The 72,089-nt window shown below is 33.6% G+C and overlaps 5 protein-coding genes and 1 long non-coding RNA gene across 6 annotated transcripts; 5 read left to right on the forward strand and 1 right to left on the reverse strand.

Annotated features, from left to right (window-relative positions):
* Window positions 1–18,957: 18,957 nt before the first annotated feature.
* On the forward strand, window positions 18,958–20,367 carry LOC145050245 (uncharacterized). The gene has a single exon (XM_078998526.1). The coding sequence runs from the start codon at window positions 18,958–18,960 to the stop codon at window positions 20,365–20,367; it is 1,410 nt and encodes a 469-aa protein (XP_078854652.1).
* An 8,387-nt stretch (window positions 20,368–28,754) lies between these two features.
* LOC145050246 (uncharacterized) lies at window positions 28,755–29,850 on the forward strand. The gene is made up of 3 exons (XM_078998528.1): window positions 28,755–28,878; window positions 28,965–29,437; window positions 29,515–29,850. Exons 1-3 carry the CDS (start codon window positions 28,755–28,757, stop codon window positions 29,848–29,850), a joined length of 933 nt encoding a protein of 310 aa, XP_078854654.1.
* Window positions 29,851–36,819: 6,969 nt separating this feature from the next.
* LOC145053701 (peroxidase superfamily protein) lies at window positions 36,820–39,131 on the forward strand. The gene is made up of 4 exons (XM_079001791.1): window positions 36,820–37,050; window positions 37,125–37,304; window positions 37,593–37,755; window positions 38,634–39,131. The coding sequence occupies exons 1-4, from the start codon at window positions 36,841–36,843 to the stop codon at window positions 39,053–39,055; spliced, it is 975 nt and encodes a 324-aa protein (XP_078857917.1). The 5' UTR covers window positions 36,820–36,840; the 3' UTR covers window positions 39,056–39,131.
* A 169-nt stretch (window positions 39,132–39,300) lies between these two features.
* Window positions 39,301–41,231, forward strand: LOC145053702 (uncharacterized). The gene is made up of 8 exons (XM_079001792.1): window positions 39,301–39,458; window positions 39,659–39,786; window positions 39,914–40,001; window positions 40,093–40,175; window positions 40,479–40,517; window positions 40,655–40,725; window positions 40,832–40,946; window positions 41,038–41,231. The coding sequence occupies exons 1-8, from the start codon at window positions 39,413–39,415 to the stop codon at window positions 41,104–41,106; spliced, it is 639 nt and encodes a 212-aa protein (XP_078857918.1). The 5' UTR covers window positions 39,301–39,412; the 3' UTR covers window positions 41,107–41,231.
* A 2,833-nt stretch (window positions 41,232–44,064) lies between these two features.
* EMB3142 (nuclear pore complex protein (DUF3414)) lies at window positions 44,065–55,226 on the reverse strand. Its single transcript, XM_079001790.1, has 43 exons — window positions 54,944–55,226; window positions 54,480–54,575; window positions 54,314–54,388; window positions 54,127–54,231; window positions 53,905–54,015; window positions 53,234–53,393; window positions 53,019–53,104; window positions 52,818–52,940; window positions 52,526–52,738; window positions 52,341–52,430; window positions 52,095–52,256; window positions 51,873–51,989; window positions 51,493–51,801; window positions 51,079–51,365; window positions 50,377–50,496; window positions 50,167–50,287; window positions 49,889–50,086; window positions 49,666–49,784; window positions 49,429–49,579; window positions 49,243–49,355; window positions 49,086–49,167; window positions 48,919–49,005; window positions 48,749–48,826; window positions 48,475–48,660; window positions 48,290–48,382; window positions 48,074–48,187; window positions 47,814–47,984; window positions 47,498–47,553; window positions 47,332–47,404; window positions 47,069–47,259; window positions 46,856–46,982; window positions 46,703–46,780; window positions 46,434–46,598; window positions 46,125–46,295; window positions 45,921–46,061; window positions 45,698–45,841; window positions 45,504–45,611; window positions 45,322–45,417; window positions 45,107–45,244; window positions 44,917–45,017; window positions 44,667–44,786; window positions 44,424–44,544; window positions 44,065–44,341 (listed from the first exon to the last, which is right to left on the reverse strand). The coding sequence occupies exons 1-43, from the start codon at window positions 55,082–55,084 to the stop codon at window positions 44,258–44,260; spliced, it is 5,622 nt and encodes a 1,873-aa protein (XP_078857916.1). The 5' UTR covers window positions 55,085–55,226; the 3' UTR covers window positions 44,065–44,257.
* A 10,729-nt stretch (window positions 55,227–65,955) lies between these two features.
* On the forward strand, window positions 65,956–66,920 carry LOC145051476 (uncharacterized). The gene is made up of 3 exons (XR_013683643.1): window positions 65,956–66,148; window positions 66,562–66,624; window positions 66,767–66,920. It is a non-coding gene; the product is annotated as an uncharacterized LOC145051476 (long non-coding RNA).
* Window positions 66,921–72,089: the final 5,169 nt, after the last annotated feature.

Here is a 72,089-nt window from a genome sequence, read left to right on the forward strand (position 1 = left end):
ATCAAATACATAATGAGAACTATAAGATTATATATCTCGAGATTCCAACAACAATTTCAATGTACATTAGCTGAACAATTTAGAGAAATAGGATGTGAAGTTCCATATATCTCAAACAACAACTTCATAAACTTTTTCTGAAATTAAGCTTCTAATAGTGGGTAGCCTAACCTTCAATGACCAGTTCCTTTCTTTATAAATAATTTAAGGATCCTAATAAAAATTATCAATTCTAGGGTTTCAATATTACCTTTCAATATTGAAATTATGACAGAAAGATGTTTAAGGTTGACAATAAAGGAGTCTGACCACCACCAGCTCCACCTAGACCACCGGCGGCTCTGTTGGCCGACTGTAACACTCCCGTCGACCACCCTCACCACTGCTCTCGCTTCTTTTTCTTAGTTTCAGTCCTCCATGAATCCCCCGTGAAGAGGAGGGAAAAGGGGTTTCGTCCATTTACTTTGCAACCATCTTCGCCAATAAGGAGACCGACTATGGCTCCCCTTCCTCTTTGTCTTCCTCTTTATCTCTTAAATTAATAATTTATTCAAAATAACTTATTAATAATTTTGAGTTTTTACTATAAAAGTTTGATTAATATAATAACCGTGGTTCCCGCGGGTTATAAACTAGTATATAATTAGAGTTCCTCATTAATGTTATACATCACCAATTATGCCATTTGTCAACCTATTAATTATCCATTTCAAATTTCAAATTTTAAATTTCTACTATAATTACATTAAATTAATTAATAATTGATTATCCATTTTAAATTTTAAATTTTAAATTTTAAATTTTAAATTTTAAATATTACACTCTAATTATATTAAATTAATAATTGATTCTTCATTTTTAATTCCAAATTTTAAATTTTCTCACTGTAATTATGTTAAATTCATCACATTAGATTGAAAAATAAAATAAAAATAATACAAATTATAAGGTGATATAACTTCAAATAATTATTTAAATCAACAATTATAATTTTATATAATTAAAAAATATCTTTTAAGTAATAATTTTTTTAAAATAATTGATTAATAATTTTAATTTTTTAATATGAATTTTTAATTAATTTTGTCACCGTGTTTCTCACGGGTTATATACTAGTATATATATATATATATATATATATATATATATATATATATATATATATATATATATATATGTCAAATGACACTTTAGAGTATAAACCTATCTACTCTCAAATGGTGCCACATGGCATATTGCTTTTCCCAAAAAAAAATATATATATTAAAAACATAAATATTTATTAAATTTCAAAATTAAAAGGTTGTAGTTAATATGTTTCCATATTAAAATATTATCTAACTAGTTGTGAAACCCGTATATTATACGGGTTGATTAAAACAAAATGTTAAGTACGAACAATTAAATAGAAATTTTATTTGAATTTGAAATTGAAATAAGTTAAAATTATGAGAAAAAAACATGCAAAAAATAAAGAAATAAAAATTATGTATTTATTGTGTAGTACACGGGTTAATTATAACAAAATGTTAAACATAAAGGTTTAAACCGTAAATTTATTTGAAATTTAAAATTTAAAATTTGAAATTAATGGTAGGTTTAATTTATGGAAATCAAATTAATGATATATTGAAAATGAAAATTAAAGTAATGACAAGTGGAAAATAAATATATCTCAAATTATGACAAAATGACATGTAGCTAATTTTATAAGAGAATGACATGTGGTAAAGTCATATTCATTTATTAGGGTAGATTGATTGAATTGATGATTGATGTAAGTTCGCTAATCTGACCATTTGAATTGCATTTGAAATCATATCTTGCTGAAAATGTGGTATTTTAAAGTTTTGATTGATTTTACGTTTTTAAAATTTGACCGGATTTTTTTGTAGATTGATAACCTCTAAATTAGGATAATATCTATTCAATTTCAAATTTAAAATTATTTAATTAATATGTCCCAGATGAAAAAGCCGCTAATTTTTCTTTTGATTTTATAGGATCCCAATTTTCTTGGGATAAAATTTGATCTATTTAACAAATCCGGTGATAAAAACCATTGGTATCTTGATATTGCTCACACGGTTTTGGAATTCTCACGATTGCTGGCGATGTTTTCTTCTCTAACTTTGTTCCAGGTTCCTTTTTTCTCTAATCTTTGTTCTAAGTTCTTTATGTTTCCCAATATTTATTGTCTTTTACTTTTTGTATAAATTTGCCACTTACTTTGTAATGCTTCCGTATTCTGTGAAAGAAATACAAGGTCCATTAGTCTCTTAATGGAAACAAATAGAAGAATATAAAAACAATCCCTTTAAATGCATAAAATTAAAAGGTTCAACACTGACTTTAAGAGATATATGTATTAATCAATCAAGAAATAAATAACTCGATCAAGTAGAATTCCTTCCAGCTGCTGCTTCTAGAAGCAACACGTCGAAACTATAAATATCACTTTTTTTCATTTAACATGTCAGTATTCGCGTAATTTGGAGCGACATAATGTAAATTACTACACAACAAATTTATTTAGTATTTTTAGTATACTCATTCCCGAATATTTTCTATTATTGCAATACTAATGAAAGGGGTGCAACTATCACCATCCCATATTAATTCATACTATGAAAATAAGTTGAAGTAGATAAAGCAATTTACCTCAAACGCAGCTTTAACAGTGTAAAGAACACACAAGAAACAGATACAACATGCAAGATCCGTGTATTACTTTGCCTCAACCAACACTGGTGTGAACAAATGATGCCTTACAAAAAAAAACGTATGAAGTGTTCTTTATTGGTCAATTGTTTTTACATAGATTACACTAATATTATGGACTCATAAACATAAAAGATTACAAAAAAGTAATCTTTATTACCGTTATTATCGATTTTAGTACATATCACTAGAAATTGTAAAAGTCGTTATTATCCTTTTTGGTACACATAATTACTATATATTGGGTCCAAAAAAAAAATATTAACTTTCTTGTTATGTAACGAGGTTTCACCCCATAGTTGAATGAGTTGATGTTGGAGCTTATATTTTATGGCGGGAGAATATGTATGTCTTACTAGTGCTAGATTGGAGGGTGAAGAAATATTTGCATTTCTTATAGCAACTCACTTTGTTCTTTTAGAGGTATTCAATATATGATTTTCCAAATTTATTTAGACCAATATCACAAAATGTGAAAATATGAAAATAGAAATTATGTTATTGGTTTATAAAAGGTCACGGATTTAATTATTTTTAATATAAGGTCAAAGTATAAAATTCATAGCATTGTACTTTTACTTTTCATGTAAGAGCATTGTACTTTGGAAAAAATGAAAGTACAATGCTATAATGAATGCTATTGAAAGTATATTATTATAATTATACAATAAGTCTTGGGGTTAGAGGTCACAATTAATCAAATGTCAAATATACACATAACTACACATAGTGACAACCACATTTACACAACATGCATTGCATGTGTGTGTGGCTATGTAAGTCTATTTTCATCCTTATTTGTAAATGTTTACTTTCTATATTATGTTTACGTGAACATTTTATAGCACTGTAATAATTGTTACATCAATATCTATTCTAAAATAAAACAACATCAAATTCAAACAACATCAACTTGATTGGGAAGTGTTGCATCATTTTCAATCACAAGTGTCTAGCTCACACTTGTTCTTAACGGCGTCTATTGCCTGCAAAAGGTTATTTGAAAACAATTTAATAAAAACAATTAAGTAATGCATAATCATAAAAACAATTTTTATATTAGACACCCATCTTTAAAAAGATTAAAAAAATACAATTTAATAAAAACAATTAATTAAATGCATAATCATAAAAAGAATAAAAAAAACATTGTTTAGGCCCCTACGAAAAACAAAAAAAAAATTATCTTACTCGGCATTAACACAGTTGTCGTTGTCTTCCTCGTCACAAAGTTGATAGCATATTTTTTGCTTCAGATTCGTGACTCATAGCCTCTTGATTGGTCGTGTCAATGTTGTTGGTTTTGTTAAATCAGTTGTATCAACCTCATTTGTAGCTTCATCATCCAATTCTTGATCTTAGAACTTAAAACATCAACAACTTCATCTCATTCCTAGGTGACCAATGCCCTCTCTCTTTTCTTCTGTTTCTCCATTTTGCATTGATGCAAACATGAATTGAACACATTACTCTTGTTCTTTAAATTCTTCATTGGTAAAAAAAAGTCATTGTAGCTCTTGAAATTATCAAATAATACGTTTAATTAACAGAAGACTTAACTTGAAATCAAAATGAAAGACAAAACAATATAATTCATAGATCAACATACTTTTTTATTACTTAAATGTTAAAGTCGATTGGGAAATATGTTCGGAGTTTGGCGGCATATAATAATATTTTCGGTTTGTTACTTAGGGATAAAATTTATCAATTATTAAATTTTGAGTTTTAAATTTTGAAATTCGTTTGGATAGATAAATAGGATAAGTTTTATATATAATGATATTCCCAATAAGATTTGTTTGTTATCAAGGGATAAAATATATATTGTTTACATTTTGAAATGTAAATATTGTAATTAGTTTGGATAGAAAAATATAATAAGATTAATATTTGAATTATGTTCTACCCAAAAATGTTATTTGTTTAAAGTTTAAATTTTAAATATTGTAATTAGTTTTGATAAAAAATAGGATAAGATTAATAGTTGAATATATGTTGTTTAGACCTAAATTATCCATTATCGTAATAGTTATCAATATATATATATATATATATATATATATATATATATATATATATATATATATATATATATATATATATATATTTGTTACAAAACTCGAAGTTACTATATATCTATAATCTTTAAGTCCGATGATTTTAAAATATTTGCACAAAACTCAAATAAAGTAGGATGATATTTCCTACATCTATCGAAATGTAAAAATATCACAAAAAGAAAACAAAAATATTATTGTATAATAAGTTTTATATATATTTATAATATATCTATTATTTAAAGTTTATGATTTTCATATTTTATAATTCCTTTGGAAAGATAAATAGTATAAGTTTATATATATTTATGATATCCATTATCTTAACTTTGAAATTCTATTTTTGTAATTAGTTTAGATAGATATAAAGTATTCCTTATGAAAGGAAAAATATTAGTTTAGATAGATATCAACTTTTTAATTTTTGATTTTCGAATTTTGTAAAGATAAACATTGGAGTTGTATAAAGAAAAAACTTATTTGAAGTGAATAAAATGAAAAAAAAAAAAAAAAAAAAAAAAAAAAAAAAGAAACAAAAGTTTGATACTATAATAAGCAACCAAATGGTATATTCCATGAATTTCGTCATTAATAAAATGATGCTATGTAACTAAACAGAATTATGTTTATAATTCATACATTTAACCAAAGTACATTAACTTGTGTGGAAGGTTGAAAAGTACAATGCTTTATGGTTTACATGTGTTAAAAATTAAAGTAAGTTGATAAAAACAAAAGTTTGGTGCTATTACTTGAATTTAAACCTTCATAAAGTATGATGATAGAATAAATAAACCAAAATATGTTTCTAATTTATATTAGATTATATTGACATAAAGTCTTCATCTAATTTTTTGTGCTCACCAAAGAAAAAGCCATAGGTGTTGACGATCATTTGTTGGCCATAATTAATCCATAAATTTATTTCTTTATTCATAGCTTTCTCATTTTCATGCATAATGTCTTCTTGTTCCAGGGGTAAGGGTAATTTTGGAATTTCCGTTTGCATGTCCTCTTTGTTATTTATACCTTTATCATTTGCAAGCAAAATGACTTCATGTTCTAGGGGTAATTTTGGAATTTTTGTTTGATTGTCATCTTCTTCATTCGTACCTTTCTTTGAAGTTTTAGATTTTTTGGTGTGTTTGTTAACTGTTTTCACTTGAACCATTGCACTATCATTTAGACTATCATGGACCTCACCAAATTGCACTCTTCACATAACAAATTCGGGTACTTCATTTATATTAATCTTCATACAATATGTGTGTTCAGCACCATCCATGCATCTACTACATATAACAAATAAATGCTCATAGCCTACATCTCCACATATATCACACATAATGACATCATGTAGTTGGTCATCAACAATAATCTCAACATCCATTGTTGTGTAGATCTAACCTGAAAACGAACGTAAATCTAGAAAAAAAATATATGGTGTTTTAGAAAGACAAATGAAAATAGGATGAATAACCAGATGAATATCTACTTGAGTATTTGGATGTGCAGGGCAGCAGGTGTATGTATATGTATTTGTTTAAAATAATATAAGAAAATAAAAATATGACAAGCCTACCCTTAAGCCTATTTGGGACCTAATATATTTTATTTTCTATAAGAATATAAGTTGGATTGCTAGCTGTTTCGGGATCTATAAACACAAAACATACACACACTATTAAAGAGAGAGAGTAAGAGCGAGTTTGTGTATGATGCAGAATGTCATCGTGAGGGTTTTTTATAATATTGTATTATATTTAGATAAAGTTTTTTGACTTACCTGAATATATTTTTTTCTATATGGATGGCACTGAACACACACATTGTATGAAGATCACTTAAAACCCCTCACGATGACGGTATGCATCTAACTTAAACTCAATGTAACTCTCTTTAATGGTGTGTGTGTGTGTGTGTTTTGTGTCTACAGATCCCGAAGCAACTAGCAATCCAACTTATATTCTTGTAGAAAACAAAATATATCAGGTCCCAATTAGGTTTTAAAGGAAGGTTTGTACTCTTTATTTTCTAATATCATTTGAAACAAATAAATATACACACATACAGCCCTATACACCCAAATATTATGTAGACATTCATCTGATTATTCATCCTATTTTCATTTGTCCTTTTGTAACACCATAATTTTTTTTCTAGGTTTATGGTTTTTATAGGTTAGATCAACATGGTAATGGATGTTGAGGTTATTGTTGATGACCAGCTATATGATGGCATTGTGTGTGATATATATGAAGATGTAGGCTATTAGCATTTACTTGGATGGATGGTTTTGAACACACATTGTATGAAGATTACTATAGATGAAATACCCATACATGATTGGTTATGTGAAGAGTGAAAATTTGGTGAGTTCTATGATAGTCCAAATAATAACGTGATGTTTCAAGTGAAAACAGTCAACAAACACACCAAAAACTCTAAAATTTCGAAGAAGGTATAAATGAAGAAGATGGCATGCAAACATTAATCCAAAATTACCCTTACCCCTGTATCAAGAAGACATTATGTGTGCAAATGAGAAAGTTATGAATGAAGAAACAAATTTGTGGATTAGTTATGACCAACGAATTATTATCGACACCAATGGTTTTTCTCTTGGGCGAACACAAAAAATTAGATATAGACCTTTACATAAATATAATCTAATATAAACTAGAAACATATTTTGGTTTATTTATTCTATCATCCTACTTTATGAAGGTTTAATTTTAAGTAATAACACCATACTTTTGTTTTCAACAATGTCCTTTAATTTTTAGTACATGTAAACCATATAGCATTGTACTTTTCAACCTTCCACATATGGTAATATAATGGCCAAATTCATGGAATATATTTACCATTTGGTTACATATTGAATCGTTTGGTTGCTTATTATAGCATCATACTTTTGTTTCTTTGTTTTTTTTTCTTTTTGTTCACTTCAAATAAAGTTTTATCTTGATAAGACTTAAACTATTTATCTTTCCAAACTAATTATAAAATTGGAAAATTATAAAGTTTAAATAATGGATATTATAAATACATATAAAACTTATTATAGCATCATACTTTTGTTTTTTTTTTGTGATAAATTTATATTTTGATAAATGCAGAAAATAGCATCCTACTTTATTGAGTTTTATGCAAATATTTTGAAATTAGTGAACCTAAATATTATAGATATACGATAGTTTCGATTTTTCTAATAAAAATGTTTCTTTTTATCTATATTTGATAACTATTACGATAATGGATAATTTAGGTTGACTTTTTCTTAAACTCAAATAATATATATTCAATTATTAATCTTATCTGTTTTTTTTATATAAACTAACTACAATATTTAAAATTTAAACTTTAAATAATAGATATTTTATCCTTTACTAACAAATAACCTTTTCGGGGAGAACATAATTCAAATATTAATCATATTATATTTTCCTATCCAAGTAGTTACAATTTTTAAATTTCAAAATATAAATAATATATATTATCCCTTGAGAACAAACAATTCTTATCGGGAATATCATTATATATAAAACTTATCCTATTTATCTATCCAAACTAATTTCAAAATTTAATAATAGATAAACTTTATCCCTAAGTGACAAACCGAAAATATTAGTATATATACATTATTGCCGCCAAACTCCCAACATATTTCTCAATCAACTTTAACATTTAAGTAAAAAAAGTATGTTGATCTATGAATTATACTGATTTGTCTTTCATTTTGATTTTATGTTAAGTTTTCTGTGAAGTAAATGTATTATTTGATAATTTCAAGAGCTATAATGAAATTTTTTTACCAATGAAGAAATTAAAGAACAAGAGGAATGTGTTCAATTCATGTTTGCATCAATGCAAACTAGTGAAATAGAAGAAAGGAGAGAGGGCATTGGTCACCTGGGAATGGGACGAAGCTACAAAAACAGTTGATACAACCGATTTAACAAAACCAACAACATTGACACGACCAATCAAGAGGCCATGAGTCACGAATCTGAAGCAAAAACGATGGTCTCAGCTTCGTGATGAGGAAGACAACAAAAACTGTGTTAATGTTAGGTTAGATAATTTTTTTTTTGTTTTTCATAAGGACCCTAAACAATGTTTTTTGTTCATGTTATGATTATGTATTTACTTAATTATTTTTATTAAATCTTTTTAAATTTTAGGTGTCTAATACTCTTACTTATTAGTCTTTTCAAATAACCTTTTTTAGGCAAGAGATACTGTTAGGAGCAGAGGTGAGCCAACCACTTCGGATTGAAAATGATGCAAATGTTCGAATTTGATGTTTTATTTTAGAAAAGTTATTGTTTTTCAAATGCTATTATTCATATAGATTTAATTAGAAAACAACCATATTTCCATGATGTAACAATTATTACATTGCTATATATATAACTTGATTTTCTTTTGTACATAAATAAACATTAAATAACATCTGATCTATTGGCTTCATCGCACCATCCGTACATTTTTGGGCTTCATCAAAATCAAACAGGTATGTGTCGTAAACCATTTTAGTTTATGTGACATCCCAAAAATCATTAGAAAATTTTCATTTTTAAAACCATCACAAGATCCATAATTCACATAAAACATAATTCCAGAATACCACCACACAAACGTATAACATGCATATTGGGTCCGCATTCATCGTACTGGATTACCCTTGAGCCCATAACATAAGTCTGGATTGCCCTATGGATTGCTCCTGAGCCCACATCATAAGTTTGGTTTGCCTTCCCAAGTTTGTTGGCTTCCGCACATAGCAGTATTTCCTCAACCCAACCGCACTATGTCGACATATGCAACAGATAACCATATAACTAACAAACAGATAGTCATGCAGATCTGCCAACAACATCGTATATACCATGATACATCTTACAACCTAGTGGGTCGACATTGGTTCTTTCGACCTATAGGTACAATGAGGAAAACTCACCTTACAATCTGAACGATAGTTGAACTGATCGTTACTCCAAACACGGGATCTACAGGTCGCATGTTCAACACATAGGGACCAAGCCTCAATCTACTACTCAAAAAACCCTAAATGACCTAAAGTCAAACTTAGTCAAATTCAACAGTCAAAGGTTAACCTTTAACTGGTCGACCCGTCGTGGCCGCTAAACGACAAAGTAGACGAGTTCCTACCCAGTCGCCACGTTGTAGCAACCTAAGGTCACGACGTAGGGACTATTCTGGACAACTTAATCTATTAATCCATTTTCCTACAACTCTAAGAGCTCTAAAGCTCAGAGTTGGTCATTCCCATGGTCTTGATGGATAAAGTTTTCAACTTTATTCATAAAGACACCTCAATAAGTCAAGATCCCAAACCTTAATTCCTTAAAGGTGATTAAATGAATAAATTAACCCATTAAGCACCCAATCTTTAGAGTAGCTCACCCAAAATTTCTAGAGTGGTTTCCTACACCTAATAAGCCATAAAATTGTAGCTTTATGGACATGCATGTCCCTTCCATTTTAGGTCAAAAACATGGCAATAAGGAACTCAAGCTTGAGCATGGGACCAAAAACTCCATAGATCCTCGAATCTGGAACATATTACACACTAAAATGACCACATAGATCCATAAAGTTGCCAACTTTATGAGATCCAACCTTCCAATTGTTGTTTTATGAGCAAAACAACAATCCTATGGTGCACATGCAAACCCTAAAGCTTTGGATCTAGGTTTTCTAATTGTACATGCAATAATCATCCAAAGCTTGTAAACCCTATAACTAGCATACAAAATCGAAACTACATCTAATAAACAAGTTAGAATGTTACATTTGATTGTAGCTTGTTAACCTTAAGCTTTTGAGAACCTAGAACCTCAATTGCGATGTCTCTAATAGATCACAAACACCAAAGAAATTGGAGAATGTTAGAGATAGAGGGGAAAGGCTATTTTCGGCTCTAGGAATCCTTATAGGGTTGTGGTAGCCGAAAATATGAAGCCAAGGGGGTCTTTATATAGGTGAGGAATTAGGGTTTCAGTTAAAGACCTAATCTGGTTGCTTAGGCTCTAAGCAGCCCATAAGAATCTTCTAGAACCCTATCCTTGGACGAAATCCTTATGGGCACCCATAAGATTTTGTCCACCCCTTTTCAAACGGTTCCTCAGCCTATTTTGCAATTATCTTATAATTACAACTTTAGTCCCCTTAACTCAATTAACCTCTTTTGACCACAAAACAAATTCTAAATTAATTCTTGACCAATGTTAATTAAATAATATGATTTTTCTTTTAATATATTATTTATATAATATATTAATAAATCACTTTTATCCTCTTTCTCCATTATTCTTCCAGTCAAGTTGCTTTGGTGAAGGCAACCCAAAAGGACAATGCTACAATCGATTCAAGTACGTACCAAATATGGTTATGGGCTTAGACACCTAATCCAACACCAATTTCTCACAGCATGAAGATTGAGGGACAAAAGGGCTAGATCTAGAGACAAGTATCATAAAGATTGGATCTTGAGGACTTACAAGAGTCTAGAAAACATACACAAGAGGGATAGGAAGAGTTGTTTGTTGAAACAAATCCCAAATGTGCCTTCTTCTTCTTCAAAACACCACCAAACACACAAAAACTCAAAGGTTAACAATAGAGGCTAAGGTTTTTCTCTTGTAGACTGAGGGAGATTGATTGAGGCTGAGGGTGGGAAACCCTAGCCATCATATTCCCTTAAATAGCGGCTCAAACCCCAGATTAGGTTTTACCATTAAAAAGTGGCCACACCGTGGCGAATAGATGACATGTTGTGACGCTAGCTTAGTTCCCACAAAACTTTGTCCTAGCCCACGCTATGGGACTCCATCACCACGTCATGGCCACTAGAAATCCAACATCCAAAATATTAAATTACTTAAAAGAAACATCTGAAACTTGTTATAGTTTAATTTGTATGTTATTGGTATTTAATAATATGGTAAAAGTGAGATGTTCTTTTTCACCATCTGTAAAACCATTTTTACTAGAAAACAGACTTATTAAAGTTTGATTTAAGAAAAAGTTATTAACAATGATACTAAAACCAGTAAGAAAATTACACGATTAAACACTAACAAACTAAGATTTTTCTATCGTTGTTGTTCTTCATAAACAATCCACACAAAAAGATAAAGTGTTAAAAATGTGTGTATTGTGTTAAAAAATACAAAAACGGAACCAATGTTGTGTTTTTCCTTTTTAACCCATAAAATAATCAGTCAAAATAGTTTGCAAATGTTACAATCTATAATCAACAAAAGCCCCATTTTCTCTCATCCTGTCATATAACCTAAAACCACAGATAAATAACAATATATAATCTAAATATCTAATCTAAAACAACTATATGAAATTATGTTGCTATTTTTTGCATTCTTAAATTATATTATATGTTAAAATAAACTTATTTACAATCAATGTATGAGTACTTATATATAGGCAATTAGGAAAAATGCAAAAATAGCAACATACTTAGGGGTAAATGCAAAAAGTATCAATGTGATTTAGACAAAATAAAAAAATAAATTCATGCTTCGGTTTTATTACACCCCAAAACCGGAACAGCGGAAGGCGGATGACTTTCATTGTATAGTATCATAACAATTGAATAGTAGCGATCAAAGCATTACAACCATTGTATTGTTTACTGGTTTCCTGAGAATATAAGTGATTTTGAAAAGTGTCAACAATTAAGTTGGTGAGTTCACAAGCATTTTGTATGAGAAGGATTTGTAACTGTTTCATGAAAAATGATAGTATATACTTTCAGAAAATCCAATATTTTCTTTAAAAATGAGTTGTAAGTCTTAAATCCCAAGACTATAAATGTAAGTAATGTTGTACTAAGAAATGGTGTTATGAAGTTTTATCTTTATATAAAACGACTTGAATGTATGTTAACCCCGTAAACCAAATGTTTTGTTAATACTCCATGTGAGTTATTATAACCATACTAATGCGACTAGTGGCTTGAGACGTGCTTCGGGCGTCGGAATTGTTACGATATTTGTCACGCAGACATGCCGGTCTAACTATAGCTAACAGTTTAGGTGTGGGGTTTTCAATCTCATATAGATCTATATACAAGTGTCACGCTCTCCCTACAAGAGACTTTGGTTATAATTCAGGACTTTAATGTGTACTCTAATAGGTACGGTGAAGCCAAATGTCTCACAAAATTGTATCAACCGGTTTACGTGAACTGAAAACCCCTTTTTCTTGTAAATGAAATAATTATACCTTTAAATAATTATATATTTCTTCGGAAATGATAGTGTAGTGTTTGTAACTCCCAAACTATATCAATTATAGTTTATCTTGTTTGTTTATTAAGACTATTTATATAATCATTTATATAAAGACATAGTAATGATCTTGTCTAGTGTCAAAATGTAAGGTCAAACACCATATTTTTGGGTTGTAACCCACAAAATGGTGAGATAACTAGAATGTACTCCTTTTTGTTAGAAAAGCTATATTTTTGGTAAAAAGCTTCAAAAACCATGTAGTTTTGCAACCATAATTCTTGTTATGATTTTATAACATAGATTATGTTTTGTTTTTGTTAGTTTTGCAGTTCAGAACTAATTTATCAGAAATATTTGTATAAAAGCTAGTGATAACCATATCTCATGCAAATAATGTTTTATATTTAACATAGAGATAAAACATGCAAGTATTTGTGGGATAAACCAAATTTTTACTTGTATCCCCCCCCCCCCCCCTAAAAACATGAAAAAGTCAAAAATGTAGGGGCATAAACTCACCTTAAGTGTGATTGTGGGTTGTTTGAAGAGGTGATGTGAAGATTTCCAAGCCTAAACACTTGAATGGGGTTGATGAACTTCCTTAGAAATGATATTATCCTAAGAGTTTTAACACATAATAATGTGTGTAAATAAGATGAAACTAACATTAAAGTGTATAAAAACACTAGATTAACAAGAAAATCTTACCAAAAATCCAAGAATAAGCTTGGAGAATTAATCCTTGAAAGCTTGGACTTGATTCTTTGAGAGAAAATCAGAGTTAACAGAAATGAGAAATGGAAATGGTGGGGTTTGTGGAGGTGATTTTCGCCATAGTTAAAGAAGGAAAAGTGATGGGATATTTTCTTAGTTACCTGTTGGTTAAAGGCATGGATATTTGTTGGGTAATAAATCTTATGGGAAACTAATGAAACATCAAGTCAAGAAGTCAACCTTCATTTTCTCTTTATTCCCACCGAAAACTCCATAGAAAACACCAAAATCATATATGATTTCAGCCTATGCACCAACCGAAATCAAATGTGATTCCGGTCTATGTTCCAACCGAGATCACTTGTGATTTCAGTCCTAGTGCAAACCGAAATCACTAGGTTGGTGGGGTATTAGGCCAAAAACTCTAAAGCAAAGTGTAATTTATGATTGGTTCTAACTTGTTGACTTTCAAAGGCTCATTACAAGTATGATTTTTAAAGCATATATATTTACTTATACAAATGATGCCCTCTTAGCTTTCAAAGTTTTATTGCAGCAAAGTGATGTTGTGGATTCACTTATACACAGAATACATTTTAGACCTTCCTTGACTCAAAATTTGCCAGTTGTCACATATTATTATTGAAGTCTTGATATATCATATAAACACCAAAAATTGTTTAAAAAATGTCAATATGTCAACATATATACTACAATCATGTTCAATAAAAGGGGTGTGTGTGTGTGTATATATATATATACCTTATATCAGAACCATGTAAGGAGCCATCATCAGTAAATAAACACCTATGTGTGAGTAAAAAACACTTTCTGGAGGCCTCTCTTATATTTTCCTGAAAAAAATACAAAAATTGCTTAGTTTAAGGCTTTTATCTTACAATTAATGTAGTTTGCTATAATTGGTACTTTGAAAAAGTACATTGCTAATATGAACGTGATTTAGGACTTTATTTCTCTTTTTCTATCATCATAACAAGGATAAACTAAAACATATTAATCGATGTTAACTAAAATGACACAAACATAGCTAATGGTGCATACCTTTCTCTTGAGGAAGATGCAATTGTGAATAAACAAACACTTGATGCTGATCTCTCCTTCAAATGTCTGAAAATTATACAAAAAATGCTTAGTTTAGGGATTTCCTGTTAGGTATATGGTTGAGAGAGAGGGAAGAGAGATCAGAAGAAAGTGTCGGAACCAGTAAATTAGGAAGAAAATGCATCTCGGCAAGAGAAGCAGTTGCCAATAAGAATCGGCACATCCTCAATGCAACCCCACTGGGTTTACCAAACAATGATTGCATTGATTTCAATCTGCGCTGATGTCCAGATCTAGTGTCAACATAACTCCGTGGTGCAATTGTCGTTTAGATCCAGAAGAAAGATAGGGGTTCTAGATGAGAAGGATTCAGTGGTCGTTTGAGGTGGTGGTGGTCGTTGATGGTGTCTATTTATAAACGTTGTAAGCATGAAGGCTGTGTTTCAGTGTTAAACAGAGCAATTGAGGTCGGCATTGTTGGATTAGGTGTCTAAGCCAATAACTGAATTAGTATAATCTTGAAATATTAACAAATTCATTTTTGGGTTGCCCTCAAACCTAGTAATTAAATATGAGGACTTTTAGAGAGAGAGAAAGATTAATTTATTGATTTATTATATGATTAATAAATAGCAATAAATGAATTTATTAATATGTTATGAAAATCATATATTAATTAGAAATTATAATATTTAATTAATAATTAATCTGAAATTAATTAGATAATTTTAGGATTAATTGTATTAATTATAAGTGCAAAGGGTTAAAGTGCAATTGTTCAATAATTGAACAAGAAAGAGTCAAGAGCCTTCCTTGGAAGGAGGTGGACGAAATTAGGGTATTTCAGGGCATCTGGAATATTCCTTGCAGATAAATAGGAAGTTGGATAATTATTAATTTGAATAAATACTATTTTATTCATTTAGGTTATCTAGGGTTTCCAAGTTACACTATAAAATGACCCCTACAGCTTCAATTTTTGGCAACTCCTACTACTCTATAGATAGCCGAAAATCTCATATCTCCTCTCCTCTCTCAAAAAGCTTCTTGTTGCTAGTGTTAGGTGTGAACCATCAGAGACGCGACACTTGTGGTGCTAGATTCCAGATCAAAGAAGAAAGAATAGGTGTGAACCATCAGAGCCTTCCTTGGAAGGAGGTGGACGAAATTAGGGTATTTCAGGGCATCTGGAATATTCCTTGCAGATAAATAGGAAGTTGGATAATTATTAATTTGAATAAATACTATTTTATTCATTTAGGTTATCTAGGGTTTCCAAGTTACACTATAAAATGACCCCTACAGCTTCAATTTTTGGCAACTCCTACTACTCTATAGATAGCCGAAAATCTCATATCTCCTCTCCTCTCTCAAAAAGCTTCTTGTTGCTAGTGTTAGGTGTGAACCATCAGAGACGCGACACTTGTGGTGCTAGATTCCAGATCAAAGAAGAAAGAATGATTCTTGATTGTCTACTACAACAATAAAAACGTATGTTTCTCCTTCTGCAACTTTTCGAAATTACCTAGGGTTAGAGGGTTCGTGTTGTTCAATAGAATGTTACATTAATAGTGTTATAACTTAGATTTTATGTTGCATATACCCTTAAGTGTTAAGAATTTATCCACGTTAATAAATGAAAACCCCATCAAGCATATATCTTCAGTTTGCAGAAGGTTATCGATGATGAGAAAATATCAATGGAGGATGCATTTGTGAGATAAACAGTGGCAGATGAGACGTCACATCGGCTTCTTTAAAGTTAGAAAAATGAAATTCATAATTAGATCTTCCTAAAAATAAAAATATATTTATCAGGATGTCTGAATTTATTCGGCTCCCATGAACCAAGCTGAAAAATGTTTAAAATATAGAAAAAAAATTACTTAAAAAGTGAGAAAATATCAAAAATGAACAAAAACACCATTAAAGTTTGAAGTGTACAATGTCATCAAACTATATCATTCGTACACATATAACCATTGAAGTTATCCATTTGTTCAAAAAATACCCTTCTGTCACCGGGTTTGTAGGGTTCATGTTGGTTTGGCGTATTGGTTGCTGAGTTGGCTTATTAATAGACACGTTGTTGGCTGCCAGTAAAACAACACTGCTTTAATTTTCCTTTTAACAATACTGTTTCATCTATCCTCCTCTCATGATTTGCATCTCTCTCTCTCACACACTCACTCACCACATATTATTTCTCTCTCTAAGACCTCCCTTTCTAATGGTTGCATGCATGTCGCCAGAAACCTCCAAAATAACCACCACCATTCAACAAACTCATCAGCCTTTCCTCAACTACAAACAAAATCACCGTGCATTTCTCCCATGGATCGGTTTTCCGTTTTGCTCTTTTCTATTTTCTTCTTGAACCACTGACTCACATAAGCAGGTGCTCCTTTAATTCATCTCTCAAGTTCCTCACACTTCTTATTTCTAATGGATGTCGTCCGAATCCACTTTCTCTTGGATATGTGTTGCTTGCGACCGAAATAACTCATCTGTCATCTAACTCCATATTGACCTTATCGGAGACATATTATCTTAGCTCTGAGTTCTATATATCACTCCACTCTAATGGCCATACAATAAATATCTCTTCTGATTTCTCCAATCTCGCCTTCCTTCGCAGCGGTTAGTGGCAGGATAACAAGTTTGTCATGTTTCTAGTATCTGCACTCTCTTGAGAACATTAATCTCTGTGGTAATCCTTTACTCCCTTGTAATAACTCATTCTTCCCGTCCCCAAAGCCATCTCTATCTTCGCTTGAACCACCGGCATTATTACAGAAAAGAAATCAAAGAAGAAACCGTCAACCAGGGCAATTGTCATTATTGTAGTCGGATCATCGCAGGTGAGAGAAACGAGTTAATTCTCTTCAATGGTGGGATTTACGGAGAGAGAAGACATATACTACCCGTTAAAACCCCGTCTATGTTACATAGGTCTAAAAAAGTTTTCAACTTACGTAAAATATTCAAAATCAAGATTTTTTGGGTTTTTGGTCTCTAATACACTTGAAAAAAAAATATATTCTACCATTTTTATGTCTTTTTTCTATTTTCTTTATTTATTTTGGTATTTAAATAATTAAAAATTAAAATTAAAATTACAATCTCATCCAACATATACACACCTGCCGCTCTAAACATAAACACATGCAACTCCAAATACACACACACGGAACTCGAACACGTATCAACATCAAACCCATCACAAAAATCAAAATAAAAATGAAACATAAACATTGATTACCATAAAAAAAAATAGCACCAGTCTTTCAAAATTAATATCGATGCTCCATCAAAACTTCATCTCAAATCAGAAACAGAATTATTCACTAGTACAGAATAGCTTTTGTAGTGCGAATATTTGTTCTTTTTTGAGGCGGTTATTTTAGGAAACCGCCTCATCAAATCGATGTAGCACTAAAAAACACGAAAACCGCATTAAAAGAGCAACAAAAAATTCCTCCAACAGATTTATTAATGCGGTTCACCAAAAAAAGCATTAAAAACGATTTTTTGATGCTATTTGCTATAAACGCACTATTAAATTATGATTTTTTGGTGCGTTTTTTTCTAACCGCTTCATTAAACAACGATTTTTTGGTGCCATATTCAAAAACCGCTTCATTAAATTACGATTTTTTAGTGCCATATTCGAAAAACCGCATCAATTATGATTTTTTTGGTGCGTTTTTTTCTAACCGCTTCATTAAACAACGATTTTTTGGTGCCATATTCAAAAACCGCTTCATTAAATTACGATTTTTTAGTGCTATATTCGAAAAATCGCATCAATTAAAAGCTAATTATTCTCAGTGCGAGGGTTTCTCTTCTTTGTAAATGTGAACATTCTTCTTTGACGAAATCCCTATGCAAGTTACAAAAACTCAAAATAGCCTCGTTAAATTGTCTAGTTATCTTCATTAAAGGTAAATTAAATTTTATTGTTCTTTTGATTTTATATTACCTGTTTATTTATTAAATGATTATTTAATTGTTATTTTAAATTGATTTGTATAGATTATTAAAATGTTAAAATTTACATAACCTGTTTGTTGAAAATCGATATATTACATTGTTTGTTTGTTTATTTTAATCTTCAGATGACTCGTGATTATTGGATGTACAAAGCTTCACGTTTTTCTGAACTTTATATAGAGGGTGTTCGAACTTTTATTAGGGTTGCCGAAGCAAATCGCATGAATAATGGAAATGAATCGATTTCTTGTCCTTGTAACCTTTGTAAAAACTTTAAAACGTTTAATTTTATTGGAGAAATAGAGTATCATTTGTTGCAAAATGGTTTTGTGCCTAATTACACTTGTTGGTCAAGACATGGAGAAACACTTGTTGATTGTGGCACATCGTCGAGCAATATAAATATTCATAATAGTACATACAACAATGATTCATATGTTGATGAAGATGATCATCATTCAAATGAACCAAATGACAATTTCAATGAAATGTTTGATGACATGGAGACTAACATGGATGATGCTGAACAAGAAAAGTTACAACGTGTATTTGAAGAAGCGGAAACACCGTTATATAGCGGTTCCAAATTTATGAAACTCGATGTGGTATGTAGGTTGATTAACTTAAAGTCGAAAAACGGATGGACTGATAAAAATTTCACAAGTCTATTAGAGGTTTTGCATGACATTCTTCCGGAAGATAATGTATTACCCATTTCTACATATCAAGCAAAAAAGCTAATGTGTCCGATGGGATTGGAAGTTGAAAGAATACATGCATGTCCAAATAATTGTATGTTGTACAGAAAGGAGTTCGAGAATAAACATAATTGTGTTTTTTGCGGTGCATCGAGGTATAAACGGAAAAAAGATTCGAATGAAGTAGATGATGATGTGACGAAAAATGGACCACCGGCTAAAATATTATGGTATCTCCCTATTATACCAAGACTAAAAAGGTTATTTTCAAACGAAAAAGAAGCAAAGTTACTTTGTTGGCATTCGGAAGAACGTGTAACTGACGGAAAACTAAGACATGTTGCAGATTCACCTCAGTGGAGAAATATTGATAAGAAGTATCCTGAATTTGGAAAAGAGATGAGAAACATACGGTTTGGGCTGAGTTCAGACGGGATCAATCCTTTTGGGAACATTAGCAGTCGTCATAGTACATGGCCGGTTCTTTTATGCATTTACAATCTTCCACCATGGTTATGCATGAAACGAAAATACATTATGATGTCGTTGTTGATTCAGGGGCCGAGACAACCTGGTAACGATATTGATGTGTATTTGTCTCCTTTGATTGATGACTTAAAAACTCTTTGGAGTTCGGGTGTAGATGTATATGATGCTTATAAGAAACAACACTTTCAATTGCGGGCCATGATTTTTTGTACTATAAGTGATTTTCCAGCATACGGTAACTTGTCAGGATACAAAACAAATGGTAAGAAAGCTTGTCCAGTTTGTGAAGATCAAACAAGCTCAATATGGTTAACAAATTCCAAAAAAACTGGGTCGTATACAAAATGAGCGGTCTATGTTATATTTAATGGCTTTCGCATTAATTAACCCAGAAACAAATACGTACGATCTTCCCCAAGGGGCAATTAAAGATTTTCAATTTTTGGTAAACAATTATTTTTTTTCAATTTATATATGAAGATTTTGATTTTTCAGTAGATATATCTTTACAAGTATTTTTTTTTCTTCATAGGAACAAGAAGAGAAAAGAATGATAGCTGATGGGAGTTATTTCCAAAATAAGGAAGACCCGTTAGTTAGACTTTTGGGACGCGAGCACGGGGGGCGATCACGGACAATATCTAATATCATTGGCCATACCCAGGTTTATGGTGGATTGTTCAAAAATGTGGAAAATAGTAGAACCACGAGACCGAGACAACAGGTTGACATGATCCCATCATTGCATGAATCTAGTGGTGCATCTGGTGGACGGTTGACAGAATATCCACCTATTAAGGTAATATATTTATAGTTTTCATATTATATATATATATATATATATATATATATATATATATATATATATGTATATTATAAGTTATGTTTTTTATATTATATTTACAAAAAAAGTTGTATGATTCACAGGTTAGGACAGAATGTGAATTGCTAGTGAATGTGGCTGATACTCAATTGATAGTAGCTAATGGTATTGCATGGCCAACATCTGAAACGGTCATACATTCACAACCAATAAGTACAGGTTGTGTGAAAGTACAGGTTGATGAAATCGTCAAAATATATGAGAACTTGCCTGTGCATGCCGTCACACGGACGGAAGAAGTTGAATATGTTAAACATCTTCTACATACCATCGTTCAGTGGCCGAGATATGCAATAAAGGTATATTTATATTTAAATATAAATATATATTTTAATATATGTTTATTTAAATATTACAAAATATTGTAGCTTGTGAACAAGACACCTAGCAAATCAAATAGTGACACGGGAATGGGGTCGAATCGCGCCTCACCACACATACATGTTGATGACATCATGACGACTTCAGCTTATCGTCCACAAGTATTCAACCAATTCACTCTTATTTTTTGTTAATTTAGTATTATTTTCATAATATTATAACAATTTTTAATTTTTTTGTTATTTTAGTTTGAGGAAAACCACATTGCTTATCAACATGAAATTAATGAACATTTTCAAGGTGGTTTAGTTGATATGGTTAGTCTTAAAAAACTTGTTTTATGCTCATTTTTAGACATATTATGATTTTTTAGATGTTTTATGTTTGTATATAATCATATCTAATTACTAATGTTTTGTGTTTGTCTGTAGATGTTATCTATGAATCCACCACAAGTTCATTTAAATGCACCCGAACCCAGAGCCAGACCCGAACCCGAATCCGAATTTGAATCCGAACTCGAATCTGAATCCGAATCCAAATCCGAAACCAAACCCGAACCTGAATTCGTTACACATGATGAACCTGACTTGTTTACATCCTTGAGCAAATTACAAGAACAAAGACCTCAAATTCAATCTGTTGGTTTTCAAGTAGTAGAGTTTTTTGGGAATGCAAATGTTGTTAATATTTTTTCACCCAAAGGGATGTATCGCCGTAGGGTTCAAATTACCATCCAGTATATCGAGGTATTACAACTATTTTTAAGAGATTTGCTTGATCAAAGCATTATTCATTGGTTTGCAATGTAAGTTATTATTATATTTTTTAATATGGTATTATAACTTTTTAGATATAATTAATTTTTACTAACATTCTGTAATATATATAGGCTTCTGTTTAGGTCGCCCAATTCTGAATGTGCTTTTTTTGATCCGCTTTGCATTGCACGCTTAGATACTAAAACAGACATGTCGCCTGTCACTAAACATATCGAAGAAGTATTTTCGTATCATAAAAGCAAACGATATTTTCTTGCTCCATATTTACAGGGGTAATTTTTTTTCTTTCCATAATACGTTCACATACATATACACACTACACTTATATAAATACACAGTACACATATATGCTTACTTGTTAAATAATTCTTATTTTTGCAGTATGCATTGGTTGCTTTTTATCCTATGTCCTGAAAGCAAATGTGGTTATATTCTTGATTCTTCATGTGAAAAGAACCAAGAAAAGAAAAAAGACGCTTACCACTTTCCTTCTTTCATTGATAATGTTTTCCCGGGACGAGTTAATAAGTGGGAAACAGTAAAGGTATTTTTCTATTAATTTTTATCAATGTATTTCAAGTGGTTTGAAATAGTTATTGTGAATTAAATACAGTGCTACAAACAAAAAGGTGGATGGGAATGTGGATTTATAGTAATAAAACATATGAAGGAGTTTGTTGAAACCATTCAACATGATTTTGAAAATAAAGTAAGTATTTTGTATAGATTTAAAATATCAATATTTTGTGTGTGTGTGTGTGTGTGTATATATATATATATATATATATATATATATATATATATATATATATATATATGTATATGTTGTTTGTTTGTTTGTTGCAGTTATGGAAAAAGAAGAGTTTTGTTACGCCCGTTAAACTTGAAGATGTGGTCTCAGAAATAATACCTCGTTTAATTAAGATGGTGAACGATAGTCGGAAAAGAACTTTCTAAGAATTATAATGTTTTGTGTTTTATTATAACTAAAATGTAAATTAGAAATTGTTGGTTTTTTGTATAATGAAGTTTTGTTAAATACTATGTTTTTGTTTATTAATGATTTTTAAATGATATATTATTTTTTATAGTGCGGTTTTGTTTTTGTGATATATATATATATATATATATATATATATATATATATATATATATATATATATATATATATATATATATATATATATATATATATAATTTAATAAGACGGTTTCTTATTTTTTGGCTCCATTATTTAATAGAGCGGTTTCCGATTTCTGGTGCGATTATTTAATAAGGCGGTTGTTTATTTTTTTGGTGCTACTATTTAATAGAGTGGTTCCTTATTTGTTGGTGCGATTAGTTAATAGGGCGGTTTTTGATTTTTTAGTGCTAATATTTAATAGAGCGGTTGCTGATTTTTTAATGCGGTTTGTTATTTTAATTTTGATATCTTATAAGGCGGTTTCTAGTGTTTTTTAATGCGGTTTGTAAACCGCATCATCAAATATACTATTTTTTAGTGCCATATTTTTTGGTGCGGTCAGAAAACCGCATCAACAAACTATATTAACCACATCATCAAATCTCTTCTGTACTAGTGATTCAACATACTAATTCAATCAAAAGATTGTTTAACATATTTAACCCACAACAATCCAACACAAATATCATCCGAACACAGAATCAACTGAAATCTGGAAAAATACCCAAGAACACTTCAATGGAGAAAATCTTAAAAATTGGAACAAATCATAAAAATCCCATAATCAAAAACTACTTCCCTGAAAACACATTAGAGTTTCAAGATTTCTGAAAAGTATTATGTCATAAGTTTCATTCTGATTACTTGGAAGAAGAAAACCATGAACCTGTAGGCTAAGAACTCTTTGAAGATATTTGATTTCAAACTTCAACCCTAAGAAAATTATATTAAAGCGAGTTACAAGAGTTGTGATGCTGGTTTCTATCGTATTGTCATCTAGGGTTTGGAAAATCGGGTTTGTTCTTTGTGGGGAAATGGAATTGATCTTGAAATTGGGAAGGTAAGATGAGTAGGAGAAAGATGAGTTGTTTCAGATTAATTGGGAATTGAGGATGAACAAGGAGCGAGTCGACGTTCTTCTTTCATCATGTGCATGAGTGTGTGACGGGTAGAGGGTTCGACCGACAGTCGGTATAAAGAGGGGGTGGTAGTGGTGGTGGTGAAATTAGGATCTTGAGACTTCGGCAGTTCCCAAGCTCACATGGGATTTTTCGGATGAGTTTGTTTTCCAATGATTTTGATGGAGTTTAAAATCAAATCTTGGAGATTTTTCAAGGTTGCCAATGGAAGACGGGATCGGGATGAGTTCTTAGGTTGAGGAAAAAAAAGAGATAGAGAGAGAGAGAGGTGGAGGTAAGTGGGTGGGGGATAATTAGCATCACACATTGAAATCGTGTTCGACATCCAAACCAATTTCACAAATCGTTGCATGTTCGACTTCCAAACCCAAAACGTAACCTCATATACGAACTCAATTTAATTGTAGTTTTCATATGTCGAAATTACCAATCCACACATCGAACGACTTCTATGACTCCATATCAAAACTGATTTCCACATCAGTAAACCCAATCAACATAACTCGACTCCGAACAGTGGCGAGTTTATGTGTATTGAGGGTGGGCCACTTGACCCACCTTTATATATATCTATATATATATATATATATATATATATATATATATATATATATATATATATATATATATATATATATATATACAAGTTGTATATAACTTTTTATTATGACCCACCACAAAAAATATGTGTGAACTATCTTAATATTTTTAGCAAAACTATATATATATATATATAGGGTTAGGTTATTTTGTTTCTAGTAACTATTGTGTGCCAGAATGCACAGATCTGGACCATTGGATGGAATATAATCAAAGATCATGATCTGAGGGTCTATGATAGTAGAATAGGATAACATGTACCATATAATCACACAAATTTGAGCATAAGGGCATTTTAGTCAATTAACCTATATTAAAAAAAGGAAATTTTCGGATTTTTAGGGATAATTAAATCCTTTATTTTTAAAAATCTGAATATTTTAAATTAATTTAAAATTATAAATTCGATTTTATTCTGTCAGAATGGTAGAATTTTAACCATAAACTAGTAAATATATTTTTCTATTTTATTCTGTCAGAATGACAGAATGTCAACCATAAACTAGTAAATACATTCTGAAAGAATACACGAAATCAATTCTTGAACTAATAATATACCAAATAATTACATTGTATGATTGTGAATCATTGAATAATAACAAACATTCTGAAAGAATAACAAGTATAATTCTTAAAAAATAACAACATTCTTAAACAATGAGTGTGATCATTCTTTAATTCATTCTTCAAGCCTTTCCCATCAGGTCTTCAAGCCATTTCTATCAGAAATTCATTGCCAAGTAATTTGTAGTGATACACTTGTGTTTGCATGCTGATATGAAAAAAAAATAAAGAATAAAATTCGAGTTCATTCGTAGAGAACAATCATTATAAAAGAGTAAAATTAAAGTTTTCCTGCCTTTTTTGGTTGTCTAGGTCTGATTAATTTGCAGGATTACATGTGAAGAATATATCCCTTCTTCATTCTGAAAGAATAGTAGCTTTCTTGAAACTAAATCCCTTTTTATTCTAAAAGAATATTGCCCGCATTCTGAAAGAATTTTATGGTTAACATTCATTTGGTAAAGCAAACAAGTTATATTACTGTAGGTGAAAATCAAAAATTATAAAGTTTGAAACCATTTAAAGCTAAAGTTTGCATATCTTTAAGTATAACTCAATTAATTAAAATATTTATAAAAAAAAAGTAGTGGGCATGGAAGGGATTTGTTGCCATATCAGCCAAGTTGATGATGATATTCACATGCAAACAAACAATAAATCATCACAAACCAAGAAATGTGAATGGAATGGAATGGAAACATGGAATGGAATCAGTCATTACCTTGAGAAGGTGCAGTAACATAATAAGCAAGACCACCAAATTCCTTCGATTTTCCCAACCTATTAACCAAGAAATTCCCTCTGTACTTTCTGCGCAACAACTAAAAATAAACAACAACAATATAAGTAATTATTCAATTCAACAAGTAAAGAAATAAAGAATAGATAAAAGTTTAATACTTGAGAGATGAAACTCAAGATGGTTCACATGATATTCAAATTTGAGCATATGAGTATTCTAATATAACAGTTTAATGTATATTCTAATAGAATATTCAAATAAACTATTCTACCGGAATGATTTAATGTATATTCTAACAAAATGATCAAGTAACACATTTATACATCAATTATATTGATTAGTGAAGCTTTTTCTTGTTTTTTGGTTTATACAAAAAGTTTACCAATTAAAAGTAAATCCATAATTTAAGATTTTGCTTAATTTGAAAAGATAAATAAAGGGAAGAAAAAAAAAATACTTCACTTCAAAATACAAGTAACAGGATCATGGATAATTTCACTGTGATAGCCATCGCAAAATCAAAAATTCATGAAATTTTGATGTTGCAATTCACGTAACCAATGGAGGTTTCCGATGAGATTTGATTGTAAAATCAGAAATTAGGTTTAAAAATTAGAAACTTTGTTCAAGAACATACCAGGGCTAGGAAGTTGGTGTACGGCGGCAACTATAGACCGATTTCGATGATGGAAGACGCAGCCAACCGATTTCGGTGATGGAAAACGCAGCCGACGATGGAGAGGGAGGAAGAAGAAGATACGGCAGTGGCAAGATGACTGATACAGATGTATGTCGATGATTATAAAGAAGAGATATTAGGGCAACATATAATTATTTTGTTTCCTTAATTGCAAGTGCAAAAAACCAAAAATACCCTTCTTGATTTAATTAATTATTTAATTACTTGCTAATTTGTGATTGGTGCATTTAGGAACACAATAGTTGCTAGAAACATTTGAACCTAGCTCTCTCTCTCTCTCTCTCTCTCTCTCTCTCTCTCTCTCTCTCTCTCTCTCTCTCTCTCTCTCTCTCTCTCTCTCTCTCTCTCTCTCTCTCTCTCTCTCTCTATATATATATATATATATATATATATATATATATATATATATCAAATTTTTAGAGCCCTTGTTTTATGTTCTAATAGCCCAATATTTTTAGGGTATAATCCAGTATGCATATATAGCCCAATAGATTTTAAATTTAAAATAATAATAATAATAATAATAATAATAATAATAATAATAATGTGAATCAAGAACAGTATCACAGCGGCGACACATGTTCAGCAATACCAATTGCCCACTTGCCCACCGCAGGTATCTTAATTAGTAATTTTTGTTAATTTTATGAACCTAAGTATTTGATTGTTAATTGTTGGCAAATAGCAACTATTTTATTAATATCGAATTTGTGAATTTTTGTTCTATTGTTTTGATTGTTTTATTCATGATTTTAAATAGGTTTTTTTTATTGTTTCTAATTTCAATGTGAATTGATTATTTGATTGTTGTTCATTTATTTGAGTATTTATTTGTTGTTTATGAATTGTTGTTTGTTTTAGAAATTAAAATCAAGAATGTTTTTATTCAAGTTTTTAAGAAAGAGTGAAAAAAAACAATAAAAGAAGATAATGAGCAACATAAGAATATGAGAGTTGATTTAAGTTCACTACCCGTTGACCCGGCAGAACGTTCGGCTATGGAATATTATCATGTGAATAAGGAGATGAAATTAAAAGAGCATACTTGCAAAAAGGGCCTTTCCAACCTCAAAACTATAAGTTTCTACAACGTGCTTTTGGAGGTAAACAACGAAGATTTAATATATCTTGGTTTGATGACAATAAATATTGGTTAGAGTATAGTATAAAAGAGAATGCCGCATTTTGTTTGTGTTGTTATCTATTTAAATCCGACATATCAAACCAAGGTGGATCGGATCATTTTGTGAAATCTGGTTTCAAAGCTTGGAATAGGAAATCAGGACCAGATGATCATAAAGTTGGAACTCCACACAATATTGTTGTCCAAAAGTGTCAAAATTTGATGAACCAAAGGTAATCCATAACTACTACTTTTGAGAAACAAACCACTTTGCAAGAAAAAAAAATATTGTATTCGTTTGAATGCTTCAATTGATTGTGTTAGATTCTTGTTGCGTCAAGGATTGGCATTTCGTGGTCATGACAAGACAGATGATTCATATAATAAAGGTAACTTTCTTGAACTTTTACAATGGTTAGTTGATCGATGTGATATGGTAGATCATTTTGTGTTAAAGAATGCTCCAAAAATACACAATTGAAATGCAATGATATCCAGAAAGATATCATGCAGGGATGTTCAGATGCAATTATAAATGTTATTATGGAAGATCTTGGAAAAGATTTTTTTGCAATTTTAGTAGACGAGTCACGTGATGTTTCTTGTAAAAAAAACAATTGGCATTAGTATTGAGGTTTGTAAATAAAAAGGGGGAAGTTGTAGAAAGATTTGTTGTCCTTAGACATGTCAGTGACACTTTAGCTTTGAAACTAAAGGAAACCATTTATGATATGCTCTCAAAGTGGAATTTGAGTAATACTAGCATTAGAGGGCAAGGCTATGATGGTGCTAGTAACATGAATGGTGCATTTAATGGATTGAAGACTTTGATTATGAATGAAACACAATCTGCATACTTTATTCATTTTTTTGTTCACCAATTACAGTTAGCCCTAGTGTTTATTGCATAAAATCACATGAAGGTTAATGATTTCTTTGATGCGGTTTCTTGGCTATTAAACATTATTGGATCTTCCTACAAGCGACAAGATAATTTAAGAATAAAACAAGCAAATAAAGTTATGGAAGCCTTTGTTGAAGGTTTGCTTTATAATTATACTAGATTTATTATTAAAACATTTTGTAGTTATATTATGCTAATTAAACTTATATATGTTAAATTTTAGGTGAGCTTAAGAGTGGTACCGGTTTGAACCAAGAAGTGGGTATCAAACGACCATCTAATACTCGACGGGGTTCTCATTTTTCATCTCTATTGGATATCAAGAACATATATTCTTCCATTTTTGAAGTACTTGAAGACCTTGGTAAAGCTAATAGTGATTGTGAGCGTAAAGCTGAAGCAATTCGCATCTTAAGGTTATTAAAGTCCTTTGATTTTGTGTTTTGTCTACACTTGATGATTGATATCTTGGGAGTCACAAATCATTTGAATACAATATTACAAAGAAAAGACAAATATATCATAAATGCCATTAATCAAGTAAGCAGCTCTAAAAAAGCAATTCAAGAAATTAGAGATGTAGGATGGGAACCACTTTTAGGGAATGTTACTTTGTTTTGCAAGAAACATGATGTGAGAATCGTGGATATGGAAGATGAATATTATGATGGATTCAGTCGTCCAAGAGGTTCACAGGTAGGTAACGTTTGATATTACCAACTTGATTTATTTATTGTGTTTTTTAATTAGCTTATTAAAGATTCATTTTTTAGGTTAACAACTTGCACCATTATCATGTTGATGTATTTAAGGCGGTGTGTGATATGCAACTTCAAGAGCTTAACCATCGCTTTAATGAAGTCAATAAGAAATTACTTCTTTGCATAGCTTGTTTGTCCCCGCGTGAGTCTTTTAAAGCCTTTGATTTCGATAAACTAATGGAAATGGCTACACTTTATATGGAAGAATTTCAAACAGAATATGATCTTCAAGTTCTTGAAGTTGAACTTAAAAATTACATTAAGGATGTGCGAGAAGATGAACGGTTTAATCAATTGAAGAGCACTGGAGAACATGCCAAAAATATGGTTGAAGAAAAAAACATATAATAGATCCTAAGGTTTACCTTCTCTTGAAACTTGCATTGATCTTACCCGTTGCAACAGCGAGTGTGGAACGTGCATTTGCAGCAATGAAGTTGGTAAAGACTAATGTACGCAACAAAATTATATCAAGCTATAAGACCTCGTCGGGTACAATTGTAAAAAAAATGTTTTAGATAGTATTAGTAATGATACAATTGTGAAATTATATCAAGCTATAAGACCTCGTCGGGTACAATTGTAAGAACTTAATTTTTCTTTTTTTGCTTTTACGACTCCATCCAATTCGAACCCGCAATAATATTTTTTTAGTATTCTTCTTCATTTACCGGTTTCTTTTAAATAGTGAACCATGTGGTTTTACGTTCTAGACTCACCACTGACTCCAAAACCTCAATAGCTCAAATCGTTCGAATTCAAATACAGACTTCAATAGCTCAAGTCGCTTTCGAATTCCATTCCTCTTTATTTGAACTAACGACAACACAATACAAGTCGAAATCGATTTCACTTTTTGATTTCGACACTCAGCCCAACATTTGATTTCGACACTCAGCCCAACATTTGATTTCGACACTCAACCCGTCGGAATCGACTCAAGTCATTTTCATCACGTCAAATACGAATTTGACTCGCAGTAACAGCATTCGACCCCAAACCAAGCTAGTCAAACTTACATTCAACAATAGACAACTCGTAATCCACCATTCGCATATTCGATCACTCATATCAATACTCATTATCAACCCTTAATTCAAAATCAATAAGCAATTTGAAATCCATTTTTACAAGAGCACCAATTTTTGAATGAGCATTTTAACAATCGAAATCAATATTGACTTTCACTTCAATAATCAATTTGACATATTTCTGCCATTATCGAAATCTTATGTTGATCGATTTCATCGAAATCACCAAGATGAATCGAATCTATTCTTCATTCAAACAAAATCAAAAAGTCAAATAGATACAAAGAAAGAAAACGATAATTGACAATTACTTCCTTTTATATATCAATCGTTCATCAATTTCGATTCAGGAGAAGGAATCAGTTAACAAATCAGATAGTTACAAATTGATCAAAAGTCATGAACATCTCCTTTCATCAAAGTCGGAGATCTGAGAATGTAAGATGTCGAAACTAAAAGATGAACAGTGAACTGATATTCAAGTTGGTCTCGAAGAAATAGATCATGAACAGTAATAATTGTTTTGGATCAATGAAGAATAAAAAATTTGATTCCAAAATGGTCTCTAATAGTAACGGTTCTAAAACTTTCGGATTGGACTGGATCAAATGAATAGAGAGTAAAAATAATAATTTAGATTTTAGGCTTGATCTACTACAAAGAATAATTGAATCAACAATGGGGTTGAAACAATTTTGATCCAACGAGTCAAAACGATTAACAATCAAAAACGAAAAGCACGATTTAAAAAAAAATGACTGAATTCGGATTTAGAGAAAAACTTTGATCGTTCATCTTCGATCTCAACATGGATTTTTCGAAATCCATTTGAGAATGTAAGAAACCTTCTTGATGATTCTTTTTTCATTTGTAACACATGAATCAATCATTGAAGATTTTGGTTCTTTTGTTGGAATAAGAAAATCTCCAATCATCACATTGTACCACCCACGATGCATGTTGTACAATTCGTTCTTCGTGTTCTTCAATGATCTAGCATCATCTTCATAAGAATCATCAACACTTTTGTGTTTTGAATTCAAATTCATTGCAATACTTGATGATTGTTGCTTTGGAACCCAAATTTGTTTCATAGATTTTGGCTTCAAGACAACATTTGAATACTTTTGTGAAGAAACCCAATTGTTCTTGTTGTTGATCTTCTTCTTTTTCTTTCTCATCTTTTTAGATCTTGAAGTTTTGAATTCAAGAACAAATTCATTCTTGAAAACTTCAACTTTGCAAGTTTGAATCGAATCTTTTAGAGTTTGATACATTTGAAGTGCTTGGATTGAAGGCTTTCGATATGGCATCATTCCTTCAAATGAATCACAAGAATTCAAGCATTCATCAGTTTAAACTCCAATTGAACGAAAAACTTTCACATCTTCATCAAAATCACATTGAATTCCCATTTCTTGAAATTCACAAACTTAAGAACATTAAGATCATTTGGGTCTTCAATAAGAGAAACATATTTCTTATCGAATAATTCCTTTTCTTTTCCTTCCTTTTGATTACCACTCCAAGATAACATATTCAAGGAAATTTGAATCAAACAATCAATCATATTAAGAGGTTGAAATATCAACTTTCGTTGATCATCTTTCAATCCTCCATAAGAAATCAAACTTTCCCATGAAATTAACCCGCCTTTCAACAATAACCCATAAAATTGTTTCTCATTAACTTGGTATTTGACATGTTTAATCATCACAACCCAAGAATCATAAGCTAAATACACCATGATCACAAGAACTTGGATTTTCTAGAGAGAGAAAGTGATTATGAGTGAAATATCTAGAGAGAAAGTGAAACAAACAAGTATTCTAGAGAGGGAAAATCAAATTTTAAATCAAATCAAGGAATAAATTTGATTTCTAGAACACAAACTTTCTTAAACACGAAGAACACCCAACAATGAATATTCACTCAAATTATGTTGTCATCATGGATCAATTCTTGAGAGCTTCAAGAACACCTGCTCCGATACTAATTGTAGTGACTAAGATTATGATCACATGTGCGGAATAGTAAAGATCTAGTGAATCATGCAAAAATCAAGAACACAAGGAGTAAATAAAATCATTTTAAGCTTCATTAGAATAGTAAGAGTAAAAGTGGGTTTCGAATATTCTCTCACTAAACTAACACTCACAAATAGGGATGTCAACGGGGGCAAACGGGACGAGAGTGCATCCCCCGCCTCCGCCCCTTAAATTTCTTTGCTCCCCCATCCCCGCTCCCACACCCCTGAAATGTTCAGCATTCCTACCCCCCGCCCCCGCCCCCGATTGATTTTGGGCTACCTTTTTTTGGATAAAAGAAGTTGTTATTTACGCTAAAAGAAGCTATTTTTTAGATAACAAATAATTATTTATAGTAGAATGTTACATGTTAAAAATAAAAAAGTTATGGCATCTTAAAAACATTATACTAACAATTTAAAAACACGTTTTTTTGATGAATTTTAGAAACTCAAAATCATCTTAAAAACATTATACATGGGACGGGGCCCCCACGTGACTTTTTGACATCCCTACTCACAACTGGGTCCTACAAGTTCTTACATAAATGGGAGTCGCTCACTTCCTATTTATAAGAAAGACTCAACACATTTACACATACAAAAGGGTAAGCCACATCCAAGGAGAATTTTGCACCCTAATAATTGGATATTTTGGAATGAACTAAAAATGAAATTTTTATCTGGAATTTTGGGATGTTACACGTTTCCTCATTGAAATAGACTATCATTTAAAGTGAACTCGGATGAAAATCATAAGTCCTTGAATTCAAAGTAGTTTAATTTCTTAGAAATTAAGTATAATACCACCTAAACTTGCTTAATAAACATTGGTGTATCGTACAATAGGTCTAATTATTGTAAGGTTCATGGTGATTGACCGTCAATTGTTGACCTGTTTTTACCAATTGTTACAACAGTTGGTTGTCAAACTTGGTCAAAAAGTCAACTATCCATGTCATCACGCCGCTACCACCACAAAGTCGCGGCGCTAACAACTAGGCAATAAAATAGTCGTAACATGCTTAAAAATCACGACGTCAACAACTATGAAACGTGGCACGACTTTGGCAATTCAACTAACTTCTATCTATGGTCTTATTCCTTTAAGATCTAAGCTTTATACCTCCAAATCACGTTAAAATGTAACTTTATCCATTTGCATGCCCTTAACACTATCATTCCAGTCCTAGGTCAAAAATGGGACCAAATGCTCCCAAACTCATGCATGGACCAAATGGCAAGATAAACTACTCATCTTCTTTCCACAATGGGTCCAGAAGGCATAAAAACACAACCTTTAAGGTTGGATCTCTTCAGAAAACAACCCAACATCATTCCAACTACCAATATATGCATAAAACCTTAGATCTAAACCCAGTAACTTATAAATATCAAAGCTTGAAAACTTACATAAGTTTAGGAGGTGCTGAGAAGGTTGAAACTAACTTGCTTCATGCCTCCTTGCTTCACCAAATGCAAACTCCTCTTTTCAAGGTGCATAAACAAGAAGGATAAGCTCAAGGATCAAAGGGAGATGCTAGGGTTTTGATGAAGATGCTTTGAGGGTGGAGCAAGCCTTAGACATAACATTCTTTAAATAGGACTCAAAATTCGAGATATAGGGCTTTGGGCCCTAGCGGCTTCGTAGAGTTAACCTTAAATCTCATAGTGCGAAGGATGGCACGCCTCCTCATAGCGCGATTTAAACGTTGTCTCGGTGTGACTTATCAAAACACTAAAACCTCAAACTTAACAGTTCAAAATAATCAAATTAGTTCATACTTGAAAAGTAGGTGTTACATTGGTACCTACTATGAGGTTGTATCAGACGTAGAGTTTGATACAACCTGGGACCTACTATGAAGTTGTATTATAGGGGATCTTTATGAACTTGTTACCTATTATGAGGTTGTATCATACTTTGAATATGATTAATGGCTTAAAGCCATGAATGCTAAGAGGCAGTGCATGAAGAACAATCAAGTTTGGAACTTACTATACATTATACCATGCAACATGTCTTTTGGGTGTTAGTGGATTTTCAAGAAGAAGACTAACATGGAAAGATGTGTGTACCTTTCAAGTTTGACTTATCGTGAAAGGTTATTTGCAGATTCATGGTATATGCTCTGACGAGACCTGTTCGTATGTCACAATCGATCATGATATTTTTTTACCATAGTCTCATATAATAACTATGAGATATGGCGAATGAACTGAATGGCTAACTCAACAAACATTTATATGGTGCAACCACAAAGGTTTTATTAACTTAAAGCACCTTGATCAAGTGTGCAAGCTTCAGAGGTCAATATATGTTGGTGATTTTAGTGTCACCTGGACATTTTTTGTAATTGGAACTTACATGTGAGCTAAGGGGATTCATAATTTATACTCTAATATATGTTTGGGTATGTGCGGAGTGCACACATGTATAAGATCGAATTAGAAGTCGGTTTGACGACAAGTCGAAGGTCCGAGGGCAACGCCCTTGGGTCCGGGGTTTCCAAAGGGGCAGTGCCCCTTTGGCGGGGTCTAGAGGCGGTGCCCCTTTGATGGGGTCCAAGGGGCAGCGCCCCAAAAACTCTTCAGATTTTACAAGTGGGTACATAGTGGAAAAATCGAATTATTGAGGGTGATTATGGTAAAATTGACTAAGATCGTCAGTTTTGGAAACCATTGATTTCTTCATTACTTCCGAATTCCCTTGACTTGTTTCCAAAGCAACCCATGACGGTCAAACCTAAAACAAAACTCTACTTATCTTTTCTATATAAACGACTCTCCTCTTTAGGAGAAGACACGGCCTTTTTAGCTCTCGTTTTTCTTCATACGAACTTAGAATCTTCTAGCAATTTGGATTACATTTTATGTGCTTAGATTCGTAAGTGTCCCATTGGGATCATCCTAGGTTGAGTTTCTTGTAACCCAGGCATAGTAGAAATATCAGTTCGGAAAGTGTCTACACGATCCAAGGGGTATCCGGATCTCCACCATAAACCCTACCCAATTTCTAACAATATATGGACTAAAACAAGCATTCGGGGGTTGGAATCGATAATCATAATTTCACATATGTCATAGACGGGATTTGAATTCACATGTGTCATAGACGGGGGACATCACCTGAACAATCGGGCTAGAAGCCCTTTGGTTTGGTGGTAAACAGTGGCGGAGCTACATGGGGAGATGGGGATACTACAGCATCCCAAAAAATATTTTATATATAAAAAAATATTTGTAAACAAGTTCTATATTATTGTAGCCCTCAACTAAATGGATTGTACAATGTTTTTTATGCTTGGGATAGGATAACACATGAATATATCTTTTTCGGTCGCAGAATAAGTTGCGGAATAGCGTAAATGATCAAGTTTCAAACGGTTGTTTAGTCAATTTTATTGAGAATGATGTGCTTCTACAAGTTGTTGAAGACGATATCATTGATAGCATTCAAGACATGACGACTAGGTAGATTCAATTGTAACTTTTGCTTAAACTATATTTTTCGATTTCGACTTTAAATATTAAGAAATTCTTTACATTTACTATTTTGAATCCTAAAAAAATTTGTACCCTCTTATCAATATTTTGGCTGCGCCCACCGGTGGTAAATATGTTTTCTAATTACTATCTTTTGGTTAAAAACTCTTAATTGTCTATTTATTTAAAACGTTTACCTGGTGGCTGGTGCTTGTATTTTTAGGTCTAATTCTAACCACAGGTAAGCCTCAAATGCATAACTATACTTGACTACTTGAGGAATTTCTCTAAAAACAATAGCGCGTGTACGGTCTTGTCTAAGCCCCTTTTAACGCACGTTCTTTATTCAAACCACTACTACAAAATGTATCTAAATTATGTCTATGCTAATAAAAGCATAATACTTTAATAAACTAAACAGATAGTTGGAAATTACCCATTCTTGGCGTGGAACATAATCCCTGCATACCATCTATACTAATCAATAATATAAATGATCATGCAAGCTGATCGATGAATTCACTAAAACTCTCAAAAAGCTAATGTGAACTCATTGACAATTAAAAAAAAAAGATACAACATTCACCACAAGAAGATAAAACCGCGTAAATGCAAAGAAGAAAAGACAATAATATCTGGTTACTAAATTCATCTTCTCCTTTTTCATGATTTAATGGTGCGATGAGTCGAGCTCCACTAATATTAAACAAAAGAATCTATGGTTTTACTAGCATTAAAATGGTGTCAGCTACTACTATATATAACCCATAGGATACAACGATCATATATGCAGAAATGGAGATTAAGATTACTTTGCTAATCATCGTTAATTTGAGTTTAATCTTAATCCCAGTTGCTAAATCTCAATTGCAATCAGGGTTTTACTCTTCTACATGTCCCAAAGCTGAAGCTACTGTGAGGTCTACGGTTGAAACACACTTCAAGAATGATCCTACTGTTGCTGCTGCCCTTCTCAGGCTTCATTTTCATGATTGCTTTGTTGAGGTAATAAATTACTTAAAATGGTATTTTCGGAATCCATAAATTTTTTAACTTTATTAATGGGTTTTCCTTGTTAGGGTTGTGATGGGTCAATCTTGATTAAGGGTGGTTCTGCTGAGATTAATGCAGTGCCTAATCTTGGATTAAGAGGTTTTGAAGTCATTGACGATGCTAAGTCACAATTAGAATCTTTGTGCCCTGGTGTCGTTTCTTGTGCAGATATCTTGGCCTTGGCTGCTCGCGATTCGGTTGATTTGGTAATCACTTAGCTAGGCTACATTTGTACACGTGACATGATGGACAAAACTGAACTGGACTAGACTGAACTGAACTGAACTGAATAAATTTCTAGCACCTATTGTTGAGAAAAAAAATACAAATTCTGACTCGTTGACATCGGTTTCGGTGTCAACCTATTGCACACCAAACACAATACAACATCTTAATATTGTCTTGTCGTGTCCTATGTAACAAATAGGGCCTTAATATTTTTCTTCAAGTTAACTCTTACTCACATCTAACATGCTTTATGTCACGTGTTGAAGAGTAGTGGTCCAAATTGGGCAGTGCCGACAGGGAGACGTGATGGTAGAGTCTCGTTGGCGTCTAAAGCATCAAACTTACCATCACCGTTGGATTCCGTTGATGCCCAGAGGCAAAAATTTGCAGCTAAAGGCCTTGATGATCGTGATTTAGTGACACTAGCCGGTATGTCAAGAATCATTATTTTGCTACTCTAAAAGTTGTGTTTATGATAGTCAAGACAATAGCCACAGAGTAGCGCATTTGATTCAAAGGTAGGGGCGGTTTTTTTATGGTGCTCGTAGTAGCACCGGCAACCTGTTTTTTCTGTACGCAGTGAAAAATTTTCGAAGTTTTTTTTTCTATTATCGTGCCACTACTTAAATTTACCGTGCCACTCCTGCTATGAAATTTTGTGTCTGCCCCTGTTCAAAGGTGTTATCTTTGCAGAAACATGTGAAGGTTTGAGCCACCGACAACATTGTACTTTATAGGTGCTTCAATTACAATATGGATTGATCTACTTCTAGCCACTAGTCTCTTATACTACCCTCATTCTCAATCCAACTCAACCTAACTATCTATTAAAAAAGTTATTCTCTATCTTCCCCGTACATAACCTAACTAACTATAAACTTGTATCCACATCAGCAACCCAACCTAATCCATTATTTTATTTTTTTTAATATTCAAAAAAATATATCAACATTAGTCTCATTTTGTAGAGAATTCTTTTTTTATGTATTTTAATATATTTTATTTAATTTTAAAATTAAAACCACATCTATATGTTCTAAAATAAAAATAAAAAAAATAAATAAAAAAGGAGAGAAAGGGTAAACTATGGTGAGCTAGGTTGTATGGGCAATCTGTTCCCAGCCTTCTTTTTTATTTATTTTTTAATTTTTGGGGTGAGCTATCACCAATGGGGATAGTCTTATATCAGTCACCTATTAGTTGTTGTGTACCTGACTTACATAGTAGGACACTGTGGGGCCAACTTTTGGGTTGTTGAAAGAATAATTATTTTGCGAATACAGTAAAGATAGTATTTTGTTATGTAGGTGCCCATACGATTGGCCAAACGGATTGCAGATTCTTTAGATACCGTTTATACAACTTCACGACAACCGGGAACTCGGATCCGACTTTGAGCCAATCGACTCTAACCGATTTTCAGAAGCAGTGTCCAAGGAGCAGTGATGGCACGGAGCGAGTGGCATTGGACAAGGACAGCCAGTTGAAGTTTGATGTGAACTATTTCAAGAATGTGCGCGATGGGAATGGTGTTTTGGAGTCCGATCAAAGGTTATGGGGCGATCCCACGACACGTGACATAGTACAAAAGTACGCGGGAACCTTACGAGGGTTGTTGGGACTTAGATTTGATTTTGAGTTCAAGAAATCCATGGTTAAGATGAGTAGCATTGAAGTAAAAACGGGTACACAAGGAGAGATAAGAAAGATTTGTTCCAAGTTTAATTAAGCAAGGGCAATATGGTAATTTTATATGTATTGAATAGAGTTATTGTGTATGTGAAAGTCGAAATGTTTGTGGATAACCCTTTTTAAACGGTATTGGATTGTAAAAGTTATCAGTTTAGTTATTGTGAGTTGGAACATAAAACCGAATAGGAAATTTATTGTTTGCCAAAAATACCCTCAGAAAGTCATTTTATTGGCTATCGTGGAAGCACAAAGTTGAAAGGCTATTAATGTCAATTGACGTGTCGAAACAATACCCATGAAAGCTCAACTCATCATCCACATATTTCCTCGTTAAACAATCCTCTGTTTTTGCACTTTTGATCGACAGAAAAACTCATAAATTCAAGAAAAAAAAATGGAGAGCGCCCTCTTGTTGGCGCCCAAATTAGTTTCCAATCCAAGTAAGTATCTTTAAGCTTCAAAATCTTTCTGGGTTCTTTAAAATGGTTACGTTATAAGCTTCAAGAATCAGATTGTGAACTTAAGAAATCGAGAAACATAGAAATCGGGTCCTACTAAACCCTAATCTGATGACCCTCATTGTGTAAATAAACCAAAGTTCTGTGAGTAATGTCGGTTAAGTGATTGATTCTTCATTCAGGCAGAGAATTTCGCAGCAATGTGAGGCAATTTCAGAGCTCATTTTGTGGCAAATCGATAGCTAATGTGGAATTTACGAGAACTGATGCATATACCAACCATAAAAGCATCGCTAAGATCACTTCGTTGGTAATTCTACTTCTCCTTCCAGTTTTGTGATTCGAGATTATGTAATCGTCAGGGTTTTTGTTGTTGAGGAGCTAAATATGTAAAAAAACTATACTAATTTGATTGGTCTTCTGTGTTTTTTTTATAGTTTTCACTTGGGAAGAAGAAGGTGAAGACAATCAAGAGAGAGACAGTTATCCCAGATCCTGATTATAGAATTCCGATTGTTCTTCTTGGTTTGTACTGGTTCCATAATCTTTTCATATGCCAAATTTGTTCATGTGATTAAAACCCTAAACCCCAAATCAATACGATTACAATCAACAGGTTTTGCTGGTGGTTTAGTGTATGGAGATAATCTATTAGCAGCTGCTCCTGTTGGTTTACTTGGCTTACTTCTACTCTTTCAGGTGATCATATCAAGAATTGCAAATTAAAAAAATACTTTTACCATTTTGCGTTGTAATTATTTAATTATTTTCAGTAGTTATTAAACTATTATACTTTTTTACAGTTAAAAAAAAAACATTTTTCTTTGGTTAAATTGAAAAACGTTGAAAATACATTGTATTTTTTTTTTCTTACTTTGCCCTAATATCAAACCGAGTAATTAGGAAAGCTGATTTTATGGTTTAATCACTATAAAATACAGTTAATGGCTAAATCAAAATATATATGTATATAATGCTTTAACTATTTCTTTTTTTTAACAGACGACTAGAGTTAGGTTTGTCCTCGATGATGAAGCTCTGGTTTGTACCTTAACCCTCTTTTTTATATTATTAACACATAAAATGATATTTTTTATTTCCATTTGTAAAAAACTAAAAGTAAATCTTTAATTTCTTTTATTACTAATTTATGTCTTGTATTTTACTTACAATTGAAGGAAGTGAAAGTGGGAAAAGAGCTCGATGAATCGGGTGAAAATGTCTTTGTTGGTGGCAAAAACCGTTGGAAGTGAGTGTTTTGCTACCCCTTTTTTTTAATTTAAAGTAGAAATAAAGAAATGATTAAAAAAATAATAATAATAATAATAATAATAATAAACTAACATCGATAACAGATACTCATCATTTGTAAACTGGGAGCTTTGGTGGCCAAATTTCCCGATTTTGGTTTACTTCAAAGAAACACAAACAAAGCCTGAAGGACAAATCCACTTTTTCCCAGTGATTTTTGTGAGTATTTAAATTATATGAACGTATTTGTGATTTGATAATAAACATTTATTTTTAATATGGTTTTTTTTTGTGTGTGTGTGATAATTAGAATGGGAAACAGTTATACGATGTTATGGTGGAACGAGCGGGCCCTTCAAAGACTAGTGGCCCAAATTAGTAACATACTTAGCTTTATTTGTTTACTATATCATCATGTTTTCATTTTTTTTCTATTATAGTATTATACTATCAATTTTTTCCTTTGAAAAAGTCTATGCAATTATAGTATTGTATTTTCAGTTATTTCATATTAGGACATTGTACTTTCAAAATAATATCCAAGTATAAAAGCAAATATTGCTTTTTATTTGGATGACAATATGACATTCTGTCTTTCCTCTAAATAGCAACACGTGACCAAAATGCCCCTATAAATAGCATCACATTTAAATAGTAGTACATGTTATAAAGGAAACAAAAGATGCTAAATAAAACGAAAAATGGTTAAATTATGATGCCCATTTTGGGTTTGTTTATTGTAACAGACGTTTGTTGTAATAGACAATGGTATGTAAATTTTGCATAAGTCGATTTTGGATTTGTTTGATGTAAAATTGACATTATGGCATACTACTTTCACCAACTATTTAGAGCATTGTAAAGGGTATCAGAAATGTGCCAAATGATGAACACATTCTCATAAGTTGTATAAAGTGAAAACAAATGGTTTAATGGTTTACTGGATCATATTCTCATAAATGCAATGCATTAATCAGTTCTAAAAGTAAATTGTATTAATGAATCTATATAGTTGACAGTGCCAACATTTGACAATTTCTGTGAGTAAATGTGACAAAATTTCCCAAAATACCCCTATTGACAATTTGTATTATGTATATGTACATCTATGACCAAATGTTATAACTTGACAAAAATACCCTTGTTGAGGTATTACACATATGGGACAAATTAAGGTGTTTTTCTTCATAGGAAACAAGAAAGCAAATGACAACATTGTTTTAAAGTTGTAATATAAGATAACTTATTGAAATTAAAGCAAATGACATCAGTGTTTGACAATGATCAAAACGGATTCATTTCTACAATTGAGCTTTGCCAACGCCAAATCTTGGTGATAAGCTAACTAATGAGGAAGTTGATTAAAAAAAGAGGCACAAACCAGATGTTATTTAATTGGTGAATCAAGTTGATGTTATACTTTTCTTAAATTATGACGAATTAAGGCAATGTACTTAACTATTTTGTCCCTTCACATTTATGACCTTAACAATTTTGTCCCTTGAGATATTATACCCTTAACAGCATTGTTATTCTACCATTCTTGCATTAGATTTGATGACCATTGGCATGACAATAATGCCCCTTCATCACTAAATACTTAATTAAAGGTTGGCAATAATACCCCTATGTATATTGTAATGGAATGACATTAATACTTACTTATGAATGGAATGAGTCATTCCACTTGAGTTGCACAACAGGGGAAATATCTTACCTATCTTACAAATAATTTATGTCATTTCATCCCATAAGTACAATAGTTATATTTGTTATAAAGTACATTTCGAAAATACATTTCCCCTTGCAAAAGCATATACATATGCATCAATACAAAACATTTTAGAGTGCATAATTTCCTACTCATTTTATCCAATTCTTTTCTAAAACTCTTAGATTCCTTATCAATCTTCACCTTATACACACTAAAATCATTTTCAAGTATTGTAATTTTCAGTTCAATAGAGTCTTCATGTGTTTCATCTTTCTTATTCTTGTTCTTGGTTATAAGTTCTTCATCTTCATCAATCCATTCCCGGAAACCACATTTTTCTTCTTTTAATCCTTCATATCTAATGCTTTTGTTGATCTAAATGTCATATCTCTTGCAAATGTAAAAAAGGTCTCACCTTTTTCAATCGAGAAATCGATCAAACAACAAAAACATAAGTACTAATTGTAACTGATTGAAATTATGTAGGAAATAGAAACGAATGGTGGTGTACCTGAAGTAATTTGAAGGTTTCAAAGTCAAAATCAGCATGGTACGAGTTATCAAGCTCGTAATCACGACAATCTAATTGGAAATCAAGCATAAGAATTCTAGCCATTTTGCGTTGAATGAACCCTATGATGTTGAAACTTCAAAATTAAAGCAATGAAAATGAACCAAATCGTGAGGAACAGAAAAAAAAATGAAGTAATTATTAACCTGAAGAAAGGTTTTGAGAAGAGACCAAGGGAACTTCTTCAGGTAACTATCGATGATCGTTCGTAATTCACCGGAAGCCCCTTTATTAAACCTCATGAAATCTGCAATCGAATTGTTTACTAGAACTCGGTTGGGGGATCCGACATCTTCTTCGATAGATAAGGATTGTGTTATAGGGTGGAATTTGATAAGATTAGTTGAAGTTCTAGGAATTATGCGGGTAAATTTATTAAAATAAGGCAAATCAAATGGTGATGAAGGAGAAGATACTATCGAGAGAGAAGCTGCAGAGACCATTGCTACTACTCCTACTCCTTTGCCAATTCACCACCTAAATATGCCAACTAAGCAAAAACATGCCAACTCAGCAAAAAGATGTATGCTCACCTAAAACAGCCGGTTACTTAAATATGAGACAAAACATAAAGTTTATTGGTGTTTTTCATACAAAGACTTTACTTGGTATTTTTTGAACAAATCAAACTTTGATGATAATTTTTTTTCAACGATTTTAATACATACTTAACTTTATAGGAAACAAAAAACATTTAAAATTAAGGACACATGTGTTTTAATAGATTAGTCCCTTCATAAAAAAATCTGTACGCTCATTGTCATTATGTTGAAGCTCACATGGAGCTAGAGTCTCAATTTTGCAACACTTCACCTTGTATTTCATTGATGGGGTTAAACTATTGATTTAAGATTTGATGATGTTTTGATGGAATTGTGTTACAAAACACTGATTGATGAAGGAATGGGAAGATGTTTGTTATGATGGCTAACTTTGAAAATAGATTGAAAAATACTAGGTAATTGTTGTTTGAATCAAAAGTCGGATGCATCAATCATATCAAATAGTGGTTAGAGTGTTGAATATCATTCTTTAGCTTTGAACCTTAGAAATTGAAAAATGCATTGGTGCTATATATTACTTTTCAAGAACCTAAACTTATATCCACCTAACTTGACAAAATTGACACCATTTTTCACCACACAATCAATCACATACAGCTTCTTAATACATATCCTAATATGCCATAACAAATACAATAGTTCAAGCACCATCCCAAGGGCATAAAAGGAAAATCATCCCTTCTCAGAATCCTAATCTTTGAATCGTCAATTCCTTGAGAGAGGTAACTAATCTCTGGAACACCTTCAGGTTATGACCCACCTTATCCTTCACAAACAACCACCATTTATTTATTTATTAGCATTATTGTAAAATTAATATCCCAAGTAACAGTAATAATAACAAATACCTCTCTTAGCACTTCAAGTCTTTCTAAAATTGGAACCAGTTTTGAACAAAATGTATTTAGGTCTTCTCCAACGTCTCCATACGTAAGTGCCTTAACAGCTTCATTGGAATCAGATAGAGAGCTACAAAGAGAAAAAAAAAAAAAAAAAAAGAGTCAAATCTTGTCGCATCAGCTAAATATTTATTATAATGACATAATTCAAAAATAAACACAACGTATTTTCACTAATTTATGAATAAATACCTGTTCTGAAAATGGATGAAGAAAATGTTGAGCAAGTTTTCTGCAAGTAGAAGCACAAGAGTTATAAGGCGATCCCTGTTTCCTGCTACCCTGCACATTTCCACCATTGCAACATATCTCCTGCAATACCATGTAAAATAAAATGTTAAATGCAAGAAATAGCAACCTACTTTCATTTATTTGTTTATATAATGCATTAATAAGGAAAAAGAAAATGAAAAGTACAATGCTATAAAATATTTCAAAGTACCTTTTCTGAATATTGTCTGAGGATGCAACTTGACCTTCAAGAGCACACATGTTAATGATTTCATCCACTTCTTGTCGTGCTAATTCGTTTATATCTTGAATCTGAATCACAAAACAAATCAAATCCAGCTGTTTGCTGACGTGGAAATAAAATATAAATCAAATATTAAAAATTTAAAATAGTTAGTTACCTTGTTAAGCAATATAGATTTTTCCTCTGCAGCATTTTCAAGGGCTGTGGTCACCGTGTTGAGAAGAAAACCAAGTAGGCTTAATGTCGGTTGCTGCTGTCCAGCTGGCGCATTATAATTGGTCGAATTGTTGGAAACCTGGTTACACCATTGTAGTTTAAGAGATGCACATGATTAAAAAAAAATGGTGAAATAAAATATATTATATACAAAACCTGAAGTCTCAAAGATTTCTTTTTGACAAGAAAATAGAGATAAGAGCTCAGGCTAAAGCACAGACGTAACACACTCAATTCTGATTTCTTCTGTTTCTGGAAGAAAAGAAAAATGATTGCTTGTGAATGTTTTGTATTTAATTGATAATTTAATAATGGTTGATTATAAATTATTAACTTACTGATTGAGCTGAAGAGAGAAACGATGAGTCACGTGAAAAAAGAGTGTGCATCAATCCAAAAAGGCCTTGAACAAATCCATACTCTCCACCTTCCTCATATGGCCAAACCTAAAGGGTAAAAAAGACCAAAAAAAAAAGTTGAGGATCCATAAAGAGTTAATAATAGTAAAGGAAAAATGGCAAAAATTGAAAACCTTGCTGAGTATGCCAACAACAAGATTCATTTGTTCCATTGCCAATTCATCAGCATCAGAAACATCTTGCCGAAGAACTTGATCAAAAAGTAACTGATGACCTTTCACAAAATCCACTACTTCACGAACAATTTTATTCTTCACCTATAAAACCATTTTATTTCATCAAATACCAAATATCAACAATGTTATTATAAAAAAAAAAAAAGAAGAAGAAGCTTACCTCAAAAAAGTCAGATGTTTCAACCAATGAGGTCAAAGAGAAAACCAATCTCAGTAATGGAGAAACAACCATTCTTTGTCTATGAACATCAGCAAAGGAATCTTTCCCAAAACTAGTGTCAAAACGTCTTATGCTGTTCCCCTGTGGGATTTTTTTTTTTTAGTTTGGATTTAACTTATATAATAAGAAAATTACAAAACTGACCTTGATCTGCATGTTGTGTACCAAGCATGATGCAATATGCTCAAATGCACCCATGGTGAAAAGAATCTGAGCTCCAGCTTTACCATATTTGTAGCTGATTCTTAATAGTAAGGCAAGGTGTGCCTCAAGAGCACACAGTCGTTGTAATGGATCTATGGAATGTGTGCTATCCTTTATAATGATAAAATTAAAAAATTAAAAGATTATATTAATTTAATGAAAGGAATATATATATATATATATATATATATATATATATATATATATATATATATATATATATATAACTGAGGGAGATAGAATAGAAACCTGATATGAAACACTGCTGATACTCATGAGAGAAGACCTCAAAAAGCCTCTGCTTTGAAGTTGACTTAAGAAAAACTTTTCATGATCAATGCATATTAATGCATCCAGAACAAAGAAAGCCATTATTTTTCCTGACTCACTGCCTTGAGTTGCATCTTTTATGGCCTTTAAAAATAATAATAATAATAATTACTGTTATTATAATACTAATACTAATAAAGTAGAGTAAATATAATAATAACAATAGTATACAACATCATGGGATATACCAAATCTAGAATTGATTGAGCTTCTTTTCTTAGGATAGATAAGTTTGCACGTGCCAGCTCAGCCTGATCCTGGTCAATCTGAACCCAAAAGTAAAAGTTATTATTTAAAAGGATTTAGAATCTGAAGAAATCATTGATTTAGAAAGTTGTCACCTTCTCAAGATCCAAATCACCACTTTCTTGTTCTTCAACTAACAAAGATTGAAGAACAGTAGTAGGAACATCTGGATCCAGTATGTGCTGACAATATTGGAAGTAGCTTAAAAGCAAAGTGTATTGCCTAAAATTTAATCATATTAACATCAGGCATTATATACCAAAAAAAGAAAAAGATAATTGTGAAATTCCAATTATAAGCATAGTTACCTTCTCCTCAATGCTTCTGATGTGTCATGTTTGAGAATTGCCATCATAATCTTATAGAGGATAGAGTGACATGCACCATTTGACATTCGCCTTGTCATAATAACATCAAGACATGTCACAGTATCCGAGTTCAACACACTTGGGTTAATAAACCTCTCATCCCGTAGTTTAGCCATGCATGTAATTGAAACCTTCATATTATAATTAAAAAAAAATCATTTAACAACTCAACAGAAAATTAAAAAATTAAAACTTTTAATTACCTGAGTTAACATTCCTGCCATCTTTAACGAACAATCTGGAGAGCTAGAAGCATTTAAAGATGCATCAAGCAACCTGTTGCCAAAGACAAAAATATATTATAAAAATATTTCAGGGGTAGAGAGAGAGAGAGAGAGAGAGAGAGAGAGAGAAAGAGAAAAAACGCACTGAAATAATATTTCTGATCGATTTTCCATAGAGGATAACTTTCTTGAAGCTGAAATCTGATAAAGATGACACACATACATACAGAATTGATTTAGATTAGGGTTCAATGCAAGAAAAAGCAACTAAACTAACTTTCATTGCTTTGTTTATTATAGCATCATTGTATTTAAAAAATCTACCCAATTATAGCAATGTTAATTCAATACAAGTCAATTTTCAATATCATAATTGGGTATTTTTTTTTTAAAGAAGAAATTTGGAAGTATAATGATGTAATAGAAAGAAATGAAAGTAGATTGCTATTTCTTGCATTTACCTCAACAATTTGTGCCCATCCAGTTAACATATGGAGTTGAGCAGCTTGTTCTTCAAGGTTCTTGTTGTGTTTCCATGCCCATCTCAGAAGCTGCTGAACAGTATTTCTTACTTCTTCAAGTTCAGCTTCACTCCCAAAAGTACTCAGCTGTGGATTCTCAAAATTGCACTTCTGAAGAAGAAAATAAGCCACAAAATCAATTAGTGCATAAGAAGGGTAATATGGTCCAAGAAAATTTAATGATGCAAAATTATATATACCTGCCAAAGGGTGTCACGAAATGCATTTAGGTCAATCAATCGATCCCCTCGTTCTGAGTAGTAATACACACCTCCCTTTTCATAGGTAGATGGATTCCCAAGTATATCATCAGCCTACAAAAAAAGAATTTTAATTTCTTCAAATATTCATGATTTTATTATAATAAAAATATATATATATGTTTTGGGAATAGAAAGTAAAAGTTGGGAATGTACCACTGGTCCAAATTTTGTGTGAGAAAGAAACTCAGAATGCTTCATTGTTGTATCTGGAGACCTAAACTGGATTATTTCAAGCAACTCTAACACCTGCATAATAAATAATTATTATTACAAAGTAGAAACATTATTATTATTATAATTAAAATATATAACATCAAGAAAAAAAAAAAAAAACATACCTTGCTCCTACCAATGGCTCTGTTTGCAGGATCTTCAAGAGTAATATGAAGAATATTATGATCGATATCATATTCACTTTCTCCAAATAGATGAGCAACAATGTTTTGACACACTTCTCGATGATTGGAAGTAGTCAGGTTTCCAACATGTAATTCCAAGGCTAAAAGCTTCAAAAGCCAAGCTCTCTAATTCAAAGAAAAAAAAAAGTAGATTCAAGTCAAGACATTAAGTCAAAATAAATGTTTAATTTAATGATAAAATGTCAAACGTTACCTGATGAAGAGAGCTAATTCGAAGTGGCTGAGTGTTGTTTCTTTTTGGTAGTGGTGCAATACCAATGATATCCAGATGCTGTTGTGATGATACCAGGGGTAAATTAGACATTTGCACAATCAATGGAAAAAATATAGCTTCACTTAATCACTTGTAGAAGAATTTTGTACCTTGACAAAAAATTGATACTTTTTGGTACTAAGCAGATCAATGGTGGGCCCACATGTAAGAGGATCCGAACATAATTCATAAAGCAGCTGTAGGAGAACATAAAACTTGTCCTTAAAAATCACAAAAAAAAAAACTAAGAAATCTGAGATTTGTTGAGAATACAAACCTGGAATCCGAATTCATGAAGCATTGCATTGACATCAGGCTTTGGTAGCATTTCCAGAATATCAAGAATAACCTTCAAACAACTGATATATAACAAAAAAAAAATCCAAATTAAAAGAAACTCAACCTAAAACCAGTGCAATTAACCAAAAGGGTACCTGTAGTTAAACTTTGGTTGTAACACTGTCCTCTCTACAGGTGAATCAAGATCAAATCTCAGAAGGAAATGTGTTATGTTAGGAGCTGGGCGACTAATGTTATCAATTAAAAGCTGCAATGTGAAGAAAGAAACATATATTACATATAAATTTCAACAAATTAAAAAAGAAAAAAAAAATACTTACTTGCAATATAAGGACACCAGGATCATCAGATGTGTTTTCTATGATCTGACATCCTTCAGATCTTAGCTCCAAACAAGCAGCATAATCTTCAACAAGAAGACCAGAAGAGTTTGATTTCAGTAGTAAGGGTACAAGCCCAACCATGCGAGAACTGCATGCAAAAAAACATGTCAAATAAATCAACAAAAAAAGAAAAAGAAAATCTAAATTAAAACATGTAAATAGTGAAAAGGGTACCTTAAGATGCTCATTATTTTTATGGAGCGTTGTTGAATTTGTGGGTGGAAATCATATCTGATGTATTCCAATAAAGCTACAATCTGATTATGATCTTGAGAAAGTATAACATCAAAAGGCTACATACACATCAACAACCAACAATTACATATAACTATAAGTAAAACAATAAGAAAAATGATAATAAGTGATTTTTTTTTTAAAAACAAAATTGTATAATGACCTGGTAAAGGGGTCTCCAAAAATCAGAAACTGATGAATCTTTTTCCAAAACAAGGATTATGATTTCAAGAGATAGAAGAATTGATTTTTCTAGAAGCAAACCATAAGTCTGATTGGTTCGATCAGCAATTATGGAATCCACTCCAGGTAAAAGAATGCCCATAATATTTCGAAATACAGTTTTTCCACTCATAAAGTCCTGAAATCATTAAACAAGTGTTAAAAGTGTATTATAATTTAATTTAAAGGGTAACAAAAGGATTATATATATTAGTTTACCTTGAGTAATTCTATGACAGGAAGTTGCATCTGGAGTGGAGTTGATTGTGGTGTTACAAGATGAGATTGAGTGGCCACAATGTCAATATCTTCATCTTTTATGTCATACATACTCAATATCCTGCATTTATATAATATAAAGAAAATGTGAACATCAGCAAAAAATTTATTTGTAGAAAAACTTGAATTCAACTAAAAACATCAACTTACATCTGAAAATGTTGGAGACATGCAACAACTAATTGCCATTTCTCAGAAGGATCTGCATATGCCCTTTGTGGAAATGGCCCAAACACATGATCATATATAAACCGAAAGATGCCTATAAACCTGCCAAACATTATTTAAGTTCAGTGGAAATGAGAAATAAATAAATAAATGTCATAGAATTTAGAGCAAAATAAAAAACTTGGTCTCTGAGTTTGGCTGATTTTTGTAATTTTGGTCCATATTTGAGTTTTTTGTGAGGTTTATTGTTCTTATTTTGAAAAATCCGAACGACTGTGATCCCTGTTTTAAGTAAAATGACTAAACCGCCCTTTATCTAATAATGATTTTTTGGTCCCTGAATTTTAGACAACTTTGGTCCCGAAAAGTTTTCACTTGCAATTTTGGTTCTTATTTGAGGTTTTTGCAACCTTTATGGATGTTTTGTCCCTGTTCCAAGTAAAATGACTATGCTACCCTCTATCTAGTAATTACTTGAATTCAGATTAAAATAACAGATATTTAGAGAAAGAATATGAAAACGGTAATATAATTAATTTACTTGGAACATGGACCAAAACGTTACAAAAACCACAAATAAAGAGAAAAAAAAATGCAAAAGAGAACTTGTTAGAACCAAAATTGAAAATATGGGCTAAACTCAGGGGCCATTTTTGTAATTTACTCTAGTGTTTAAATCATTACCTACGTCCCCTATCAGTTGCATCCCTTTCTTCAGCAATAAGAGCATTTAACAGATTAAGGAATGAGATTGTCGATGGATAATGCTCGCTTCTTGCTTCCACTTCATTCAACTCAAATCTCATATCATAAACCTGAGAAGTCATTATCTGTGTACTACTGCTACTACCATGTGCAATTTGAGGTGCAACAACTACAGGTAAATCATATTGCTCAAGAAACCCCCAAACAGTATCTTTCAAATTTGGTGAAATATGAATAAAAGTTGATATCGAATCACGCAAAGCACCCTATAATTCAAAAAAAAAAAAAAAAAAAAAAAAAAAAAAAAAAAAAAAAAAACATGTTAAAAATGGTGAAAGATCAAATTATACATTAATCTCACAAGAAATATAAGCAATATACTTCATTTTTTACCTTGAGATAAGGAGGGACATTTTCGTAACTTAGAAGTTTAAATAATGGCTCAATATCAGGAAACCATGTCTTTCTTTCAATAGGGTTTCCATTTTCCATAACCTTGCGAAGAACACATAGATAAGCAACAAGTGCTTTTGCATCTCCTTCTTGAAACTCTGGTAATATCAGCCCTGAATTTTGAAGTGATTGTTTGAATTTCTCTTCATAGATTGATAAACAATCAAATAAAGTGGCCCATGAAATGGAGCGGAATGTTCTTCCTTGTAGTAATTCATAAACTTTTGAAGCACCTTCTTCACTTGAAGCCTGAAAGTTGACAAGTCAAATATATCTGACAATACAATGTTAAAAAGATGCTAAATTACAAATATACCCACCAGTGTACTAAGCATTTTCAAGAATGCCACAAGTGTCTGGAAATTAGTGTGATCCTCTCCAGCAAACGTTACAAATGTCCATAAAACATCATTCCCAGATAAGAGTTCAGGTTCTTTCTGTGTTAAACATTAAAAAGTGGTATCAATAATTCAATACAGATGATGTATGAATCTATTCATGTTGAATTTTAAATGAAAAAACAAACGAGAAAGTGTATTGACCTCATAGATTTCACTAACAAACTCCAGGAGAGAAACAAAAGTTTGAGGGGCAGATTCGGAAACTTGCTGAGGTGGCATGTTGCCATCAAGAACATAATCATATGAACCAGACATTTTGTATGGACTGAGAGCAGTCATAGCCTTCTCCTTTGTTTCTTTCACCTAGCAATTGTGTTTTATCATTTCAAAGGGCAGAATTGTAAATACATGGTTGATACAAAACAAAAGCAAAAAGACATGACTAACCTTGTCTCTAGCAAGTGGGTGAGAGAGAAAGGATGTTATCAGCTTGTGCAAGTATGCGTTATACATGTAGATCATATCCTCATCATCATTCTGTAAACATATAATCACAATTCATATCAACTTACATTCATAAAGAACTAAATAAATAGAATATATGAAACTTAACATTTAACACAAAAACAAACCTGATAAGCTGGTGTTCGAAGCACTGAGTTGAGCAAAAACTGGAAAGCATTGTTTGAGAAAACAAGCTCCAAACAAGAACTAATGTTTCTCACATCATTATTTGTCTCCCTTGCATCAGTAACATCTAGTATAATCATCAAGTGCACAGCCCATGCAAGTCTAACACAGTGCATACACCCTTCAATCATCTGATTATTACCAATAGCCATAACCTATTGAAGAAACACAACGTGTTTAAAAAGATCGAATTTATTGAGGAAAGAACAAATAGGTTTTGTCATTTGTGCTTACAGTTTCATGGAAATCGTGCTTAAATGAAGCATCATGTGACAAGATAGACATTCTCTCTGGTGATGCACTGAGAGCATCTGATATCAAAGAAATTATAAGAGAAAAAAGAAGGCTATACGCAATCTACAAAAGAAAAAGATAAAAGGTCAGTGAATTGATAAGTAAAAAATAAAGTTAATGGAATTTAAACACAAAGTATACCTGGTTCTTTACAATGTCAGTACTTCCACCGATATCCCCTGCACTATCTTTCAAAGTTGAAAAGATATCTTTTACATCTTTTGGGCCTGAAAAGAAAGCACTTAAATAGTTATAAAACATGTTCTTTTCTTTTAGGTGAAACAATTAAAGCATGAGAAAAAACATAAGAAGGAATCAAAAGAGTAGAAACTAGAAAATATTGTCAAATAGCTTACTTGCACGTACAACCAACAGGGATAAAACAAGACAGTGTCCAAGAATAAGTCTTTCCCTACAAACAACAGCTCTCCTTTCCACAAGAGCACCTCGTGAGTCAAGAATATAACGCTCTGAATTGGGCCCACCAACGCCAGCTGGCTCTTCTCGATTAAGTTCCTAAAAGTGCAAACACAAACATTGTTGATTCATAGATAATTGTCATTTGCAATGATGAATGTTGATCAATCTGAATCAAACTCTAATATGTTGAAAGTCCATACATTAATAAAATGCTCCTTTTCAATTATCATACTTCTTATTTTCTAGGTTGTCTGTACTTTTAGTTTAATAAAACTCTTTCAACAAAATACAGAACCAAGAAAGAATACATAGATTGTGGAGTGAGTGGAAAAGTACAGGTAGGTGCTAAAGAAAGTCAATATAAAGAATCTAACACATCTTAAGCGCCATCCATATTTTAACCTCAAAAAACTGCATAATTTGTATTGTATGTATGCTTAGTTGGCCTGCTTTTCTTCTTAGTATCATTTACTCTTTTTATAGGAAACTCATAGTGTTTCAACAATGAAATTGAGGAAAAGGGTCCTTAAAGAAATGTGCAAAACACCTATAGGCAAAGTGCAACATATGATGATAATAATAATAACAAAAGGGTAGAAAGGAATACCTTTATAAGAGTAATCAGCCGTTGTCGAAGCCCACCATTAATTAGATCTTCAACATATTTCAAAATGTCAGCTTGAAGATCCGCCTCAAGTCCTTGATCAAGCACAATTGCCTACATTGCAAAAGTAATCACATAAATAATGATGCATACTATAGCAAGAACAATGTCCAACTCCAAGGTGAGAAGGGTAATTTTGGTATGAAATGGAAAATGAAAAGGTACCCGTAAGAGTGTATAAAGTGCTGTTATTAAATCTCTTCTCTCTGTATACCAAAGTCCCCCTGCGAGTCTTAGAATGTCCAATGGTGTTCGCCCTTGTAATCCCCACTACATGAAAGTGATGCATTTATACCATTCAGATATGAGATTCCAACTCAAGCAACACAATAGATGGTAAGAGAAAGTCTACCTCTTGGTTGGCAGAAACAAGCAGTTGTACACAGTCTATTTCATTGAGATGGAGATCATCACTCAGCTTAAGAGCCTAAATTAAAAGTGGTGAGATGAAAAAAAGTCAATTTTCTTTTCTACAAAAAAGTTAAAAGAGAGCAATAGTTGGAAGTATGTGAACTAACAATATGAACATCTTGATCGTCAAGTGGGATTGATCCTGAATCAGGAAGCCTGACTTCTTTGGATTGAACTTGTGCTCTGTCAGAAGGCTTTGGAGGCTACACATAAATTTTTATAACAAAGATTATATAACAGTGAGCAAGCAAAAAAATACCATACAAATTACAAGTCTAACTTGATATGAATCAATAAACATACAGTCTTCATGATATTTAGCTCGCTAAACTATGGTTAACTAAATTAGTCTACCATTTAAGTTATTTCTGTCCATGGTACTTGCTATAAACTCATTGTAATTAGCGATTTTTGTCTCACAAATGCTTAAAATCCATATCAAGTTTACTAAAGTTGTAAGCTTAACGCATATCTCCGTTGCCCAAACGAGCGTCAATCGAACAGGCTACAATCAAAATACAAATGCGACAACAAATATATTTATGCAATAAGTTGAAACAGAAATTGGTACCGAAATTGACAAGAGAGACTGGAGAGAGGACAGAGAAGAACGAAGAGCGTGGATGAGCTCAATCCTCTGCGAAGCCGAAGGGGCAGTGGTGCCCAAGAGCGTGGACTCGATGGTAGAGAGGAGTTGCTTAGCTGACACCATTGCCGACTCCGGCGCAGTCGTAGAGAAAAGCTTCAAGTGGGTAGAAAGGCGGGAATTGCCCTAGTTTGATTGAGATCTTTAGAGGGTATTGGGTTTTGGGTTTTGAGTTTTGACACCAGTGCGGCAGTGCCCGGTGGTGTGGCGTGGTATAGTAGCGTGTTGTTTAAACGAATGTATATCATTTAGGGACTAAATTACAAGTTTGGTCCTTGCGTTTAAGTTGTTTTTTTTTATCGGGTCCATAAATGAGGCCTTTTACAAATATGGTCCTTGTTAGAGTTTTTCATCACAAGAACATGTTCACTTGAACAAGTGTAGCATAATTTTTGTCACGATCAAATATAAGGAGTAATACCAAATTAACCACAAGAAAAAATATAGGCAAATTAAAGAGGGTTATCAAAATAATGTTATTTTAAGTCATTGTACACAAATAAAAAAATTAAAAATTGATAAAAACAAGCTCAAATAAACGAACCACTAATAAAACATAAAAGCATCTAACTTCTTGCTAAAGGCTAGGATTAAAGTTGGATGTTTTGTAGCATCACTATACAATAGAATGCATTTATGTTTCATTGTTTATACCATTTTAAGGTCACACATAACATTTCATAAAGAAATAACATCTGACTTGTCGGTTCCAAGTGGATACATACTTGTTCATGTTCTTGATTTCTTTCAAGTAACTTCAACAAAAGCCATCAGCAAGAACTTACAAACTGCAACAATAAATATACCAACATGTTCACATGCAATATGATGTGTGTTTTTGTAACGCTCGGATATTTCAAACACAATACACATACTTTCGATATAAAAATACACCTAAAATTTTCACGTTTTTATACATTAAACTCACGGTTGTACTTTAGTATTCACAAGCAAAACAGGTAGTTACAAAGTACAATGTACAAAATACATCTAGAATCTCAACCGTGTATTACAAAGTTTTATACAAAAGACATACAGCTCACATTAACTAGACTCTTACTTCTCCATGGTAGTCTTCCCTTTGATGTTTCCATAACATAAGCATAAGCTTGGTGAATAACTTAAGTATAACAATACCACATCACAACATAATATTTGTGTATAACAATATCAATTTAACAAAACTCAATAACAAAGAACATGTTAACTATAAGTCTTTATATACCCATTAATTTTCTTGGATATTGCCAACCTATAACTCATTTGGAGACTCACTTGGCTCACTTATTGATTATACCACAATACCCAATGTGACCCTAATCATCTCATATATTAAATTCCTTAAATATTCTTAGTATAATACACTTATACTCTTTATAAGCCTTACAAAAGTATATTTCATCAATAACACTTCTAATGGCAATTCATACCAATATATATATATATATATATATATATATATATATATATATATATTTGCTTTGTATTTCACGGTATATCACATGAGTTAAAGTTCAATTACTCACCTAGATTCGTTTTGGAAGAGTTTGCTTCAACACCTTGATATCTTGTCCAAAATCCTACATTTGATCCTCCAAAATCTAATAAATAACACATCTCATAAGTGTTGGAACTCGTTATTTGGTTCTCTTGTGCATTTGTTAACATAAAGTTAACAAGGGCCTATTTCACTAAGACATAACTAAATTCCATAATCAAATTATCATATTCACTAACAATCATCATTCACTTCATTTTGTCCTATTTCACATTGCTAACACATTTCATACAACTTTTTATACTAAAATACTTATACTCCGCAAATTTATCATCCACATAACTTCATTAAACATGATATAAACTCATTTTTACCAAAATCATAACTTTATATTTTTAGGGTTCATATAAATTTCATCCCCCCCCCCCCCATATTTAATAGATTAGCTATGATTTATTGTTCAGCTTAAATTTATGTTATTTTTTATTCACTGTTATGCACCATAATTTCAACAAAGAAATCAAAGGTTTAGAAGATTCAAATTCACATTGGCTCATATTCACGAAGTTCATGGATATATGAAAGCTTACTCTTGGTTCTAAAAGTGATGAACAACACTTTGTGTAACATACTAATTATATACTATTTTTTTAAATCAACATGTCATTTTAAAATAATAGTTTCAACCATGCCAAATACCAATCAGTGTATCCCGAACACATCATCAAATACGTAAACTGAGTTTTAGTTTTGAAATTCATAACATAAAAGATAACATAGATAAGTGTCGCCCCCGAGAATGCTCAGATCCCCTAAATCAAGTCCACTCCTTACCCTTCGAGCCCGAATGACCTACAGCTAAAAACATAAAGTAACAATTGTAAGCCTATTGCTTAATAAGCAATTGAAACACTTACATATTATACAAATGACATGCAGTCTAAGATTTCACACAAACACATAACTGAACACATATAAAATATCATCTAACATATAAACCTAATTACAATTGAAACATCACAAAAACCCATGCTAATTTTTTCATTTTTAAAATAATATAACATCAATTCTTGATAAAGTTACATTCATGATAAATCAATTATTCATAACCATTATTCGGAAATCATATTTGTAATAAAGACAATGCGGAATCTGAAATTATAAAACCGTTGATGTGTGTATACAGTCACGCCTTCGCAATTCGATGAGCACCTGCAAAATATTTAATCCATAATTGTAAGCATAAAGCTTAGTGAGTTCCCCAAACATCTCATACAGCATAGCATATAACAAAAGCCCTGGAATTATCAGCAACTTTGAATACCACATACAACACACAATATAATAGATATGGGTTTTCAGCAACCCTAGGGACTATCAACAGTCCATGTGAGATCACAGCATGCCCTGTGGATTAACAACACACCTTACGGGTTATCAGCAACCCTAGGGACTACCAGCAGTCCCATGGACTTACAACTATCCAAGAGTTATCAGCAACTCAATTCACATTCAAAAATTATCAACATATAAGACCCAATTGGTCAACATATACTACCACACAAGCAAATATAGTGAGAAGACTCACCTCACAAATAGCAGCTAAACACCACAACTCTCACTTAGCAAATATTGGTCATATATAGCACCTATCAGCAATAAAGAACACCCTATCGGTCTACACCCCAAAACCCTAGTTTAACCCAAAAAGTCAACCATTGTCAAAAGTCAACAGTTACATTGTGACCACCCATAGGTCACGTCATGACTGAACCAGGACAAAATAATCGTGAATGTCCTTTTCTCACATCGTGAGATCTGTTATGGACAAGTTTGAGAATTAAGCTCTTAATCCTTTAAGCTACTACCTAAGACTTTATAGAGGCTCTTCCCAAACACTAAGGACCATAAAAATCGTAGCTTTTCAGTTGTGCATGTCCAATGCATGACTTAAACACTAACTAGGTCAATAAGGAGAAAATGAGGCCAAGACTCATGCTTTGAGTCTAAAACCAACACCAAACCTCATATCTGAAACATATACTAAAAAAAGGCCTCAATGATCCATAAAGTTGCTAGCTTTATGGATCCCATGCATGCTATCAAACCCCACCATGAAGAGAAAAGAACAAATCTTATATCTAACATGCAATAGAGATAAAGGCAAAAGATTTAGGACTTACAAAGGTCCAAAAGCACATAAAGCTAATGAGGAAGGAACTTGCTTTCCAAAACTAATTGTAACATCCCAAAATAGGGTTCCGAAAATTACTTTTAATTAAGTAACAAAAACCATAATAACAAATCATATCATTCATAACCCAAAGTTATTATATTAAATCAGAGTATCATCTCAAAAAATGTTCTTTTATTAAAGTATATGCCTCCCAGGCTAAAGCTTCTTGGTGTACGTGCGATGCAGTCATCCCGAGCTCTTCCCTCCGCTACCGGAAGTACCTGAAACCAAAACTGAAAAACGTAAGCACGAAGCTTAGTGAGTTCCCCAACCTACCACATACCATACATAATCACATACTGCAAACACTGGGCCACGCCCGCTACTTCAGGTCACACCCGCTACTTCGGGCCTCGCCCTCTACATCGGGCCCCGCCTGGCTTCGAGCCCCGCTCAGTATACAAATATGTTTCTCTTAGGCCCCGCCTATCTCTGGGCCCCGCCCGCTAAACACATGCAAGAATATAAATAAATCATAACACATAAGCTAACTGAGTATACTATATTCATGTACTAGGCCTTGCCTATCTTGGGCCTCGCCCCTATCATGCTACTGGTGAGTTATGAAACCCCGTCCATGCTCCTGCTGTTAGTGAGATATGGGGCCCCGCCCTCACTCACTCCTCTCCTATCTTGGGCCTCGCCCCTGCTCTGCTACTAATGAGGTATGGAACCTCGTCCATACTCTGCTAATGATGAGATACGGGACCTCGCCCACACCCACCTCCCTACCAGGCACATACAAGTATCACACAAACAACAAGTATAATTTAACATGCAAAACATTCCTTTGGCACCCGCCCGGCATCAGACCTTGGTCCAGAATATCATACTAGCATACAGTGCCTAGGCTAACCCCCGAGTCTTCCTACTTATAACTACATGGGCCGACATTATGGCCTTAGACCCATTCACACAGTGAGGAGACTCACCTTGCACTATGAGGCTTCTGTTGATACCCTATTGACTGTTATCCGACAACTCTTCGAACCGCCGCTCCTCTAGCTCCTCGAGCTACCAATGCCAAAATAACACTTAGTCCTAAATTGTCCTTCCGAAGTCAAACTAAGTCAACTCTGGTCAAAGTCAAAGTCTTGTTCAAAGTTAACCTTCCAGGTTGACCCTACTCGCCGAGTTAGTGTAACATCCGGATTCCTAGGTATATTATTTTATTCTTTTATATTGAATTTTGGAGAGAAACTCGGCAAGTAGGAGCCCCGACTCGCCGAGTTGGATCGCGATTGGAGTGGTCTGATTAATAAGGGACTCGGCGAGTCCATGAGTGGACTCGGCGAGTCCACATTATTTAATGAAACCCTAATTTCTCGGGTTTGCGCCCTATTTAAAGGCCCTTATGGCCGTCATTTGTGGCCACCAGTCTAGTGAGAGAAACCCTAGAGTGCTGGAGCGTTTTAAGAGAGAGAAGAAGCCATTCTTGATCTTTGTGGTGTTGTTTAGCAAGAAGAAGGATGTTCTAGCCAAGGGAAAGCAAAGGAGGTTGCTATTCTGAGGATTTGAAGCTAAGACCATTTCATTTGAGGTATTACTTTGACCCTTCTTTTGTTTTGGGAAGATAGATGGTTTTAGGGTTTCTTGTGCCTTTGTCTAAGTCGATTGGAGGTCCAAATAGTCTCTTCTGGTGATGAGACTTTGGATCTGGACCCATAGAGGTCCAGAGAGCCTTATTCTTCAAGCTTTATGAAGAGCAATGGAGGTCATGACCTTGGGTTAAGGTATTTGGGGCTAAATCATCATATATGGTCATATGGTTATTGCATGTGCATCAAGATTGAGACTTTACATGATTATAGTGATTGGAAAGGCCAGATCTATGGATTAGAGGAACAGATCTGACCTCAGAAGGTCGTTTGACTGAGTGCATGGTATGTACTAGTCGAGTCCATGGGAGGACTCGACGAGTTGAGTCAGGTTGCCCCGCGACTCGCGATCTGTGTCGACTCGTGGAAGTTAGGGTTGACTCAATGAGTCAAGGGAGAACCAGGGGCGAAGAGGACAGGCGTGTACTCGCTGAGTCACCTTAGTGCACTCGACGAGTAGGGTCAGCTGTGATCGTTGACTTTCGTTGACCTTTAGGATTTCGGTCAACAGTTGGACTTTTGAGTCAAGGAGGGGTAAAATGGTCTTTTACCCTTCTGAAGGATCATAGAAAGGAGTTTAATCTAACCTTTGAGAGCCATTACTTATTGAGGATATTTTGCATGTGTTTAGGCGGGGGCTAGACCAGTACATTCGTGTGCGAGATCATCCGAGATACCAGAGGTGAGTCTTCTCACTATACTGTACCTGGAAGGGTACCTATGTGTGACCGGAAGGTCTAGTATGTTATGAGATATATGCATTGTATGAGTTGCCTGTTTCGTATGCGTTATGTATGTGATTTGTATGTTGTGTTCGATATGGGCCAGAAGGCATTATGTTATGGGCCGGAAGGCATATGATGTGGACCGTAAGGTTGGGGAGTTATGGACCGGAAGGTCGACACGGGTAGGACCGGAAGGTTTACCAGGTTGGGACGGAAGTCCCCTGAGACACATGGACCGGAAGGTTGTGTGGAGTATGGCCTGGAAAGGCGTATGTGTGTAAGTGGTATATTGGGGAACTCACTAAGCTTCTTGCTTACAGTGTTTATGTGTAATGTGTTTCAGGTACTAGTGAGGACCGTGGGAAGGCGCCGACATGACTTGTACACACACGCAGGCGGATTTAGATATGATTGATCTTGGGGTGGACATGTTTTTGTATTACGACTATGTTACATTGGATTTTTTATTTGTCTTGAATGAAATTATGTTTTAAAGAAATGAAAATTTGGTTTGAAAAATTTACGTTGTTACAGTTAGCCTAATGACTCGCCAAGTTCATAACCTCAGAAACCATGCAACTCGCCGAGTCATTCCATGACTCGTCGAGTCCTTCAATCTCTGATTCCTAGTCATGTCCAACCCACTGGGTCACCACTCAACTCACTGATTTGACACATAACCATAAGGGATTTGGGTTTGCGACTCGACTTGCCGAGTCCACTTATGTCATCTCCATTATGTCGATTACAGTCCATTCCATTGCTTCCCACTAGTAGATCTGGACTCCTAAGGCTAGCATTACATGTAAAGTTGCCAACTTTACGTGCATGCAAGGTGCTATGAAGCCTAAACACCAAATCCAAGCTAAAATGGAGGCCCTTGTCATGGAATGGATCCATAGTCGGGTAAAGCTAGCAACTCTGAGCTTCTAAAGCTCAAGAGTGCCCAGATCTAAAGTCCAGTACATCCTCAAAGGCATAATACTTGGATTAACCTCGGAAATGGCCCAAATATCATAAAATACAAGCTAAGAAGAGGATCTAGATGAATAACATCCAAGGCATAAGCTTTGTACCTCCAAACGTTCTGAAATGCTACCCAAGATCTGTATCTACTGCCTCTTCTTGAATCACCAAGGGTTTCCTTCTTTCTTCTAGCTTCAAATCACTAAAAAAGGGCAAGGAAAGCTTAAGAACACTCAATGGATGCATAGGGTTTCGAGATTGGGTGAGGGGAGTGATGGAGGCTGGGGTGGAGGTCTGAAATGATGTTTAAATAGGACACCAAGTCCCGAAATTAGGGTTTCCCAACCCATACCTAACTCGCCGAGTCAGTCTCCCGACTCATCGAGTCGATTACTTAATCCGCGACACGGGACACGCTCCGACTCGTCGAGTTCTCCCTTGGACTCAACGAGTTGACACTTTGACTTAGGGTTTTCCTTTCCCTTATTGGTGTTGCTGGATTAGGGATGTTACACTAATGGACCCAATGAATCTTCTTCTTTTTTTCCAAGAGCCAAAACCACCAAAAAATCTATTCAAGGTCTCTAATGGAGGCTAAAATCGATTTGAGCATGAAGGAGGTGATGGAGGCTAAGAAATGAACCCTAAATTTAAGTTTAGGGTGCTTAATATATGAAGTAATCCCTAAAAGATCATGGGCTTGGGTTGCAGCCTTATTCATGTCGTGAATAGATATGTGTCACGTTGTAATTGATCAGCTTTTCATGTCGTGACCACTCTTTGGTCACGTTGTGACACCTGGTTTTCCCCCAAAACCAAGTTTTGACTTCTTAAAGCCCAAAACAAATCAAATCCAAGAAAGGGTGTTTTAATTATTCTCCCCCACTTAAATTGGATTTTGTCCTCGAAATCTGCCCTTACCAATCATTCTATAGCAGCCCCCTCAAAAACCCTCTCGAGAGATCTTCCCAGACCAACTACTTCTTGCTCGAGCCAAGGCCACACCGGATGCTCGAAAATATGACTAAAACCCAAAGATTCTCGAAACCAAATACGCACACCAACCCTAAGCGGAGACTCCTCCAATGTCAAAATCATGCCCACTGGTGGAGAATGAAGATCAATACATCACAACTAATTGAAACAAGATGGGATGGCTAACTCGCCCTTAGCTTAAAATTTCATAAACAAGTCTGTATTCACGGCAGACAATGCCTCACTCATACATCGGCCACGCTGACCAAGACTCACATGTATGATCCCAACAAAACTTTGATACCTTACATTGTCCCACTCATAACAGAAGACATAAATCCATTACTGCATAAACTATCAACCTCGCCTACTGACACTAGAGAGAGAAAGAACACGTAACAGCCCAAAAATCTAGGTAAGAATTTTCATTAATAATTAGAAATCTCATTCATATTTGTTTTCAAAAATTCCATTACATAAACACATTGTTCAAAAGATCAGAGTATCCAAAACAACTAGTGCGGAAATACTTGAGAGTACACGTTGCACCATCAAGTCGGGCCCTTCCCCTTAAAACAAGAAGTACCTAAAACACCCAACAAAACTGTAAGCGCACGCTTAGTGAGTTTCCCAAAATACACAAAACACATAACCACATAATATCATGCACATATACACATAAATCAACCATGGACTCCCTCCATGGTCTTCAACCGGGATGTCATGGGCTACCCCCGTGGTCCTATATCCAATGGTCATGGGCTCCCCTTCATGGTCTTACCAAGTGTCATAGGCTCCCCCATGGTCTTCACATAAATCAATACATACCAAATAACAAAACCATTGCATATTCAACTATAGAAATCTCATATCAAGTAATGGGTCGGCGTTGGTGCCTTCGACCCATTGGTATAGTGAGAAGACTCACCTCAGGCTGCTGAACACAAAAGCTACTCGACTACTAGCCCAAAATCTCACTCTTCAAAAGCTCTCCAAGATGCTCTAGATGCAAGATCCAATAGCTTTTTCTTTGATCAAGACTAGAACACCACCTTCTTCTTCTTGAACACACTTTAGAAAAGTCACCAAACACACTTTTAAGCTCAAATCTCACAAATTCTTGCAAAAATAGGGTTTAAGGACGAAATGAGGCTATAAAGGCTGATTAGGGTTTGGTCTAAATGATATAAGGTTGCTTAAATAGGGTGCAAGTCAAGAAATTTGGGTTTTAGTCATCTGCTACGTACGCCCCCGCGTACATGCTCGTACGCCCAACGTGCAAGCCTCAGTCACCCGATGCATACACACACATACGCTAAGCGTAGCCAAATGTACGCCCAACGTACGAAAGGACCTTTTTTTTTTTGCCAAAAATGAAATATTTGAGGGTAAACAATGGAATACATGGATTGGAGTGTTACAACTCTCCCCCACTTGAACTAGACTTCGTACTTGAAGTCCGCTATTGCAAATAGATCCGGGTAATGCTCTCGCATCTCGTCCTCCGGCTCCCAAGTCCATTTGGAGCTCTTCTAGTGCTGCCATTGCACCTTCACTAGCTTCACCACCTTGTTACGAAGAGCTTTAGTTTTTCTATCCAAGACTGCAATAGGCTTCTCCACATAATTCAGGTTCCTATCCACCTAAATATCATCCAAAGACATGACTACGACCTCATATGCAACACACTTCCACACAATTGGGCCCCAACTAGTCCATCCCGATGATTTTTTTCGATCCTCTCAAAGGAATCAGAACCAAATCAGTAGGAAACCTCTCGTCGAACAAATTAAGAACATTCATCCGAAATACCCTCGCATCACTCACAGTGTGGTCATCCGCAATCTGCACATCGAGCGGGGAATCCAAAGTCCTCTGGGCATCTCGAAACTTCTTGCAAAGCACAAGAGATAAAATGATTGGGTAGCCCCCGAATCGAAAATAACATGAACCGACAACCCATTAACCAAAAATGTCTCTATACAAGATCTTAACAACATGAGCATAACGTACAATAAAATAAATTAGGAATTAGATTATTGTAATTATCCAACTCCATTCCTAATTTCAGGTTTACTCACTAGATATTCTCAATGTCTAACGTACTATTTTGATATGTGCTCATATTAGACAATGGAGCTTGTAAGATTAAATTAGACATGTAAAAGACCACAAATATGTAGTGATTCATTTTAAAATTTTGTTATAATATTTATTGAATATCCTCATTTTTGTTATGATTTTTAATTGAATACCCTTGTAGTTGAAACTTTTGAACTTAAACTATTTAACTTGAGTTTTTGGGACTCGATGATATTAAAATGATTAAATATTTTAAAAGATAACAATATTTCTTTTAATATGATAGATGTTTCATCCCTTCCCCTTTATCCTATATTGTCACAATGAATGAACCAAACATGGAGACATTTCTTGTAATACATGTAAGATTTATGATGGCAATGATCATTATCATAAACCTAATGTCTCAAAGGTATACCATTCGTCAACGTGTCATCTCAAAACCAATACCATACTTCACAACTCTTATAATATTTATCTCATTATAAAAAAAAAATCCACATTTAATCTAGTCGACATTAGGTTGGTGCATACTAGAATGTTAAATAGCATGTATGATAACCAAGGGGACATTTTTGCTATAAGGTTTTCATAATTGTATGTTAAAGGCTCATATTAAGAGGTTGTTTCTTTTTCTTCTGCAGATCTGCATAACCTCTTTTGTCTGTGCCCCGCAGACAACACGCAGACATAAGGGCTTGCAGTGTGTTTGTTTTTTGGAAGTCCGCAGACATAAAAACATTTGCGTGAGGTCTTCATGGGACAGACTTGGACTTATGTATGTGCGTCCTCTGCAAACTTAAATGAAAAAACAAAACACACTTTTTCAATTCTTTTTTTCACATCGTACGGTCAAATACTCAATCAGACTCCACAAACATCTTTCTTCTCTTCCATGGAACGCATGTCCTGAGCCAAAGAGCACCTATAGGTGAGCCAAACAACGTCCGTCGTTTACTATCGTCGTCATCGACGTGTCCCTCGCTGTCAACAACCATCAACGATGTCTCCCCCAGTCTGTTGGACAAATTCACCTTCTTCTGCACACAGGTATTAAACGTTTTCTCTGAAGTTAGTTCTCTTATAGGGCTAGAAATCAGTTAGTTTTTTTTTTTTTTGTGAAATTGGTTATTTGAAATTAGTTTTTTTTTCTAGGGTTCTCTGAAATTTGTTATATATCGACTTCATGTGTTCCCCAAAACCTATAAAAATTACAGATATAATTCAGGTTCACATGAAGGTTAGGATTAAAATTAGGGTTTCTTTGGGGATTTTTCTTGTTCTCCATAAAACGATGGTTTTAAAACTAATTTCTATTCTAATTTCTCATATTCTCCTATATATATGATTCCGAATTTGGCAATTTTGTATGAGTTGGAGTTCGAATCAAGTTTTCAATCTCATATTTCTGATTCCCAATTATATTTTTCGTATATTTTATCACTATTTTGATTCACTTGGAGGTCGATTGTTCAAAGTTGGAGACTTCAGACCTAGAGTTCGGTTCGAAGCCTTCAGTTAAGGGGGTATTTATTTTTTCTATTATCATATTCTCCTATTTTTGTTTCCCGTTTTGTTCGAAACATATAAGTTTCGTTTGAAATATGCATCTCTGATTTCACATTTATTCACCTATTCTTCTGATTCCAAATTTGTGGTTTGCTTCAGGATAGGACTCTAGCTTATAGGAGTTCGATTAAGTGCTGAAATTTTGTGTTAGAAACCATAAAGAAGTTCACAGTTCCGATTTCAAATTTATGATGTGTACTTTTCAATTTCATAAGTCATGTAATTATAATACTGATTATGGTTATGATGATAATTTCCCTTATGTTAAATTTTGAATAGTTTCATGTTTTGAAAATTGCCAAATTGTCACAACTAGGAATTCTATAACATGTAACAACAACAATGATAACATTTGTGAACCAAAAATGTGAAAGCATACATGATGCTTATTCAATAACGACAAATTTTCCATCAAACGCTCTATGCAAGCACTTCAAATAGTCAACAAAGAATTGGAAACTCTAAAAATCCCGGATTAAGTCCATTATGGACTATGATTTCCTTATTGGGCCTAATAGGCCAATAAGCTTCCAATTTGACTATTTTAGGCTTAAAACTCTTAAATGGGCTCTAACTGGACCCACTTCCATTTATTTTAACATTTTAGGCCATATTGGGCCTAGAATGAAATAAAATACCCTAATGGACCTTATTGGGCCATAACTAACCTAATTAGCCCTAATGGGCCATAAAACTCATACTTGATGAATATTGGGCCGTGAAATTCTCTAAGAGGGCCAATGGGTCGAAAACCATCAAATTGGGCACATATTATGGACTCAAACTCAAAAAGGCCCAACACATTCCCCTCCTTAGCCCATTCTCGGCCAACATATATAAAAAAGAAAAAGGAAAATAGATAATAAACTCTAATATTGCCACCTCAATTTTATTTAAAGGTTAACCAAGCTTATTATACCACATACAACAAGGCAGATCCATGGTTTAGCTTCTTGAAATTGTTATAAATCTCCTTCTAACTCATGAAAGTTCATAATAATGCTTCTTAGAACCCATCTAAGCCAAAGTCTTCTCAAGAAGCTTTCTAGGGTCGAAAATAACATCAAACTTCTTCCCTTTCTTCTTCAAATCGAAATCAACAAGCAAAGGTGAGTTCATACCCCTATATTTCCGGTTTTCATACGTTTTATGGGGGAGAATACAAGTAAAATGTGTAGATCTATGTGTATGTGTATGTTATGTGTGATTTCATGTGTTTTTGTGGTAAATGTGTAACAAAAAGAATAGAAGTTCGAGATCTATGGATCTAAGAGGAAGATGAACATGATCTAAGAAGTATTACACTAAAACAAGTCAAGAAAAATTAACCTCTAAGATTAAAATATACATATTGCAACATAAAACCCATTTTTGGGCTAAAATTGTCAAACAAACAAAAGTTGGGTTGAAAAATTGCTATTCACAGTTTTCTTAAGGGTTAAAAGAGTCAAAATAGTAAAAATAAGTGTTTTTATGAATATCATACTCTTTTAAGGCCTAGAAGTGTAAATTGTAGCTTAATGGGCAAAATTTGGGCTTTTCGGCCCATTAAGCCATAACTTGCGAAAATCTTAACTTTCAAGGGGGTGAAATGATAAAATTCTCAAAACAAGGGGTAAAAAGGGTAAATAAAACTATTTTAGGGGTTAAAATGATGTATTTTCCAAACAAGGATAAAAAATGTAAACTTTTTGGATTTTGGGCCAAAATTGTAAAAGTTACAAAAAGTTTGGGCTTTAACCGAAAAACACTTTTCTGGAAGGGCTGAAACTGATAAAAGTAAGATTTGAGCTAAAATCATCACTTAAACAAAGTCTATGGGTCAGAAATGACAAGAAAATGGTTTTAGGGCCTAAAATGTTTTTTTTTTATATTTAAGGGACCAAAATTGTCATTTTTATTAAATAAGGGCTGAAAAAGGGTCAAACCAATATTTTGAGTCAATTGTTTTATTATTAAGATATTTGGGTCAAAATTACCAAACCACAACTTATGAAAAATGAAAAGATGAATATACATAAATTTCCAAATATCGTTATAAACGACCGACCGGTTTCGTACCGATACAAATTTAACAATGGTTCAATTAAACATTCCGACAACTATATTATACCTAAAACAAGTAAACATTCAAATCTTTGGGCTTGAAAGTTCCAATCATGCTTGTTGGGCCTTTGTGACCCATTAACATGATTTTTTGGCCCAAGGGATAATAATAAATGTTATTGGGCCTTCTATGACCCAATTTCATATTTAAGGGACCATCAATAGCTTTTAAGTGCTATTGGGCCTTAGTGGCCCATTAGCATTGCTAGCAAGGTCTAAGTAAATCAAATGCGAAATGGGCCAGCGTGTCCTTCGTATAACCAATAGCCATAAATAATACGCGGGAATAGTAGAATCTTGTAATCCTCTTCTCCTCATTTATTAGGCCTATCGTCAATCCATGTAAACAAAGACGGGTCGATAATCAATAGTAATCAAAGTCAATTGGGATTTAGTGAGTAATAACCGGTGGCACCAACGTGTGTCGGTCGTAGTCTGTAGTTATAATCAAAGTCTCCTAGAGGGAGAGCGAGAGTTTGTGTATATATCTATACGGGGGTGACTCCCCCATACCTCAGATGTTCGCTACAGTTAGACTCGGCCAGTCTAGGGTGACAAAATCTTAAGATCAATTTCGGCATTCACCAGAGTGCCAAGACAGACGAACTAGTCATTATCATGCATGGTTATAACAACTCACATAAATAAATCCAATATTAATCAACTAATCAAGGTAAATCAAAATCATTCACGGGATGGGATAACAATTCGAACAGTTATATGATATTTTTTTTTATTTTCGGAAAACATCGGGTTTTTCGGGGAAGTTCAACATTTTTCATTGGTACTTTTAATACGAAGTTTTTCAACTATACACGTTTTGAAATCATCATGCATATATTTACGGATCTTCACACTTTTATATAAACAATGGTCTTTTTAGAAAATATTGGATTTTCTGGGTTGTTTTTGTAACGCCCCAATTTTTACATCCAAAAATTTCATTTATAAAACATTACTTAGGAAACATTAATAATTAAAACATAAACCATTTCACATCGAAAACCAAATTGAAATCCACAACATTTGATCAACCAAAATATCAGAGTGTCAATCCCAGAATAAACTCGTAACTGCGGAACAAGAGTGTGTGTGACATCGAAAACCTAGGTGCTGGCCTCCCCTTCGGTCCTCTCGACCGGATACCGCCTAGCATATCTGGGTGCTGGCCTCCCCTTCGGTCCTCTCGACCGGATACTGCCTAACATATCTGGGTGCTGGCCTCCCCTTCGGTCCTCTCGACCGGATACTGGGGGAACTATTTCTCCCCTCTACCACTACCACATAACATGTATCATAATATCATAATCTATCTAGCATGACTGGGTATGACTACCCCTTCGGCCCTATTAACCGGATATCTTGAGGACTATCTCCCCCTACTGTCACTGACACATATCATCATCTCATACTAGCACATAAACATAACACAGGTAGTAGAAATCCCTAGATGAATATCACAAAGACAATCATCTACATACAACTCCTACTGGTGGGCCGGCATTGTGGCCGTAGACCCACCGCTACTGGAAGGTAACTCACCTCGAAGTAGCTGCTGATCAGATCGGGAACTGACTGTCTACTGTTGCTGCTGCTGCTCCGGAAATCCTCCGGCTGTAATTCCCACAACATACTCAATCAATCACTGCTAACTGTCCTTTGGGTAAAATGACCATTTTACCCCTGATCATGCCATAAGTCAAAGTTAGAGTCAACTTTCAGTTGACCCGACTCGCCGAGTCCCTATCCAATCGACTGCCCTGGATCCCGTCCCTACTCGTCGAGTTAGGCGTTGACTCGACGAGTTCTCTTTCTAAACTGAGGTTCAAGTCCTTCATCCTACTCACCGAGTTGTATGAAAAACTCGCCGAGTTCATCTTCATCCGTTGAACGCTTATGCTGCGACTCGCCGAGTTGTATGAACAACTCGCCGAGTTTGTTCTTGATCTAAGGAGATTGCCTTGAACTCACCGAGTCATGGCAATGACTCGCCGAGTTCCTTCATGGGTGATTTCGGCTTCCAACTCACTGAGTCACACCCCGTGACTCACTACTCTCACTCGACACAACGAAAAGGGGACAACTCGGAGACTCGCGAGCAGACTCACCGAGTCAGATGAACGACTCGCCGAGTCGTTACCATGCAATCACTATATACACGATGTTGCTCGATTCCAGTCCATGCCATTCACAGATCTGGGTTCCTAGAGCATGAATAACACGTAAAATTTCCAACTTTACGTGTAAATATTCCTCAATGAGAGTTTTAGGGTTCAAAATGCACCAAAAGGGTAGATCTAGGGTGTACAAGCAACATGGGTCCATAAAGGCAGTGGATCCAAGCTCCTGGAGCTCGATTCCACCTAGATCTAGAGGCTAATCAGCCTAAAACGAACCCTCCACATACACAAGCTTGGAAATGGGTCAAGAAGGACTTTAATGGGGCCATAAGCATGAAAACATGGGGGAAAACGAGCCATACCTTAGTGAACACTCTGAGATAGCTCAAGGATGCTTGACCTCCTCTTCTTCTTCTTGATCTCCTCTCCTTCTCACTCCAAAGCTTCAAGAGGACACACTAATGGCTTCAAATCCACAAAAAAACGAGGCTTAGAACGAGGCATAGGGCTCTGAGGGTGAATGGCGGTTGGCTTGGGGCGGAAATGAGAGATTAAATAGGGTGCAAACCCCTGAAACTTAGGGTTTCGTCCAACAGCGGTGACTCGCCGAGTCTCCAACTTAAACGTGTCCCGGGTCCCGTCTCTACTCGGCGAGTCGGACCTATGACTCGCCGAGTCCAAGGCTAAAAAATGGAAAATACTCAGATAAGATTTACGTACCAGGAACCAGGTGCTACAAATCTCCCCCACTTATTTTAGACTTCGTCCTCGAAGTCTGCTGCTCAATCCTGAAACAGCTCGGGGTAATGCTCCATCATCTCTTCCACCGGCTCCCAAGTCCATTCCGAACCCTTGCGGTGCTGCCATTGCACCTTCACTAGCTCCACCCTCTTGTTCCTCAAGTCCTTCGACTTCCTGTCGAGGATTGTGACTGGGTGCTCGATGTAATTCAGGCTTTAATCAACCTGAATATCCTCTAACGGCACTACTGCTAACTCGTCCACTAGGCACTTCCGCAGCTGGGAAACATGGAAAGTGATGTGGATCTGGCTGAGCTCGACTGGCAGATCCAACCTATACGCCACCTTGCCCACCCGGGCTACAACCCTGAACGGCCCAATAAACCTCGGGCCCAACTTGCCCCGCTTCCTGAATCGAATGACGCCCTTCCAAGGCGACACCTTCAGGAGAACCAT

The sequence above is a fragment of the Lactuca serriola genome, chromosome 5, assembly GCF_051521515.1.
Source record: "Lactuca serriola cultivar US96UC23 chromosome 5, Lser_US96UC23_V15, whole genome shotgun sequence".
NCBI lineage: Eukaryota > Viridiplantae > Streptophyta > Magnoliopsida > Asterales > Asteraceae > Lactuca > Lactuca serriola.

What these genes read in the sequence shown, in the direction of transcription:
- LOC145050246 (XM_078998528.1), top strand. Translation starts at nt 28,755, where the DNA reads ATGAAGGTTAATGATTTCTTTGATGCGGTTTCTTGGCTATTAAACATT. An exon ending in TATGGAAGCCTTTGTTGAAG is followed by an intron (nt 28,879 to 28,964) that starts GTTTGCTTTATA and finishes GTTAAATTTTAG; the next exon opens with GTGAGCTTAAGAGTGGTACC. An exon ending in GTCGTCCAAGAGGTTCACAG is followed by an intron (nt 29,438 to 29,514) that starts GTAGGTAACGTT and finishes TTCATTTTTTAG; the next exon opens with GTTAACAACTTGCACCATTA.
- LOC145053701 (XM_079001791.1), top strand. Translation starts at nt 36,841, where the DNA reads ATGGAGATTAAGATTACTTTGCTAATCATCGTTAATTTGAGTTTAATC. An exon ending in TTCATGATTGCTTTGTTGAG is followed by an intron (nt 37,051 to 37,124) that starts GTAATAAATTAC and finishes TTTCCTTGTTAG; the next exon opens with GGTTGTGATGGGTCAATCTT. An exon ending in CTCGCGATTCGGTTGATTTG is followed by an intron (nt 37,305 to 37,592) that starts GTAATCACTTAG and finishes CACGTGTTGAAG; the next exon opens with AGTAGTGGTCCAAATTGGGC.
- LOC145053702 (XM_079001792.1), top strand. Translation starts at nt 39,413, where the DNA reads ATGGAGAGCGCCCTCTTGTTGGCGCCCAAATTAGTTTCCAATCCAA. An exon ending in GCTTACTTCTACTCTTTCAG is followed by an intron (nt 40,176 to 40,478) that starts GTGATCATATCA and finishes TTTTTTTAACAG; the next exon opens with ACGACTAGAGTTAGGTTTGT. An exon ending in ACTTTTTCCCAGTGATTTTT is followed by an intron (nt 40,947 to 41,037) that starts GTGAGTATTTAA and finishes TGTGATAATTAG; the next exon opens with AATGGGAAACAGTTATACGA.
- EMB3142 (XM_079001790.1), bottom strand. Translation starts at nt 55,084, where the DNA reads ATGGTGTCAGCTAAGCAACTCCTCTCTACCATCGAGTCCACGCTCTTG. An exon ending in CACTTTATACACTCTTACGG is followed by an intron (nt 54,016 to 54,126) that starts GTACCTTTTCAT and finishes TTTGCAATGTAG; the next exon opens with GCAATTGTGCTTGATCAAGG. An exon ending in TTCATCCATTTTCAGAACAG is followed by an intron (nt 44,545 to 44,666) that starts GTATTTATTCAT and finishes TTCTCTTTGTAG; the next exon opens with CTCTCTATCTGATTCCAATG.
- LOC145050245 (XM_078998526.1), top strand. Translation starts at nt 18,958, where the DNA reads ATGACTCGTGATTATTGGATGTACAAAGCTTCACGTTTTTCTGAACTT.